At 37.3% G+C, this 72,089-nt stretch overlaps 1 long non-coding RNA gene across 4 annotated transcripts; it reads left to right on the top strand.

Annotated features, from left to right (window-relative positions):
- Positions 1-16,134: 16,134 nt before the first annotated feature.
- LOC102551810 (uncharacterized) lies at positions 16,135-42,102 on the top strand. 4 transcript variants are annotated; one of them, XR_351503.5, is made up of 4 exons: positions 16,135-16,749; positions 21,990-22,082; positions 35,960-36,017; positions 37,766-38,215. It is a non-coding gene; the product is annotated as an uncharacterized LOC102551810 (long non-coding RNA). The 4 variants fall into 4 exon arrangements; XR_005500767.2 differs by lacking the exons at positions 16,135-16,749; positions 21,990-22,082 and adding exons at positions 27,616-27,936; positions 38,323-42,102 and having other exon boundaries at positions 37,766-37,964; XR_351501.5 differs by lacking the exons at positions 16,135-16,749; positions 21,990-22,082 and adding an exon at positions 27,591-27,936.
- Positions 42,103-72,089: the final 29,987 nt, after the last annotated feature.

The raw sequence follows: 72,089 nt of genomic DNA, 5'->3' as shown, positions 1-72,089 counted from the left end.
AGTGGGCAGGCCCTATTACCAGGGGAAGCTGGTCAGTACAAAATGGCCTTCTTGCTTTTTTGTTTTGCTTTTCGTTTTGTTTTGTTACTAGTGGTACTTTAGTTTTGTTTTTTCTTTTATTAGAGACAGAGAGAACAACAATTGGTTAACGGGGAGGTGAGAATTCAGGAGCAGTTTCAAGAGGAAAAAAATATCAAAATATATTTTATAAAAATATAATAAGAATTAAAACAAAAATGTTCCTAGTTTGATTAAACATGAAAATAGTCTAAACATGCTAAGGTAGTGTTGGTTTTGATTCTCTCTGCTTGTTAACTGCTTTCAAAGGAATCTAGAAAGATAGCTTAACAGCCAAGAGCTCTTGCTGCAGAACCAAGTTTATGTCCAGCATCCAGTTTCAAAGCTTGTAACCAGAGACACACAGGATATGATTTCCTTTTCTGTTCTCCATGGGTATGTGAGTACTTTTGGCATATACTCAATCTAAAACACATACACTCACACCCACCTAGATAAAAATTAAAATAAAAATGAACTACTGTTATATTAGTGAGTTAGTATGAGTCTATACCAGTCTATGCAAGTCACAAGTTAATGTTTGGAATCCCAGAGAGATTTCTAGTTTTCACAGACATCTATCTTTTATTCCATAATGTCACTGTACACAAAATTGTGTTGAGGTCCAAATGTGGCTTACCCTGAAATACTATAGTATTTCATGCCCATATCAGTCAAAGCAGTGGTGCCTAACTTTATAAGACTCACAAAAGGAATGCCAACATCCCTTCAGGATAGGAGAGAGGTTCATGCAAGCTGTCCCTTCTACACAGAGCTTTATGCAACTAATTATTGCTAGGGGAAGAGGAAGGCTCTGGTACATCATCCTAAATCACGTAAGTAACCCAGAAGCATCCTCATTCAGGCAACTCTGATTAACTACAGTGGGTCACATACACATACCAAATGAGAGCAGAGTAGGAGAATGGGATGAGAGACCTGGGAAGAATAAATCATAAGAGTGTGATAAAATAAGATATGATAATGGGCAGGCAGGACTTTGATTAAAATATACTTATGCAAAAAATATACATATGCATCAAAACATAAAAGAACAAATAGTTAAAAAAAACAACCTAGATATATAGTCATGCCTTTCACTATTCCTTTGGCAATAATGTAGAAAACAAGAGATTTAAAATAGCATTTCTCAGCCCTCATAGGGCACACTACTTGGATGCTACTTGGCGGTTGGGGACAGAAGCAGGCAGACTTTGAGTTCAAGGCCAGCCTGTCCTACATAGTGAGCTTCAGGCCATCCAAAGCAACATAGAGTGGGCTTAACTCAAAATATCAATAAATAAACAAATGAGCATAACATTTCTCCTTCCCAAAGGGAAATGTTTTTCTATTGAAATCAATGTAATCAAAAACCAAATCAGCTTCAGTGGAAGGATAAGAGTTTAAATCTCTTTCTGCCTCCTTTGCTTGGCATGGTATATGGTATCAATACAGTAGCTACAAGCTAAAATCAAAAGCAATCACAAATCCTAATGAAATAATCCCTTCTAAAAACAGGATGCTACTTTGTTTTTGATGTTATTAGATTAGGTTTGCATGAAAAAACATTTTCATATTAATGAAAAAATTCTCTTTAAATAATAATCTCTGCCAACCATCTGGAACTTTCTTTGAAAGGCTCCTCCAGCAGAAATTTTATCTCATGGAACTGAATTTTAATACTATAATCTATGTACCGACTTAATTATTTTATTTGAAATAACATCACTAGATATAACCACCTAGATTCACATGATGCTATGGATACTCATTTATTTGGGTTTTAAGATCCTTTTAAAGTCTCCATGTGGGTCTCCCAACAACTGGAGCAGGGGTTCTCCCTAAAGATGTGGCCTGGCTGTGGTATCTGTTCCCCAACAGGGCTGCCCATTCTTGCCTCAGTGGGAGAGGATGCTGGGCCAGGATGGTAGGGTGAGGTGGCAGGGAGCCGAGGAGAGGCCCACTCTCTAGGAGAAGGAAAGAGGGAATGGAAAAGGAACTGCATGACGGGGGGCGGGTAAACCTTGAGGGGAAAGTATTTGAGATGTAAATGAATGAATGAGTGAAGGTTGAGTTACAGGAATTTTCTTCCTAGCATTTCACCTAGGACCTTTGCCAGGTTTCTTATTGTGTTCAATACCATTATAGTTCCTCTGTGAAGAAGTTACTAAATGTTAAAAAGTTGATATTTAGTATCAGTATATTGTATCAGTGATTTGTAAGATAGTCTATTGCATTCAATTACTACTTTTTCCTCTTATGGAAAATAGTTTTTCCTCACATGAGGTATCCTGATAACGATTTTCCATCCTTCTAGTCTTCCCAGTGACTCACTACCTCCCTGACCACCCTGATTCTCTTTCTGTGTCTGATTAGAAACCAAGAAACTCCTAAGATATAATGATGAAAACAAGACATAAAGACATAAAACCAAATATACATACTGGAATTAAACGATTCAAACAAAAGGAGAAGAGTCCAAGAGAAGACAGAAGAACCAGAGACCTAATTCTTTGCCCACTCAGGCATCCCATAAAAACCCTAAACTGGAACCCATAATATATTCAGACGACCTGGTGCAGGTTGTGCAGGCCCTGCACAAGATGCTCCAGTCTCTGTGAACTCATGTGCTCTTTGTCCGTGCTGATTCAGAGAGCCTTGTTCTGATGTCCTCCAGCCCTTTCTGGGTCTTCACATTCCATTGGCCTCGTCTTCCACATGGTTCCCCAAACTCTAAGTGGAAGGATATGATGGAGACATCTTATTGAGAGGTATGTGTTGGGAGTGCTCTCTCTCTCTCTCTCTCTCTCTCTCTCTCTCTCTCTCTCTCTCTCAGCATACTGTCTGTCTGTGCTTCCTGACAACCTAGTACCAGCTCCCTGGCAGTGTGGGATAAGAGCAATCAAACTCCCCTCGATCGATCTGACTCCCCAAGAGGCCATGCCCATTGGTGGAGCAGATGTGGACCCACAGTAAATTATCATTTTATTCCATTAGAAAAATCTATTCTTAAGAGTAGAGTTGTATCCTGCTGCTCTATAAGTATTTACATATTTAGGAGTTGTCTGGTCAACGTTAGGAGTATAGGATCACATTAACTACAGGTAGGGATAATTTGATTCCATTCGTGTCCCTTTTGTTTCTTTCTCCTATGGTTCACCATAATCGAGGCTCATGAGCATCCTTAACTGAAGGTCCAGTGCTTGCTCTGACGCCCTCTTTGACCTACATGGGCATTGAATACACATGAGGCACACATACATACACTCAGGCAAACACATGTATTATGTATTAGTGTTTTACCTAATTTTTCAAGTACTCTGTTGATTAAAAATTGATAGAGGAGGTAGATTTGCCTCAGTCACCCTTTAGTGGAAGTGCTTTCAGTTTTCCCCTATTTTGTATAATGTTGGTTGATCACACCCCATATACGTTTGTCATATAAGGCCTTTGTTATGTTCAGTTTCTTTGATTCTTAGTTTCCTTAGTCACAAGCCTTTAATGCTTCCACTGTTATGGCTGTGCCATTTCTATTTTTATGTCTATGTATGAAGCTCCTGAGGTGGGAAAGCACCCACCTGAGCTGGAAGAGCCGGAGCGTGTTGAGGGTCTCAGGGCCTGCAACAGGGCTGGGGCACTGCTGCCTGTCTCTTACTCTTGGAAAACCAAGCACTGCTGGGAGTTTGAAAAGAGCTGAGAAAGAGTCAGGGGCCTGCCAACAGGGGACAGTGTTTAGCCTAGAACCAGGGGAAGAGGGAAGCTCTAGTTTGTCCCAAAGATGATGATTGTCCTTGGCTTGGTGGAAGCAGGCTTGGAGTCATTTTGGGTGGGAGCACAGAAGCCTTCTATGGAAGAATAAAGTTGTGACTCTGTAGTCCAATGTCTTCTCCATGGCTCCCCACTAAGGATCTTGATGAAAGAGACAGTTCCTGGTTCTAAACAGTTTATTGGTTGTTCATGGCAGAAAATAGATGCATAACTTAACCATACCTACTTCTCAGGGTAGACCTGAGATTAAATACATTTTGCAGGGAGGAATGGCTGGGAAGTGACGCTTTTTGGCTAGGCCCTCAAGGCCTCTAGTTACTTCATTAACATGAATAGCTCTGTTTTGGGACTACATGACTATAGGACACATTATTTCATATGAGAAGCATGGCACATGTTACAGGTCAGAAATCTGGCAAGGGAGCTTGGGGAGTCACCTAAGTCTCAGGTGTGTGCCCACGGAGTCTCTGTTGCTCAACCTGCTCTACCTTACCAAAGTTCCTGGCATGTTTTTATGTCCCAGAATTTACTAAGTTTATTGAATTTTTTTTTCGGAGCTGAGGACCGAACCCAGGGCCTTGAGCTTGCTAAGCAAGTGCTCTACCACTGAGCTAAATCCCCAACCCCTATTGAATATTTTTTATCTTTTCATTTTTTTTATTTTAGTGGTTATACAATTTGGAAAATATGTTTTGGAGGTCAGGGTTGAAGAAGGGCAAGGAGAGAGAGAGAATTGCAGTGAACCTATAGCATAGATGTCTATGGGACCCACTTAAGGATGACCTAAAGCACATATGACTTTGTAGAATACATATTTGCGTGTAAATATTAAAGCCATAAATATACATTACCCTTTCACCTGAGAGCATGCTGCAATTGTTAAAGACAATTTCCCTATCAGATCGGGACTGCTTTTCTACTCAGTCTTTTAGATTGACTGAATCCTGAGCAAGACCGGAGACTGATAAATGTGCATAGATTAACCTATAGTATCCGTGATCTCTGAAACCATTCGCGTTTCCTATTTTGTACAGTAACAGTCGTCAAAACGAGCCTTAGACTTACAATGCTAGAGATCGTATGCAGAATTGGATTTCTTATCTACTGAATTTTAAATAGCATCTTAACCTGTTATTCTTTTTTGTTGTTGTTATGTTAGAGGAAGGAAATAATTCTATTCAGTGCAATGAAGTCTGGGCTTTAAATAGAAGCCAAAATTACCAGGTGACATTTAATTGAATCCAAGATTAAATCGGAAGCAGAGGAGGCATGGGAAAGCAGCGGTGCCCTGCATCCGTGGTTGTTAATTTATGCTTCACCTTTGGCTAATAAGACCTCTTATGTATATGGAGCAGACTAATACGTTTGCATTGACTGTGACAAAAATAGTATTCTAAATAATATGAAAGAAATCCAAATGGTCTAATTAAAAATTAATGATAGTTTGGCAATATTATGACTTGATTTCTATCAAAATAGGTATTTATCTCATTTTGTTTATGAAATATATGGCAAATGTTATTTAAACTATAATTTGTGCAATATATTGGACCTGCAGAAACAACACAATGATATTTATATTTAAGTTAAAATGATATACATTTTAGAGATGACTTCTGGACCTACATGGCAATGAAAGTGGGAGTCACACAGAATGCATGCATTCATTGTTTTAAGGAAACTTCTCTCATTGTTACAAGGTGATACTTTGACAATGTGCAGTATGGTAGGGAAAAAAATCATATGCTAATTCAATTTATGTCTATCAATTAATAAAACTGTATTAAAATAATGAGTTTGCATTGTGGTTCACTTCATATGACAAGGCTAAGTTTTGAGCATATTTTTAAAGTTGGCAGATGTGTTTAGCATACTGTGACTTAGTACTTACACAGGCTGATCTTTTAAAGGCGATAGCTTACAGATTAAAGCATCTCCACTTAACCCCTGAATATACTATTTGTGTTTGAAACATTAATCAAAGCTTTTTAAATGCTGACTTTGGGGTGAGCAGAAGAACAAAAACGATCTCTCAGAATTGACTGAAATAAAAGAGACAAGCAGGAGAGACCTACACTCTCAGGAGCACGTGCTGCAGGATGTTGGTCATCGCCATAGTAACAGACTGCGCTTTGCTGCATCATGGGAATCTGGATCTGTATGTGATAAGTACAACATTTCAGTGAGGAGGCTAGTCCCTTTCAGGGAGGGGCAATGAAATGTGTCAACACGGGTAAAGGCGAGTATTGATAAGGAAAGCATGTGATCATGAAAGAGCCCGCAGTGAACGTCCCAGACTATGGCCTTTGGAGACCAGACTTAAAGGCACCGCTACTGCCGAGCTTCACCCTTCATTTTATTAATAAGATTCACTAACGAGTACTTTTGAAAAGTAGCTTAAAATTTTAAGTGTTTTGTCCCTGGACGCGTTGTATTGAACAACACGGTCAATTGAAGGAAACAGGTAGAAATTTGACCTCTATATGTTGTGATTATCATATTTTTTTCATCAAATGGATGACATCTATGTTCAGGATACATGCAACGCATATTGAATATATGTGAACAATGTACGTGTATCAGATTGTTTTGTGTCCAGGAGTTATTCATATAAACAACTTCTTCTGTTTCCTAACACTTTTGTATATTTTGAATTACACTTCCAGGGTCTGGAGAGATGGTTCAGAACTTAAGAGCATTTGCTGGAAATTGGGTTCTGGTTCATATCACCCATGATTGAGGCTCACGAGCATCCTTAACTGAAGGTCCAGTGCTTGCTCTGACACCCTCTTTGACGTACATGCGCACTGAGTTCGCATGAGGCACATGTACATACACTCAGACAAACACGTATTATAATTTTTATTTTCTTTGAAAGGCCAAAGAAGGGATCACACATTTAAATCTGGTCATACAATTATCTAATTCTGGAGCTTACATGATTGACAAAAACAGAACAACACATTAGCATCACATCTGATGCGCCACATTGGAGCAACCATATAAAACCTAATTTCCATGGTGTGATCTGCCAGGTAGATTGCCTTCTAAATCAAAATAAACATGTTTATATAGAAAATAAGAACAGATCTTAGACACTGTTTTTTCCCTTAGTCATAGTATTGAAGCTATTTTAAAAAGTAAAATCATTAAACTGGGCTTTGAAACAGATTTATAACTTTACCTGTTTATATTTATAAAAGAGAAAATGTCATAAATATTCTATATATCTATATATACAAATATGAATATAAATAATATGAGGAATTATTAATATAAACAACTTGTTCTGCTTCCCAACACTCTTGTATGTTTTGAATTACACTCTAGAGGATGGAGAGATGGTTCAGCACTTAAGAATACTTGCTGAGAGCCTAGGTCTGGTTAAGTATCACTCTGAGAAACTAGAAAAGTGAAATATTTAATTCCCTAAAAAGCAGAATTAAATGAGACATGGAAATACAAAACTTTTAAAGGAGTGAATAATTAGGGAAAGCATTCATGTGATACAAAATGTGAAAGATTAAATTACCCAGCAAAAGAGCAAGGGGGCTAAGTATTGAGGAAGGAGAATGCATGGGTTGAATTACCAGATTACTGACAGCAGATAGGATTCTGATTTAACAGAGATTAAAATAACATGGTAAAAGTCAAAGCTTCTATCAGCAAAATGAGGGAATCGTCACATTCTTACAATCACAGATGATGAAAATTCTAATTCAAATGAATGACAAATGCCAAATGACTCCTGTTGGTTTTTGAAAGAGATATCTATCACTGAGACACCTGGGAAGAAAACTTAGGTTCTGTCTGGTTCATTGTTAATGTTCATGTGATGCAAATTCCTGGAAAAGCAAGAAGAAGAACCACTTTATTACTGGTTCATCAAGAAAATAAAGTATGATAAATGGGAAAGAGGACAGACAATTCTCACTGATGTCATGAAATAAACACATATGTAAAATTTTAGTGGCTCAGCAAAAAAAAAATCATTAATAAGGCAGCAAACCAAAAGAAATTCAATTTGTAAATCGAAGTTATTCCTAACTGCTAGCAGTAAGCAACTGAGATAGGAGATTGACCCACCATTATAATGGCATAAACCACATCAGTAAAATATCAAACTACTATGCATTGAAAAATTACAAATTGTTTCAGGAGAAAATTAAAAGAAAGCAAATTAAATGCAGCAGACTGCACATATAGATTGAATAACTAAGCTGCATTAGAATGAGAGTTTTTCTTCAAACGATTGCAATCCTACCTCTTATTTTATGAGCAAATTTCGGGTTTGTAAAACTTTCATAGAGAAGGAAATATACAGGAATGATGGGGAGAATACTTCTGGGAAATGAAACTAGTATTTCATACAATGTATGGATTCCTCTTCTACGTATTTAAAAAGGAATTAAGCATTTCATTAATAAATAAGGACGTATGTATATAAATGTCCACAGTAGTTTTGTTTACAGTAATTCAAAGCAGTAGGGAATTAAGTGTTTCTTAGCTGGTGAGACAGTAAAAAAAACCTTGCCATGTGCATGTGATGGGAGATTAACTCTGCAATGAGATTGAACTAATGAGATACACAGTGACATAGATGAAATAAAACATATTTGGTTTTTTATAAATAACCAAAAAGACTGTGCATAATGTGATATAATCTAAGTAACATACTGTAAAAATCAAATTTTGTCCTCAGTAATTAAATGGTCATCAAACATTTGGGTTATGATCATACTTATTTTAAAATAGCATGCGAGAACCTTTTAGGGATATAGTTTTTTATTTTTAATATGATATTATATATAAGCAACAATTATTTTTAAGATTTATCAAAAAATACCTCAAAATTGTACTAATTACTAAATATAAACTATGCTTTAACACTGTGTATTTTAGATTGTTTATATTAAAACAATTAAACATTAATAGTACTTCCATATAGAAATTGTTGTACCATACTGATTCATCTTGAGTCACTGAGTTTACACTTCATAGTTGTAGGATGCCATAAAAGTTATTTTTAAAAGCCTATTTGATTTTCACAGACATTCAATCATTCTACTGACAATTTTTTGAGGCAAAATATTTAGAATTTATTGGTAAGAAACTGAGAAGTGAGCTCTACACATTACATGGTGACCTCTCATTGTACCACACTCATTGGGAAATAATTACATCAGAACTGTTTCCTGGAGCCTTGTAAAGCCTTGTTATTATAACATACCAAAACTCAGTGGCTATTCTCCATCTCTTGTGAGATCAGAAAATATTTCATAACTTTACTGGTGAGGTTTTTGTCAAATAGACAAATGCTAGGGTCATCTGGGATAAGGGATACTCAATTTGGAAAATGCCTCAGATTTGTAAGCAAATGTGTGACACATTTTCTTGATTACTAATTGATATAAAGTTCCAGACCCCAATGGACAGGCAATCTGGGGTTGTATAAAACTGAAAGCTAAATGATCCATGGAGAGAGGCCCAGGAAATAGCATTCTTGTACAATCTCTATTTCACTGTGAAAGAAAACTCCTGAAAAGAAGCATTATCTGGCTGTGGATGGAGTATGTTTGCAGAGACTGTTGGACTGGTTAGAATTTCAGTACTGTTGAGAAATTGGAATTTTATAGGTTCAGAGGGTAATTACCTTAATTTGGTTAGTTTTATCCCTCTGAAACAAACTCATACCCCATTCTCTATTGAAAGCACCATTTAGAGGGTATTTTAGCAGAATACTAGCTTCTTCCAATCCAAAAGCTAAGAATATCAACAGATATCATCTTAGACCTTAGCTCCCCCTATTTCATTGTACCTGCAGTTGAGGTGTACTAGTCAATGTACTTTAAACTTGCCTTAATTTATGTTGTTCTTTGATCTTTACAACCATAAAAACTTTATGCAACGGTTTCCACATTGGATTATGGAACTTAAAGCCATGTTCCTGGGTTGTGGTCACTCAAAATGGCTCCAGAATAAACCATCTCTTATTTACACACAGAGGAAAGCTGTGATTGTTAGACAGATAAATTACTCTCTTCTGGTTCTGCCAAAATTGGCCGCTGTCAATGGGAACAGGATGTAAGGGTTTAGAGCTTCGTCTTACTTCTTGTTCTCCCCTCTTGTCTGCTGTGTGGATGAGATGTGATCTTCTCTCCTGCTTGGACCAACACCTTCATGGTTCTTTCACGTCTTTTCTGACCTGGTAAAGTCTACCCCTCTAGAACTAAAAGCCAAACAAAACCATTCAAGTTCTATCACAGGAACAAGAAAGTAACTAATGTAAATTTGGTAGCTGGACTGAGGCCTTCATGTAATAAACACACTATGCGGCTTTTATGTCTGGATTTTTGGACTAGTTCATGCAAGGGTTTGGAACACTGGGATGGGAAATGGTGTTTGAGAAGAGCTTAACAAGTCATTTCAGAGAGATCTTGGAAGATAATGCTTTGTGAAATGTGGATAGCAGAGACCTTATCTGTAAGGTTTTGGAAATAAACAAGGATTGTATCAGAAACAGGGTTAAAATCTATTCAAGATCGCATCCTGGAGAGAATGTTAAAGCAAGGTTAATAAAAGAAAAAAAAACCAATAACATATAGAAAATGATGAGCACAAAACTCTACTAAAAACAAAAGAAAACAACTAATTACACGTTTTCTTGCAGAGTCCACATTAAATCATAGTTTAAAAAAAGAAGTTGAAATAAATTAGGAAAATGTTTCTGTAACAATGAATTGAATAAATACGACCCAGCGTAAAGAGCATGCTATTCCTGAAGAAGTTTTTGTATCCTTTTTCTAGTTAAATAGGGAGCACTTTCTATAATACAAATAATTGTGCCTAGCAGCTATTTAGCACTATCTAAAATAGTGTATACTTATTCTTTGTCTCATGTCGAAACCAACTGTGCTTTATGAGCAGGCTTCTCAGTATGAATTGGAGCAGCACCCAAAATCCAGGCTTCCCAGGGCCCTGCTCATTTAAGAGGAAAAGTAGCCTGTGATGTTCTGATAGAACAAGGAAGAATATGTTAAAGCCCAATGGAATATCAATTAGCTGACAAGTGCCTGTAATCAGGGTTGCCATGGTGATGGTACAGGCAGGACAAGAAAACAAAGTCCTACAGGATTGCCACTGCCACCTCTGCACATATTTCAGTTAAGAGAAAGCCCAAAGAACACAGCTTTTTGTGTTTAATAATATGATTTTCCCAGTAATACAGTTTTCGTATAATTCTGTGTTTTCAGCCACCTTCATAAAATATAATGATAATTTTGTGTCTTAAAATATGTTGTGATTTCTTAAGTGAATTCAGGAACAAACTTAATGTATTTTATGGGCATTTAAATGAGATTTGAAATTATTTACTTTGGCTTTTTTCTTATCTTATTTTTAAATAAATGTTGAGGCTGTTACAGATTATGGAGATAATTTACATGGTTTTCTTTGTTTTGTGTGTGTGCATGTGTATATGAAAATATGTCTGCGTGTGAAGACCAAAGCTGTCTCACCTACCTTTCCTCAATGTCATCCACTGTAAAGCTTTCATTGGATACACGGACTCTCTGATTGGTGTAGGCTGGTTTTGCTAGCAAGCTCAATGGATCCTTCTGTCTCTATTTCCCCACTGCTGCTCATACTACCACTCTACCCAGCTTTGCATGATCATGCTGGGGATCAAAATGAATTCCCACTGATGTAAAGAAGTAGTTTGCTGAGGACCGCCTTCTGCTTGCTCCTCCTTTGGGAGGACCTTCTGAGGAAGGAGTGTTCTTGGGAGTGGCAAAAAGAGCAACTTGAAGTCCAATCATGGGTACAACCTGACAGTCTGTGTTCTGCTGGAGACAGCTTTCTGAAGATCCCCAGACAGCTCAGCTCTTACAGATCAAAGCCCACTCTTTTATTTACATATTTAATCAATCATCCACCTCAGTTATGTCTTTGATTATAGCAAAAAATTGCATTTTTTTTATCTTGGCCCCCTGACTCCTAGGAAAAGACAGCAAGCACATTTTTCTTAACATTGCAAATGAACTCAGAGATCTGCTAGCCTTTGAAAGCACAGAAAATAAGCTCGTTGGGTGGGATCTGGCTCTGAGATTACCCCTCCTACCAAACATGGACCTAAATTCATTCTATCCTAGGCTGACCTTGAACTCAGGAATTTGCCTCTCTTTCTATCTGCCTGCCTTTGTATCTTTCTGACAAGCTCGCTTATAGTGCGGCTGCGTCTGTCCTTTTAGGTACATGAAGTCCCTCATACATTATTTCCTACTGTATCTTTATATTTCACATAGCTGAGATATTATATTTTTGAACTCATGTTTTCAGAGTTCTTTCCCACAGCCTTCAGGGTTGTCCTGAAGGTCACAGTATTTACTATTTTTGATGAGACATTAGCTACACCCTCCCCTCCTGTATTTGTGCTGTTTATAATTACCAAGGAATCATTAATCTTGGCAGAGAGGATATTTCCCAATAACCTTAGCAAGGAGAATATTTCCCAAAGGAGGAACATGAAGCACATGAGTGCTACACACACACACCCACCCCCCCACACACACACACACTCATGCTCAGCAACTATCAACAATGATGGAGTTCCATACCCTGCTGGCTCTGTTCCAGGGGTGGGAACCATGTCACAGCCTCCCTGCCATGACCATGCAGGACTGGGCAGTATTTTTTCAACTCATATATCCTTCTATCCTCTGTAGTAAGACATATTTTCCTTTTGAAAAAAATCTAGAATTCTATAAATGTTATTCTAGAAATTTTGAAAATGTATATATTTTATTCTAATTTCCATTTGGTTTTAATAAGATTAAGTACTTGATAACCTAGCTGTGCTAAAATAAGAATGCAATATTTTTGCCTAATATGTAATTATAATTTTTCAGTTCTCAATCCTTCCTAATTAGATATTTCCTTTGTAATTCTTTTCATTTTAGCTGCTATTGTTAGCTGTGTTGCAGTTAAAGAGATTATCCTACTTTATTTCTTTTTGGTTTAAGCATATTGTATTTAGTGATTCTTTCACTTTGTCTATGCTTTTGGAGTCTCTTTCTCTTACATATAAAGACCCATTGCTGCTGTTGATTTTGTTTATCAATGGTTTCACCATCGACATTTGGATAGCAAAAACAGTGTGATAGAAATAAGGTCATACTTAAGCTTTTTTCCCCACTGTGTTAATATTGAAAATGTACTTCACAAACACATAGCTCTTGGTTTTTTCTTTCTTTTACAACTTTTAAAGAGTTTTCCAAGTTTCACTCATATTTCATGTACTAAAATATTAATTTCCTTATTTCCTTTCAGTATTATTGTTAATCTCTCATTCTATCTTCACTATTTTGGCTAGCAGCATATCTTCCCTTCTTGGTTCTTACAATTTATTTAGTAACTAAAATTTGATTACTGAGTTTCTAATATCATTTCTAATTATAGTCCTCTCTTTCATATGTTTTCAGTTTTTAGCAACCTAGCATGGGAATGTCAACACATATAAATGATTACATAAGCATTTCAGGGTTATAATTTTCTTATGTTTCATGCATGCTTTATAGGAAAGGTTATTCACCAGTTGAGATGGGGTATTATCATTTTCTAAACTTTCATGCTATATTTATAAGGAAATAACCCATTTATTATTAAAAACAATAGGAGTGTATACCAGATAAATAGAATTTAGTAGTATTGATTTATGTCACAGGGTAGGCATTTCAAAACCGTCTACGAGAGTGTAGCTGAACTTTCAAGGTGTTGGTTAGAACACTCCTTAGAACATCATGTGTTAGGAAGAATGGATGGAAGAAGAAGGGGGAAAAAGAGAAGCACATAGCAGTGATTTGGGCTCCAGACCATCTTTGCTTACATAAGGAAATTTGGAGCAACAGTAATCCTTTTCAATTGTTAGAAGCTGACACAACTAGATCTTGACATACTTGATTTAGGGAATCTTAGTGTTGTGGGATTTTGAAAAGAAATAGTCTTTGAGCAAGAAGTTATTTGCACTGGGGCAATCCTGGGATGACTGACAATTACATATTCTATGGACAACATTAATAGAGTCAAGAGTTGTTTTGAGAAACGGGTAGGGTCTATGGAAACCTGGGATGGGGATCTTTACTTACTCTTCTCTTTCTAGAAGACTTTTGCCTTCATCCACGTGCCTCTCCTGCGTCATGGCTCCAAAGACCTACTTCACTCATACTCTTCTGCTTTCCAAACACAAAACATAGTTTCTTTTAGTTCCCAAACATGCTTGTTTGGGCTCAGATCCCACAGAGAAAAACTTGAAGAAGTCCCCCCCCCAAAAAAAAACCCAGCAAGAAGTCCACAGCCTGGTAATCATGGACAGATTGTCCAATACAGCCCACACTCACAACCCTTAAGGGACACTCAAAATTCACCTTGCTTGCAAGCAAAATGATTCTGGGAAGTCTAAGCAAAGCCCATTTCAAAACCAGAGCTGATGCTGGCTTGTAAATGGTATGATGTGGAGGTGCAAGTGTTATAAATATCAACAAAAGGGACCCAGAGGACTTGGATTGCAGCTTTGATCCACCCGCATCTTCATTTTGTTAAGTCTCAGGAGTGTTTTCACATGTCCACAAGTACCATGGGATTTCTTGCTTCCAGAAGTGATTGTATCTGTGCCTTATCATTCCTAGGCCTAGATTCTATCTTTATCGTTGTACTTTCCACTGTGTACTTAATTTTTTATAGGTGTGTGTGTGTGTGTGTGTGTGTGTATTACTATTACCAAGAGAAAAAAACATAATTCTCACATTCTGAAATCCAGGAAGTTCCATAAGGTGCTAATATCTTATAGGATCTTCTGCTTCGTTGCTCTATATGGGGGAGGGGGGATGAAGGGTCCAAGTAAGATGAGCTGGAGATACGGAGACATTCACACACACACACACACACACACACACATACACACACACACACACACACACACACACAAGACACACACAGAAACACACACAGAAAGAAAGAGACAAAGATAGACAGAGATACAAAGAATGACACATAGAGACATACACAGAGTCAGGAACATACACAAAGACACAGACGACACTCTCACACACATATGCAAAGACAGAAAGACAGGCGGGATGAGAGAGAGAGACAGAGAGAAAGAAACATAGGAGATTGATTTACAAGTGAGAGCCCAGAACAGGTTCACTTTTATGACTACCCCATGGAGAGAGAACAGACCTATTGCAGTAAACACATTGATCTCTAAGAAAGACTAGCTACTTCCCAAGGCTATTGCTTTGAGAACTAAATATCTAAGACAGGAATTCAAAAAAAATGTTCAAGCTATAGCAAAACGATTAGCTTTCCAGAGTGTTAGTGATCCTGCACAAAACCTCCTGGGTTTGAACATTTATTCCCTATTTATACATTGTTTCAAGTTCACAATATTTTCCATTTCCTCAGTGTGTTACTGTAAGTCACTAAAACTGTTATTTGTGTAGTTGTTTTCGGTGGGCAGGAGTCTATTTTAGGCATAGCTGACTGTTTCACAGGATTTAAGACAAATTATTAATTGAGTTTGTTAATATATTCTAAGAAGAGGCAGAAATCATGTTCATTACCTATATCTACAATAATTGCAGTCATATCTTATACATGTTTAATTCTTTGTACAACCTACAAATATATGTCACTATTGCCTGTAGTATCCATAGAAGCCTTTAATAATTTTATTAACTTTACCTTTTAAATCAAATAGCACTTATAGATAATAAGCTAATAGAGCTTTCCCATCTTAGAAAGCATGAGTACCATTCAGTAATTTAGGGTGGGTTACCAGGACAAATGGTAATAGTTTTATATGTCATTCATATAGAATCTGAGATTCTAATTATGCATCCAGGTAAGAAATGGGTTTGAAAACATTCTATTGGTTTTGAAAACCAAACTATTGACTACATTGATAGAACTTACTTGATTTTATTGGGGAGTAAATTCCATTTTCATGATTTCTAATTGTTTATAATATTACCATATTATTTTTAACCTTTTGAAATTAACATCTTTTTCCCATTTCCTTTCCTTGTCTCCCAACCTTCCATGGATCCTTGCAAATATATATTGCTAAATATATAAATACAATCTGCTTAAACCTTATAATGTTATTTGTATGGGTAGGGTTTTAGGACTGACAAACTTGGTATTGGATAACCAATTATTTGATCAACACTTTCCTAGGGAATATGATTTTTATAGATGCTTAACCTTCTTTAGTTGTCAGAGTCTTTGTAATGGGTTGGAATCCTGTGAGAATTCTTCCATCATGACAATATATCTGTTAGTGTCATTAATGTTCAGGTCTCGATGAGGCAGCCAGGTTATTAAGACTACATGCATATAGCCTCTCGGACATTTTTAAGAGACGAAAGCCTCACAGCAAAATCCCACCTATTACCATGGTTCATAAAGGGTTTTTTTTCAATGAATCCTTAGCCTTAAGTACAGGATTTGTATTGTAGATGTTCAATTTTGTTGTAAATATTCACTTCTTTGGGGTTTATTTTAGTAGTATTAGAATCCCTATAACATATTTCTTTGACTTAATGTCACTGCTGTGAATTTCAAAACTGTCAGCTTTCTTGAACTGTGGGACAAAATAAGTCATATTATATCATATTCATTTTCCTCTGCCCTTAGCCCTTTTCTATGGTATACAATGTTCTTTAATCTCTGCTAAACCATTGAATGTTTAACGTTCCCATTTAAAGAAAAAAAAACATGGAAACATTAATGACTGAAGATACCAACTCTCTAAGATTATATATATCACTGACGAAGATTCCAAAAGAATGGAACCTTTCTAATGGCAAGAATATGTAAAGAAGAATTCTACTGCACTCTGTAATATCAAGAATATCCACATCCAAGGTGCATAGGGACAAATCCAGTATTACATGAGCCTAGACTTGGCAGGTTGGGTGGTGTAATCAATTTATTGAATAAATGAACTTACTAATCTAGCCTGCTTTTTCGGTGAGCAAGTCCTGTCTTCCAGTACTTTTTTTCTTTTCTTTTTATAGCAATCTCAATCATGTTAATGAAATCTGAAATCTGTCAATTTTTCATGTGAAGTTAACCATAAATTAATAATAATGAACCCACTTCCATTTTATTCATTTATTAATGATCTTTTCAATCACAGTTCTGAAAGGATTTCTTTTTTTCAGTTATACCAGATGGCTTAACATCAGTATTTAGCTCTTTTACTCAGCCTAATGTATAGTCTGAAGTGAATATATTCCTTAGATCTTTTAAATGTTATAGTAGCATTTAAACGATACATAGAAATGTAAAATCTTACATATTAGTTGGGTAATGTGTGATATTTTGATGCATGTGTGCATCGTAGGTTGCTTCAATCAGGTTAAAATATATCTTTAAGCATGTACTTTCTCTTTACATTGAAGACAGATTCTCTCTCTGAGGCTTCTGGAAACACATTTTACATTACTGTTGTCAGCAATCAAGTACTTGGTGGTAGCTGTTTCCATATGATTAGCTTGTTGTCCATTGGTCAACGCATGCCTATCCCTGCCCCTCCCATATTCCTGACAGCTTATGAATGCCACAATTCTACTTTGAACTTCTGTGAGCTCAGTTCTTCTAATTATAGAGCTGAATGAGGTCATGTGACTCTGCTCTCTTTCCTTTTCCTCGCTGAATATGATTTCCAAGTTTAATCCTTGTTGTCAGAAGTGACATTTTTTTTTGTGGCCGAATACATGGCCATTGTGGTGTGTGAATATCATCAGTTCTAAATCCTCAGTCAAATGATGGACATTTAGGCTGTTTCTAATGCTTGCTGGTTGTATGGAATGCCACGGTAGAGAGCAGCTATGTTTTCAAATCAGAGTCCACGGTCCTTATGCATACATTTATTAGTGGACTTGCTTCAGCAAAAGTGAAATACGAGCCTTAAATAAAACTTTCATAAATAAATTCTTAAATTAACAGATGGTTTTAATCAACATTATGCCATCTCTGTTATTACAGTATAAGAAATATTACTGATGCATCTGTAAATATGACTATTTTAACTGCAATCACTGTATAAGTGAAAAAAATATTTTGAGTACCAATACAATTGTTACAATCTTTTATAATTCAGTTAATCAACTTAAATATGGAACAATCTTTGTTTAACATCATGATTTCTGATTGTATTAGTCAATTATTACTGTTTTTCACTGTTTTCTATGTATTGCATGTTTTAAACAACATACAATGCACAAGACAACACTAATAAAATTCTTCAAAATTCTGTAGAGGAAGTGAAGCTGATATGAGATACATAGTATACACTTAATAGTGCAGTTCATAGATTCTTCTACCATAAACATAGGATTCTAGTTCACAATTGGAGTATAACAAATACAAGAGAGTATAGAACACATAGTACAAGAGTCCTTTTTTAAGGAGTGGGTTCCTAACAGAAGTCCCTGGGGAGCCTTTTCTAGGAGACAGATGAACTTCCAACCTAAAGCCTGTATAAAGCCCTGTGTCAGCTGTGGCACAGTGTCAGTGTGTAGAGTCACTTTGTTGTTTTCTTTTGTATGTCCAAGTCACTCTCTTTTGTAAACCTGTATTCTACCACTAGATTTCAATGTCATTGGTATATATTACTCAATTCCAATACTCCTAGATTTATGTAATTCCTACATCGATATCCTTTACTCCGTGGAAAATTTATTGCCAAGATCACTTAAAAACACTCATGAATAAATTCTGTTTTTAAGTTCAAGTCTGTCAAAATCTTTATTTTCTAGTATAAGAAATGACATTGTTTTCTATATCTTCTCTATCTTCTCCACTATTCATTGCTAGGATTCCTAAATTCTTCTATCCACGAAAACAGCAAACAGTTTATCTTTTAATATTTGAATGTTTTATACTTATAAACTGATCATATCTATCCACCACTTCCACTCTCTGAGTCCCTAGTTCACTCATCCCCTCACCTGTCTCCTCTCTCACCTTTCTCTTTCTGTGTTTCTATCCACCAACGGCCAATAGCTTCTCTGTAAAGTGTAGGGCCTCAGAAGTCCATTCTGTGTCCACCGTGAATGTTTTACTAGCTTTACCTTAAATACCTCTTGTGGTACTAACCATAGACAACATGAATTGATGTACGTGATGACCGTGTCATATCCAGAAATCAGCATTTCACACATCTCCATGTCAACTAACTTTTTTTCATTAATCTATTTATTTGCTTCTTCCTCCTCTCTTCCAAGTCCCACCCTTCCCCCCACCCATTCTCCCATTTCTCCTTCTCTTCTCCCTCTGGGTACCAATCATCTCAGGCATATCAAGTTGTAGCAAAACTAAGGGCATCTTCTCCTACTGAGGCCAGGCTAGGCAGTACAGACAATGGAAAGAAGATCCAAAGCCCTACAACGGAGTCAGACAGCCCCTGTTCCAGTTGTTAGGGGAACCACATGAAGAACAAGCTGCACATCTGCTACATATGTGTCTCAGGCATAGTTTCCTTCCATGTGTGCTCTTTGGTTGGTGGTTCAGTTTCTTTTTTTTTTTTTTTTTTTTTTTTGTTCTTTTTTTTCGGAGCTGGGGACCGAACCCAGGGCCTTGCGCTTCCTAGGTAAGCGCTCTACCACTGAGCTAAATCCCCAGCCCCTGGTTCAGTTTCTCTAAGCCACATTGGGCTCATATGGTTAGTCTACTCTGTAGTTCTTAAGGTGCCCATGACTCCTCCAGGTCCCTCAATCCTTCCTCCCACACTCCCAAAAGACCCCCCAGAGCTCTGCCTATTGTTTGGCTGTGGGTATCTGCATCTGTTTCCATCAGCTTCCAAAAGAAGCACCGCAGAAGACTGTTATGAGAAACTCCTGCCTGAAACCACATAGGAGTATTGTTAATAGTGTCAGGGGTTAGCTTTCCCAAAGGGAAAGGTCTTAAGTTGGGCCAACCATTGGTTAGCCATTCCCTCAGTCTCTGCTCCATCTTTATCCCGGCACATCTAGGCAGAACAAAGTTTGGGTTGAAGGTTTTGTGTGTAGGTAGGTGTCTCCTTCTCCACTGTTACCTCTTGCCTGGTTATAGGAGGAGTCTGAGCTAGGGTAACCCCCATATCCTCCCAGGAGACTACCCAATCTCAGGTCTCTGGATATGTCTCCCCATCATTTTCCTTTCTTCCCCCCAGCCCTTTCATTCATGTCCCCTTTTTTTCTCCCCATTCCCTCTTCTACTCAGTTCCCTCTCTTCAGATCCACTGACTTTTAATGGTCTCTATATTCTGTGAAGTTCATCTACTATGGGCCGTTGAGAGACTGATATAGATAACCCAGGTATAACTGAGCTCTCAGTACTACTTAAATGATAGGAAACTGCCTGACACTGAAAATTCTTATTTCAAAATCCATGTCCTCTAGGGTAGCCTTAGCCTCCTGTGCAGAAAACTTCTGTTTGAATTTACTTCCCTTAGTTTTTTCTCTGTTTACTTGTATGTTAGTTAATTCCCATAGGTTTCTTCTTGCATCGCAAGTTTGGGTTAGCCTACTCATTACTCCTCCTCTTCATAATGCCCTTTCTGCCTACTTAAACCTTTAATCCTCTGAATTGTCCCATTCTTTTCCATGCCATGTCTATTCTAATGCCTTGTATAGTTAAATTTTGGGGCATTGGAAGTTCATAGGTCTTCACATAGCTTTTTCTTGTTGGCTTCTTACTTAATACTTTGCTACTTTCTCAGTCCACTAAAAGCCTTTTACCAATTTAATCCTATAATTTATTGCTACTATCAAACTTCAGCTGCTTCTCTATTTTGCTCAAACCCCACTACCTCTGTATTAAAACTAAAATCTTCAGGAAACAATGAGTATTTGGGAAAATGTTATTTGAAATAACCTGAATACATGTTACCAGGCCATGGTCACTCATAACTTGCATAAGAATAAACTATTTTGTATGCTTTTAAGAGGAGATTTACGTTTTGTGTCAACAACATTACCATCAATTTCTAACATTTATCAGGGAAAATAGAGAACTCTGTACTCAATCCCAAAAAGTGCAGTGAAAGTGATATCTAGTGGAAAAATATTATTCTTAAAGTTTTATTAACATAAAAACACTATTATTGTATAGGTGGGAAGTTTAGTGGTTTAGATGAGAATGGCTTTTTGTAGGCTCAAATATTTGTACACTTGGTCCCCAGTTGATGGGACTGTATGGCTTGTTGGAGAATGCATGCCACTGGGGACAGGCTTTGAAGTTTCAAAATTCCATGCAATTTCCAGTTACCACTCCACACCCTGCTTCCTCCCATGCTTTTGGATCAGGATGTAAGTTATTAGTGACTGCTCCAACCCCATGTGTATCAGGTTTCCTGCTGCCATGTTCCCCACTCTTTACCCTCTGAAACTGTGAACACCAATAAACCATTTCCTCCATAAGTTAGTCAAGTCTCATCAGAGTAGTAGGAAATTAAGACATGAAATATGACCTCTAAAGGCTCATCACTTAATGTGTTGACTTCAGCTGGTAAAGTTTGATGGGCCTTGTGTTCTAATCTCACACCCAGATTAATCTACTAATGCATCAATGGTCTGATAACTTTATGGTGAGGGAGTTGAATCTAGTAGCTGGGACTGGCTGTCTGGAATAAGGTCTTAGAGAGGTGCCCTGGAGGGCTGAAGTTAAATCCTAAGAATGGAGACCATTAGAAGACTTGAAGAAAGTACACATTTTCAAATATATTTGCTAAGCCAAACTGAGCTAATAACATACAAAGAGAAAAGTGATACAAAAAGAGAAATTAACAGCCATAAATTATGAAAGACGTAAGACCAGATGTCAGTGTTTTCCACTAGAAGTTGGTCAACAAGGCAGCTACAGCATCAGTCTTTAACTTGGAGTCACAGTTGAAAAGATGGTCTCTAGTGACCTCTTTATAACGTGCATGCAGATGCCTTCCCAGAGTCCATGAAAGTTGAGAAATGCAGACGTTAAGCCCAGCCAAAAGTCATGACTGTTGTACAGAGAGGGGAGGGAGAAATCAAAAGTTGAAAGAACCAACAAGAAACACTTAAAATATAGATGTAAAGTAATAGATATATTTATTATGCTAATTGCAGATATATAATATTTTACAGGTGCTGAAATACCCATGGGAAAGAACACTGTTTTGCCAGACATAAAGGGATTGCACAAAGCCAGAAGTCTGACGGAAATGTCATACTGACATGGTAATTGAAAATAAATAGGAATTGACTTATCAGGGCCTACAGAAATAGTCATAGATTATATTACTTGATAGAAATATGTAAAGTTTAGAGTAGGAGATTATCTTTGTAGTTATTATCTTAATGAGGTACTGGGAAATATACTCCTGCCTTATATAATATAGGAAAAAGCATGTAAAATATATGAACGATACAAATATTAGAAGACAAAATACAAGCCCAAATCTACAGAAGGTGAGCTCTATCACATCATCTGAAGAAACCTGTAATCTTTGAATAACTTGAATATAATCTGAAGCTGCAGATTTATGCTTAATAAACAATGTCAAAGGCAGAGAACATGGGTGGGAGAGAAAGGAAGTTATTATTGAAAAGGTCTGAAAACACACAAACAAACAAAAGGAATAAGTACTCACATACCACACACCAAATAGTGCACAGGACTTCATGACTGTGTGTTTAGAAAAACAATATGCAAGTCCTCTTAGAATGAGATCTTTCTTTTTTTTTCACTTTTTTTTTATTAACTTGAGTATTTCTTATATACATTTCGAGTGTTATTCCCTTTCCCGGTTTCCGGGCAAACATCCCCCTCCCCCTCCCCTTTTTTATGGGTGTTCCCCTCCCCACCCTCCCCCCTTGTTGCCCTCCCCTCTAAGTACATGTCCTCTTTCCCCGTGCTCACAGTGGTTTGATATACTATTGTTATCAGAGCTGTCATCTCCACCTATCTAGCTGCCATTCTTTCCCTCTAATTCTTCCTCTTGTTATTAGATATCCTTGGGTAACTGTGTCATTCTGCGATCATGATTTGGCTTACAATTTTTCCCCCAATGAGATGCTTTCAAGTCCTCCACTCAATGCTTCCTATTCTTGCCCCAGTTTTCCATTGATTGATTGACAGCTTTTACTACAATGGGTAGCTGTGTAACTTAAGTGTGCTGGGACCCTGGAGAAAACATTTTTGTTCCTATGTGAATTCTTCCTAATTTTGCTGAAATAACATCCCAGGTCAGAAGAAGGGTTTAAAACCAGTTGGCATCTCCGTGGAAAGCACAATTTCCAGAAAGATTTACATCACTCCACATTTTAGGAAGAAATGGTGCCAGCCATCAGGGATGCTTGTGCTTGGAAATGCCTGGCACTAGGAAGGGCTGGGCTGTATGCGAGAGCACAAAATCCCAGGCCTGTCTTTCAAAAGAGAATATAACTATCTATCATGCATTTTCCATTCAAAAGTAGAGTGCAATCTTTTGTTTTTAATCTTCCATGTCTGTGTATAAAAACACCATAGGTATTAGCCTAACCTTCAGTGTGGCAACTTGGGTAAGAATCACACCTGGTCCACCAAATTGGTATTTCCTGAAGCAGGCAATTGTCTATCCCCTCGAACCAGAAATTTACATGCATAAGAGGGCAAGATGTATTATTATAATGCATATTAAAGACACAGCAAGCATGTGACTAATTCTGTACTATGTCAGACATTGTGTGTGTGCACATGGTATTAACCATGATTTCTTCAGTGCCTTAGAACTTTGTCCTTATTTAAATGTTCATTTATTTTTAAGATGCATTTTCTGTGGAGGGAGGTACTGATACTAAAGTCTGTTTCCCTAATTTGTTCTTGATTTGGTCAATAAAGAAGCTAAGAGCTAATTGCTGGGAGAAGGGTTCAGGTGGAACTTCATGGTCCAAGGAAGAAAAAGAGACACAGGAAATGCAGGGCTTTTTCAACAAGGTTTTGGAAGGAGAAGCAGGGAAACAACCATGTAAGATCTTGGGGAAGATAGAACCAGCGGCCTTTGCCACCAATGGTTAGCCGAGGAGGTCTGAAGAGGCTGGCTGATACAGGATAGCTGATATATGGCAGAAGATTCTACGCCCCGCAATTGTGCTATCTGGCAAGTTATAAAATAATAAAGTTGTCTGAGTATTTTTTCATCTGCTGAGCAAATGTGGGCAGAGAGAGAAGCCTGGCCTGTAGCTGGCAGCTTGGTAAAGCTAGCTGCAGGGAGGAACCAAAGAGAAGGAAGAGGGAACTGATGGAGTTCAGGCAGCAGCTCCTGGCTTTCTTCAATTGGGGCATGGTTGAAATCGATCCTGGTCTAAACCTGATGGAGCAAAGGGAACCTGGAGAGGTCAGAGCTCCTGGAAAAGGTGGTAGCCTGTTTTTAAAATTACAAGCAACAGTTGTCTCCCTGTGCAGACAGGCTAACCTTGCATGTTTTAGTTTCCTGCGTTATGTCATTAAATGTATTTAGACATGTTTCCACAAGGGTTTTCATGCCAAAGTGGTTAGTCTACAAAGTATTGATTGTTGACTTGTTGTCAAATTGCAATATCTACACATCTATTATCCCTCTCTTACTCTCAGATGGCCTTTTTAAAGGACTTGCTTCTATGCACTTCTATGTGTATCCTTCAGAAAACAAAATTTCTCATCACAATTTTTTTCTTTAATATTAAAAGATAGAAGTCACAAACTTTAAATCTAGGATTGTTTATTGCTTTGGGCTATTAATTTAATATGTGCAGCTAATAATAGTTTCAGACAGAAGGCATTCTGGAAAGGAGAAAGTATTTTGAATCTATGTGAGATTTTCAATATCTTTTTACTTTTTAAAGAACTGTAAAGTTCTTTAAACTCTATAGTCTCACACACACACACACACACACACACACACACACACACACAATGTGTATCTTTCTAGCAAAATGTTTTACCTTAGTTGAGACTGATTTCACAGTGTATTACTTTATCAATATTTGCTCAATTTTATAGTATTTTCTTACCAGGAATACATAATTATTTTACTACATTTTCATTTAATAAGCAATGGAGCCCTTTCCATAATATTATATACCTCATATAAAGAACTGTGTTATATTTCTTGTGTATTTTATCGGCAAACACTTTAAAATAGCTCCATCAAATATAAATTACAATGATTAATTTACTGCAGCATGCAGAGTGAAATAGAAATAAGAACTTACATTAAAAAGCCACTTTAGTAATTCAGTAAAGGACATGGAACATGGCTTCCTCGATATAGAGAGTAAAATTTTATTTGTGAGTTTAAAATTTTATCACCTTATAATTTGATACACTTTCATTCTTTTAATGTGTCTAGGAGAATATGCTCTTAGAAATAAGTATTAAACTAACACATCCTGGGGAAACAAGTGAAACAAGTCTAACAAAAGACAAAAGGCCCGGGCCACTTTAAGTTTAAGTAGCCACAAAGAAGTCATTTGGGGAGCCATGAGTTGACATAGATGAAGGAACAAACACATAGATCGAAATAATGATTAGTTTGATCCATTGAATATTTAGATGCACACCAAAAGTAGGTTTCTTAACAAATGCATCAAAGTTTGTTTTTTGGGTGATCATTTCAATTATCATCAATTATTATTGTCAATTATTTAGAAATAACACTATCAAACATGTCAGCCAGGTTTGTCCATAGAAACAATATTAATAGTACACATTGGTCTCCTTAGAAAACAATTCTAATTGCATGTCATTGTATGATCTGACAGGTTCTAGATCAGTTGCTCAACCCAAAGCCTGGAAACACTCCGGATTCCAGAGAACCTGTTGGAAGAATTTAATGTTTTTTTTAAAGCTTCATCTTGTTGTGTGAAACACATTTACATATACAAAGACACAGATAGACAAAGGGCTCGTTAATATTAAAGTGTACATTATATATTAATTGTATTGCACACATGCACACGTACGTTCTTTACAGTTTCCCATCTTATCATCATTCAGTTTCTGTATAAATTATGTGTTCCTTCCTAAGCCTAGTTGTCCCAGCTTTAAATCGTTTCTCCACTATAATTTTCAGCTCAAATGAAAATTTTCTACACTGGGATTTTCCAAAGCTTTTATTTGTCAAAACTGGTTGCTCAATACAACTGTATACCTCTATTTTTTTTGCATTCTAGTACTTCTCACAGTCCTCTATCTTGCATTGAAAATAACCTGTTCTTTTAATATTTGCTGTGCATATTCACATCAATTGGACTGCAAACAACTTGAGATGAGCAGCTCATTTTTAATTTTTAATCTTGGAGATAGTACAATAGCACATAGATGATACATAGTTATGACCAATGAATATTTGTGGTAATATTTAAGAAAATTCATATTTATACTTATTCATAGACACAAGGCAAAGAATTTAGTTTGGGTTCTATCTTTGCTATAATTATTAACTTTAATGCATTATACACACATTCACACATATATATTATATTATATTAAGGACCATATAATGATATACATATTTACAGATAAAAGGAAGTATTGTATTTTCTAGTGATCACAATTTCATTAACAGCCATGCCATATTATTTTTCTTGGAAGATTCCACAAAGAGCTTCAATTATAGCAAAGATAAACCCAGACTAAATTCTGTGCCTCCTCTTCGTAAATACATAGAGTAATGGTGTGGATAGCACTTCCATGTTTTTTTCTGTCCCACTGAAATTTCCCGTAGAATGTTCCATGTCTCATTGACAAAATAGCTGATGGGTTAATATGGTTTTCTGCTTTCATAACACTGTAAATAAGTCAAACCCCGAGTGATTATATTTGAAGGTTTTACAACACTTTTCTGCTTGAGTACATGAATGCTTTCATAAGACATCCATGTCTGTGTTCTGTGCCCAATACTATATTTTTTTCCTGATTATTCTGTTTTCCTTAAGTGATTTCAAAATTGTACTTACTTTTTAATTCAAACTAGCCAATGTTTGCCTTGTTACTATTTCAATTATTTGAAATTGGTGATTTCTATATGGATGGATATATATATATATATATATATATATATGTCTGAATAATATATATATACTATGTATGTTATCATTCACACTGAGAGATATGTCTCTCACGCCAGATACAATAAGTAGTACTTCAACTGTTCTAAATTAAGGGATGGTTATATGATGTAAATTACCATATTTCAATGTAATTTTGAAAGTTACTTGTATGAATGTATATTGTGGCAGCTGTAATTTCTTCATTCTTAAAAAAAGGACACTGTCACCACCTAGTACAAATATTACCATGAAAACTACTTTTGCATTTCTTTTCTCAGACATTAATGAGAGGTTTTAGTGAATTAGAAAAAATATATATCTGATCCAGATGAGAGAGATCTTCATACTTTTGGAAATTCTCACAGAGCACTGCTGAAGTGGCTCAAAATGATAAAATGGCCCAGGAACCAAAATGTTACATTCTCTTTATTGCACCATCCTGTAGTAAGTAGAAAAAATAAGATGTCTCTTGCAAGATTATTGTCTGAGCAATCGGACACGCTTAGCGATAAGTTTTCAAGTGCTTCTTTTATGATACACATGATCAAGGCTGAAGCAAATTTGCAAGGTTACTGCCATAGAAATTATAAATAAGATAAAATTATTTTAAAAACATTTTAAAAGCAGCTTCAGATTATGTGTTTCAAAAAATGAAAAAAAATCTGTGAATATCTGTGCCTCAAAGTTCATTGAAAGATTAAGTGATTTTCAAGGTGTCTGTTTCCATGGATGAAAGCTAGGTGAAAATCGAGGCTTCCTCTTTGAAATAAGTCAGTGAGGCTGTGGAAGTGTCTTTTCTCGGGTTCAAAAAAGTGGTGATTCTTGACTGCGTGCGTGCGTGCGTGCGTGCGTGCGTGCTTGTGTGTTTGTGTGCGCATGCGCATATATGTAAAACTGTGGTTATAAGCCGGAAGTAAACTTGGGTGTCTTCTTCAGTCAGACTCCACCATATATCTTGAGACAGATTGTTTCACTGAAACTGGATCATACCAGTTTTGTCTACTACAACACTGGTTGGCCAGTAAGTCCCAGGGATCTGTGAGTCCTTTGTTTCTCTAGGCAATGGTTAGTGGGACGCACCACCATACATAACTTTTTTGTGTGGACATTGAATTCAGTTCCTCCAGTCTCTGTGTCAAGTATCTTACCTCCCGAGGCTGTGCTTGTTGCCCATGAATCTGTGTGCCTCCTTTAACAGGAAAGGAATTCAATGTCACAGAGAGATGTTCAGCTGATTTCACATTCTCTGTCAGCAAACAAGGGAAAGGGGAGCCAGAAATGCTGCAAAGGTCAAGTTACTCAAGTTACTCTGTCCCCACATGGTGAAATTTCTGAGAGAGATTCAAGACTCAGAAGTGTCCTTTATGTTAGGGGGAGAAGTGCTGCCTGTTGGTGTCTTAGGTATGTTCTAGGAAAGTTTTCTCTTATAACTCCATAGAATCTCTTCATTCTTTTCTACAGAAAAGTGGTAAGTTCCAGGGGAGGAACTAAGTTTCAGTGGCTTTCCTCTGTTCAATCCCAACCCTTTGGACCCAAGGATATCCTATAAATTTTGCAATCAACACATTTGGAGGGGTGGGAAAAATATGTCCAACTCAGGAGGTCTTAAGAAGTGTCATATTAACCAATAAGGAGACACAGTCAGGGTATAGCTTTTTGAACAAGATGCATGTAGAAAGGATGACTTCAGCATGGTGGAAACAGCCAGACTTCAATGCGAGGATGTAGAAATTAGTTCTTGCTCTTGGCTTCAGGTGATTGCTCGCAGTGGACTGTAGTATTGTTGCTTTAGTTTATGCAGTTTACTTTTATACGGAATACCTGTGTCAGTGGGTCTGTGGTGTTCTGTGGTGTTGTGGATGCTTTGGATAGTATGACATCAGAGTAGTTGTTTTTATACAGCCAAATGGTGGTTTTCATGGTCGCTGTATTTATGCAGGCTCTTAGACAAAGGACATATATAAACCATATACCAAAATAATAAAGAGTGTATTGAAGACATTTAGAAGGTACAGAATTTGCATGTATACTGATATATATATATATATATATACACATATGTGTGTGTGTGTGTGTGTGTGTGCGCGTGCATATGCACACGCGTGCGTGTGTTTAAGGCCATCCCTTTTTCATTGAAGTGTTGAGTAAGAGGTCTCTGGTAAGCAGGGATAATCTCACTTCCCTGAAAGTATGAGCCTTTGCTTCAACATTAATTTACTAATGTTTCCTTCCTACATAAACTGAAGGTTTTATATTTATTTCTGCCATGTTTTCTCTGTTTTCACTGTATACCTGTTTGCTATATTTATTAAGTGATTATTTATAATCATGTGAAGTCAATGGACTACTGTCTTCCAGTTTCCTACTAGAAAGGCCTATTAATCTCTGATTACAGTGTTCAGGGGTTTTCCTAGTTCCAACTTCCAAAATCCTCCAACTTTCTTAAAAAATGAATGTGATCTTGTCTATTACAGAATGGCTTCCTCTCTGGAGCCAACTTTTGCATTAGTAATGTTACTATTGCTATGATAAAACACCATGACCAAGGCAACTGTTTGCCAAAGAATGGATCTCATAAGCTCATATATATGAATGTCTTGTCACTTGTTAGAGGAACTGTGTCAATGGAGTGGGCTTTGAGATTTCAAAAACCCATGCCAAGCATAGTCTGTCTCTGTTTCTGTCTGTCTCTGCCTGCCTGTCTGTCTGTCTGTCAGTCGGTCTGTCTCTGCTCTTTCTTCCTAACTTGTGGATCAGGTACAGGCTTCCAGCTACCACTCTAGAGTCATGCTTGCCTGCCTGCCACCTTACTGCCACCAATATAATCACAGACTTACCTTTTGAAACTATAAAAAAAAAAATCTCAAGGAAGATGTGGGGAAAAGGGTTATTTATCAATGTCATTTGTGCTTTTCATGATGTTACTGTGTGGTACTGAGAAATTTCATTGAGATGGCAAAACTTAATTAAGGCTCCACAAGTCATAGCATTCTTGTTTCAAGAATGAGTAGGTTGTTGATCTCAGCCATTCTGACTGGGATGAGATGAATTCTCAATGTTGTTTTAGTTTGCATCTTCCTAATTGCTAAGAATGATGGATATTTTTTCAGGTGTTTCTTAGCAATTTTTACTTCTTCTATTGACTTTCTGTTTGGATCCTTAGCCCATTTTTAATTAGATAGTTTTTTTTTTAAATCTGTGACTCTATTATTTTTAGTTCCTTTGTGTATTCTGAAAGTAAATCCTCTGCCAGATGTGCAGCTGACAGTGATGTTGCCTTTTTATGCATTTCTTCTTCACTTGTTTATTGGTCACAGAGCTGTAACCTTTTGGCTTTATGATACTCCATTACTTTATTGCTGCCCTTAGTTCTTGGGTAAATGGAGTGTTATTCAGAAATCCCTCCCATGTAACTATATCTTATCAGGTACTATTTTTCCTAGCAGTTCCGGTGTTTCAGATTTCAAGATGAGTTCGTTGACAAACTTTGGGCTAATTTTTTTGTGCTAAGTGATTTATATGGTTCTAATTTTACACCACTGCATGTGAACATCCAGTATTCCACAAATAACTCATTGAAGATGCTGTCTTTTTCTAGTGTATGATTATTTTTTATCTCTTAGTCAAAGATCAGATGGCTGTAATTAAAAGCACTCATCTTATTTTTTTTTACTTTATTTTATTAGTTTACATGTCTGATAGTGTGCATATACCATATTGGCTTTTATTATAGTTCTATAATAAATCCTGGAGTCTGGAATGGCAATATATCCAGTATTTTTCCTTTTCTTCCTTAAGGATTGCTTTGTGTATTTGGATCTCTTTTGGATCCATGTGAATTTTAATATCTAGTTCCTATTTCTGTGAAAAAGGTGGTGAGTATTTTGATTGAGATTTTATTGAATGTGTAAATTGATTTTGGTAAGATGATCATTTCTACAGTATTAGTTCTACCAAACATGAGACGTCTTTCCACTTACAAGTCTTTTTCAATCTTTCTCCAGAGAGTTGAGAATTCTTTTCTAGAGGTCTTTTACCTCCTTCCTTATGTTTACTCCAGTGTATTTTGTAGTTGATGGAAGTGTGTATGTAATCTCCTTTTCACTGTATTATTTTTTGTTGATATATAACAAATGATTTTTATAAGTTGAGTTTGTGTCTTACAACTTTGCTGACATTAAAAAATGTTTCTAGAAGTTTTTGGTGGAAATTTTGTATTTCTGTGTATAATTCTGTATTCTGTACAGAATTTTGTTTCCTGCCTGTATCTCTTAAAATTCCTTCTTGCTATAGATAGTTTTTTTTTTCAGAATTATGTCAAAAAGGGATGGGATGGTGGGAGTTCTGTCTCATTCCTGCCTTTAATGAGACTGATTTGCGTTTTTCCCCCTTTAGAATAATGTTGGCTATAGTTTTGTCATACATAGCCTTTGTATATTGAGGTATATTTCCTCTAGCCCTATAATATTAGGACTTTTATCATAAATGCATGTTGAATTCTATTAAAAGATCATGGTGCCACATGGGAAAACCCCGGCAAGTGCTGGTGAAATTATGGAGAAATTGGACCCCCTCCTATTTACTGTTGGTAAAAAGTTAAGTTGTAGCACTGACTCTGAAAATCAGTCTGAAATTTTTTGCAAAAGCTAAAAAAAAATGTATCTTCATATGATTCAACTATACAACTCCTTGGCACATGCCCAAAAGTCTCAATGTACTACTTTATAGACACTTGCTTTGAAATCTTCATAGCCACTCTATTCAAAATAGTCAAGACTGTTTATAAAAACACACACACATACACTACATTTACATATATCATATAATATAATTATATCTTTAAAAAAAAGTTAAGCTGTTTGCACTGACAATGCTCCCATGAAGTCTGTAGACAAACAAAGCTTCTAGTGCTCTACTATTAGATAAAACAAATCTTTTCAATTATTCAGTAAAATAGTTCAACTGATTTCCAAATCAATAGAGATTATTGATATAACCCTTAGTTGCTTCTTAGGGCTTGAGGATGGGTCTCTCTTGCTGAAGGCGCCACACATTTAGGCCACATGAACCAAGCTGGAGGTTTGAAGGCCTCTGCTCTGTGATCTTGTTCTAGGCTTGCAGAAAATACTATGAACCTTTAAGAGAGGGAAGCATTTAAATGGCCCTACCAAGCTACAGAGCCAATGGAGCGACAAATTATTAAAATGATAACATAGGCATAAAGTTTTGAAAATTTACACTTAATGTCAGTGGCAACCGATAGCTGTCTAGTGAGACTTAAGCCCTACTCATTATGATGGTGATCATACCCATTACTGGAATCCTAGCTAGATTTCTGGGGCCAAGGAGGTTACAGACCTTAGAAATGAATCTATTTCCACTTCTTTGCTGGGCCAGTATGTTTCTTTAGTGCATTCTAAATTTTATCTGTATACCACAGATTAATGTAGCTACTACCCTTCTTCAATAATGCATCTTTTACAGCTAAAGGAGTCTATCACAGAAAAACAAACGCAACACAATGTAGAGGTTCTCAAATTGTGGGTGCCAAGCTGAAATAGATCTATCTATACCACAGCTGCTGCATCTATGGTTCAGGGAGCACTGTAAGGTTCAGAATACCAGGAAGCCACCTGTGAAAGAATGGCCTCATAAATGAGACTGAGAACATGGCAATATCCATGGAAATATTAGCAGCGAAAGACAAAGAGTACAGGCAACTAGTGACTGGTGGGAGTCCCAGACTGATTATCCAACTTCAAATGGCCATTGCTGAAACCATATACACATAAAAAAGGAACAAAATTGAACTTAGCACGTTGTACTTATATTTTTGCATTATAATTATGCCCATATGTGACACTAATAATCAAAGTAAAAGGGACTATTAGTTTAAAATTGGGGGACATGTCGGAAGTTGGAAACTGGGACATGGGAGGGATGTAAGGGAGAAAAAGGAAGGGATGTAATGATATTTTAATTAAAATGTTTATTAATTTACATATTCTTTTAAGTAATAAAATTTCAAAAATGAAAAATATGATGTTCAACATTAAGTTGCTACTATATGACTAGATTTCTTCCTTCCTCTCTCTCCTTGTCTCTCTTTCTCTCTCTTCTCTCTCTCTTTCTTTCTTTCTTTCTTTCTTTCTTTCTTTCTTTCTTTTTTTCTTTCTTTCTTTCTTTCAATAAAGTCTTGCTCTGTAGTCTGAGGCTGCCCTTGAACTCATGAGCAATCCTTCTGCCTTAGCTATTGGAGTTCTGGAAATAGAACCATGCACACCATGCCTGTAATGATAAGAACAGTTAGTACTCATTAACATTTTATTTTTGTCATATTCTATTATTAGGGCAAACTTTATTTCAATACCTAATTACTGTGCAGTGGTCAAATTATAGTTTCTTAACCTTATTTAAGTAATTGAACTTGTAATATGCACTGACCTTTCAAAATTATTTTTACAATCTGTAATTATAATTACAAAGCTTTGAAGAGATTTAAGATGTTAGTGATGTTTAGGTAATCGTGAGTAATTAACTTAATTCCAAAGGTATGTAACACTAGAATGCTAGCACCTTAATTAATTTTTAAATATTTGTCATTTAGTTGCTTTGTAGCTTTAACAGAAGAATTATGATGTAGTCTATAATTGTGTGTCTCCATAGCTTTGTAATGAATATCATACTGTGTCAATGTGTGAGAAATTTTTGCAAATATCTAGATTGTTCATGATTTCTTTTACTAGATTGCCAGGTTCAGTGTGATTATTTTGCATGTTTCATTTGTTAGATAATTAACTGAATTGGTTAGCTGATGAATGCGCTTGTGTTTGAGTGAGTTCTACAAATGTATTATAGTCTCGTGGTGTTTATACTGAGTTAAAGCCAGGAGTGCTAGAAACATTTCCTCTGTTACTGTAGAGATGAAAGCTTTCTTTTCAGTCATTTCTGTGTAAAAGTCCAGTAAGAGAGATAAAGGAGAAATGTTCTTGGAATTGTGGACAATTTGTGTTCAGCAATTATTTACTAATTTTTATTTCTTTGATATATTAAAAGGAGAGAGGAATCTACATAATTCTAGTTTTTTATTTACTTTAATTTCTGGTTTTAACTTTAAAGAATGATAACAATGTTTCATAGACATACACAAATAAGTGTGTATGTGTGTGTGTACATTTGTGTGTGTTTTTTGTGTGCATGTGTGTATGTGTATGTGTGCATTTGTGTGTATGTATGCATAGTATAGTACATATGTGGCAGGATATCTAGCCTAAGAATCTCAGAGAATTCTCCTATTTCCTTTTTTACTCCACCATAGGCATGCTAGGATTATAAATTCATGCTACTGCATAATGTTTTGCATGGGTCACAGAGACCCTGGTTTTCCCATTTCAGTGACAAATGCTTTTTCACTGAAACATCACTTTATCCTCTGAAAAGTATTTTTGCAACATGACAATCAAATGTTAACAAAATATCCTCTGAAAACATTTTTTGCAACATGACAATCAAATGTTAACAAAATACATATTCTGATCATTATTAGTCATGTTGTAATGAGATATGGCTCACTTTCTTCTAGTGAGTGTTTATGAATCAAGGCATATGTTAGCATTATATTCTTGTCAGTGTTTAGCACTAATTCAGAGTTTTAACTCCTGTCCTCTACTCCAAACTATATTAGTTACTTTTATCTTACTGTGTTAAAATGTAATTACCAATACAAGTCATGAAAGAAAGGATGTATTTGAGCTAGTGGTTCCAGAGGGTTAAAATCCATAATGTTGGAGCTGAGGCAGAATGAAGGCATGAGAGCTAGAGCAAAAACTGACTGCTCATGTCCTGAACTGTAAGCACAATGCAGAGAGTGAACTAGAAATAGAATTAGTCTTTAAGCTTCCAAAGTCAACTCCCAGTGCTTATTTTTCTGCAAGGCCACATCACCCAAACATCTCCTAATAGCACCACTAACTGAGGATGAAATACTTAAATGCCTGAGTCTAGAAGAGTACAGAAAATCATGGAGACTAATAATATTGCAGAATTGTAAAAGACCATCTCCAACAGCACGTAGTAAACTGAGGAAAGCAGCTAGTATAGAGTCAGAGATTGGGTCAGTGCTGATAGCAACTGACAGGGGTCCCCACTGACAGTGGCAGGAGATCCATGGGCTCAGCACTGGTAGGGCTGACAAGATTTAATTATATTGGGCTGGTGCTTTATATAACTGGTGAGAAACTCTTAACTCCTTTCACTCTTTGGGGGTTTGCAAGAAATAAAAGAGAACATTCATACACTCATAGACACAAACTTAGTAGATGAAACAAAGCAGGATCCAACCATCTTGTATACATGCACGCATGTGCGCCTGCCAAACACACACACACACACACACACACACACACACACACACACATACGCCACATTAAATTCTATGGGACAATGAAGACAATTCTAAGGATAAAGTGCCTAAATAAACAAAGAAAAACCATACCAAAGTGTATGGGACACATGAAGACAATTCTAAGAAGAAAGAGCCTACATAAAAAAATAATTGGAGAAATCTCAAATTGATAACTGAATCATTAAATTAAAGGCCTTTCTTGGAAAAACAAGAATGACCAAAACTCCCAGAACAGATAGTAAATTTTAGTGTTGAAGTCTAAAAGAAAAACAAAACAAAACAAACAAACCCAAGAACAGCAAATACTACAAAGAAACAAAAATATTAAAATGAAACAAAGATTTGGTTCCTTTCATTGTAAAGATTAACAGTTGACAAACTTTAGTCAAACTAACAGAAGACCTGATTTAAAAACACAGATTAATAGAAAGGGTATTAAAACAGGGAAGAAAGGTCAAGTTACTTATAAAAACATGTATGTCAGTAACACATGCAAAGTAACAGTGCTGCCGGAGGCATCAGCAGCCCAGATTTTAAGTTACACTGTAGTAACAGAAATGACTTCATACTAAGAAAGACACTGTGCTGTGGAATAGAACTCGGGATATGTAGATAACAGCACATGCTCCTGTATCCACAGGATTGTTGACAGTGACTGAAGACATACAATGAAGAAAAGACATTATCATCAACAAATGGTACGGGGATAATGAGAGTGCTATACATACATAGATATAGCTGGATTCAAACCTGGTACTTGTTCTTCTCTGTGTCTGTGTGTCTCTCTGTGTCTTTCTCTCTGTCTCAAAATAAGACGATATTGTGAATCTGTCAAAGTAGAAATTAGGGAACACAGTTGAAGTCTGAAGCACAGGATAGGGTTTTTTGAACATGATCTAGGAACTGAGGCACTCAAACTAACAGTTGACAAATGGGACCTCACAAAACTAAGAAGATTCTGTTTCACAAAGCCACCATAGTTCAAGTGAAGAGGCTGCCTACCTAATGGGTAAAAGTATTCACAGCTATACATTTGACACAGGGTTAGTATCTAAAATATGCAAAAATGATAATCTCAAAAACTAAAGACCAAGAAATCAAATAACCCAATTAAAAATTGGATCATTGAATTAAATAGACAATTCTCAGAAGAAGAAATTTAAAAGGCTAAATTATGTTTTCAAATATTTACCATACTCTTCTATCATAGAAATTCAAATTAAACTTCTCTGAGATATTATCTGATTGTAGTCAGCACCACTAAGTTAAAAACATAAATGACAATCCACACTGATGTGGATGTGTGTGAAATGGTTATACTTATTCAATGTTAGTGCAAGCACAAATTGGAAGAGCAATTGTGGGAATCAATAGGTCTTAAAAAAGAGAAATGGATCTATCATATGAAAAGCTGTACAATTCCTTCACAATGTCTCAAAGGACTACTAGAGAAACGTTCATCCTGTGTTCATGGATGCTTTATTCACAATAGTCAGTAAATGGGTGCAGCATAGAAGCCCACATACTTCTGAATGCATGCGGAACATATGGTATATCACCCAGTCATATATCAATCAATTATACAAAAAAGTTAAATTATGAAATTATCAGCTAAACTGTGGATGGAGTGATGCAGATTCAGATCTACAATTGTCACGTGTTTCCACTCTTCTTTGGATGCTAGATTTGAGGCATAAGCATATATGCTTATGTTGACAAACATTTCAAAATTAATAAACTAGTATAGGACCATAAAGAAAGGAGGGAGAGGGCAAGAAGGCACAAAAGGTGTAAAGAGAATGAGTTAGAGCACCTAACGTTCCGAATGAAACACTATCAAACGACAAACACAGTAGAACCCATGTAAGAGTTTAGCCTATTTTGAAAACCTTAGAACCAGATAGGGGATGGTATAAATGTCAATCCAAAGGCAGAATGCATGTGCTATCCTTGGCCAACATGAAGAAAAATTACCATAGGTAAACCTCTCCTTCCTTTTCTTGCTTTATTCTAAGATTAGATGATGTTCAGTTGGAGTGGGGAGGGTACATTGTTTTTTTTCAATTGACAGGGACCTTCAGAGACACATGCTATGTGCCTTCCATTTAGTGGCATGTGAGACCATGTTCTCACAGGTTCTGAGGAGCTTAACTGGTTCTTTCACTGCCTACTACTCAGGAAACTTCACTCTTCCCCTCTACTCCATGACAGTCACAGGTACAGAAGGCATGGAGAATGTAACTATTTTGCCATTAGCCTGCTTCTCAATCTATTTCACCCACAAAGAAATGTCAGCACGGTGGACCAGTTGTCTCTGCTCCCTCTTTTTTTATTCTCTGTTTCAGAAATTAGATATTTCTTATTTTTTATGCCTATGATTTTTTTACATTCTATGTTCACGTTTCACACTTTGATAACTTTTATCCCATTTGTCTGTGTTTCACAGGGCTAATGTGTTCAACAGAACATAGGTGGCTAAGAGAATCAAAATACATCTTTAGAATTCAAACTACCATCACCATGGCTTGTGCGATGAATGCACTCAGGACTGACTTTTCATTATTATCCCTTCAAATCTCGACAAGACCTTAAATGATAGGTCAGAAGGCATGGTTTACAAACACTCTACTCTTCCTAAACTTCAGGTACAAAATGAAGAAGTAGGCAAGCTTTTCAGATGATTGAATATTGGAAGGAGCCTGTTGAAGTCAGAAAGCACATGCACTTAAGCACCAGTGTTGGTAATTCAGTCTCAAGGCAAAACAAGCACTTAACTCATCCCATGTCTCCTCCCCCTGTCTCCAAGAGGATGCTCATGGGATGAACTGTGGGGTGGAGGGAATGGGACAGTGACAACATCTGGACTTTAAAAAATAAAAGTAATAAGGAAATAGAACTCATAATTTTTTATTTTCTATTCTAAATAGGCTATTTTTAGATCAATTTTGTGGCTTAAATGGAATAAGAAATGACTAATTAGATAACTGTAATATTCTATTCTAGTGTTAGAAAATGCCTATGGAAAGAAGGAGAGAGGGGCTTTGGTTGATGTGACGAATTGCTCATATTTCAGCACTCTTTGGACCCCACTAATTGGAAAAGGTATTCACACTTATATAGCACAGTCTATGACATCATGTGGACTTGGCCTTGGAGGAACCTGTGAAGGGAACAACTTTATCAATGACAAGTCCCAGAAGCTTTCAGAAGCAACAAGAGCAACTCAACCAGTTGTAGGAGAACTAGTGCTAATTAAAATCCTGACCTCTGTTTCTATTCTGTTTTCTATTTATACGAAAATATTCTGTGAAGTTGGGAAAATAATGGGATACAGTGAACCTGAGGAACTTTTTTCTTACTGTAAATGAGCAAAGGAGGTTTAAATCAAAACAGACATAAATAAAACCCAAAACAAAAGGATAGACAAGCTGAAACAAGTGTATATCTGCTAAGAATTTAACATGCTTCCTCCATGGTTAATCTTAACGAACATGATGGGATTTAGAATCATTTGAGAAACAGAGTTATGTCAACTCTGCCATTACTTCTGCAATGATTGATTTTTATAAAGATACAGAAACTCATAAAATTACAAGAGACTTTGATTCTTGCTTTAGTGTTTACTTGGGATATTGCCAAAGCATGGCCATTTTGTTAAGAAGAAAGCGAGAATTCTTGGCAAGTTGTGTTTTATATAAGGAGGCCAAACAACTTCTAAAACTCGTTGATTCATTTGAGACGTGATCTTACTGCGAAGCCCAGGATGGACTGGAACTCAGTAGAAGGATCAATTTTGGCTCAAATGCATAAAAGTCCTCCTGCCTATGTCTCTCTGGTGTTTGAATTAAACACTCCTAGCTTTACATTCCTAGCTTTAAAGTTTTAATACTGTAATTTCTGTTTTGATAACAGAATAATGAACCACATCATCAATGAGTTTTACAATTTTTGCTTTAAAATCTTAAAGATGCCTTATTACTTACTCTGAAGTTTTCCTTCATAGGATTTAGAGTCCTCAGACTTTGAGAGTTGCATGTGTAAGCGTAAATCTCTCTCTCTCTCTCTCTCTCTCTCTCTCTCTCTCTCTCTCTTTCTCTCTCTCTCTCTCTCTCTCTCTCAATCACCTATCTATGTGTGTACATATTGGTTTTATTTAATTCTACCTGTATATATTATCACTTTATTATTTTGTCTTCTCAATAATAATACACAAAATTTATTTTCAAATATGTTTCATCATTCAAACATTTCTCTAAATTGTAAATTCACTGTCAATGTGAAAATGTCTATCTTTTGATTGAATAGAAATTCTGCAATTCCCTATCAGACACCAGCTCTTGAGTGTTTACTTTATTGTCAGTTTTTCATTGTTGTCAATTGTATTGTAGCACATATCTGTGAAAATGGATTTCCTTAGGAAGACATTTTAAAACAAGCATTATAAGAATGTTATCTATGTCTTCAGATTTCTGAATTTTTCTCATTCCACAGTCTACACTCTATATAGGTCAGCCTGAGAGAGAAAAAGACCTGTTTCTACCCAGAAATTAGAGTGAAGAGAAGCAAACATCATATTTTACATCAAAGTGAAACCCAAAGATATGTAGACGGTTTTTTCTGAATCACTTCATGTGGAGTTAGAAATCACTGAAGTGTAGTAGAATCACTCCTAACTTAACGAGTATGCTCCAGCTTCCTCTAAGTTTGGGGGGAAGGGTGAAACCATAACTAATTTTCCCATAAGATCAAGTTAAGTATACTGACAATATTATACATGCTGCTCCTGTTTCCATAACAACCTATAAATATACTCTGCTAGTAAATATATGTAAACCACCGTGTTCATATTCCTAGACTGAGTTTGGCATCTTCCTTTTTCAGTTGGAGTTTTAGTGACTTTTAAATAGACACATTCTGAGATTTATTTTTCTATTCCTTTCTGGTTTTCTGGTTTTCCTTGAGCAATATTTAAAAGACCCATTGGATTAGTTCTCAAATGTTTTTCCTCATATCAACCTCAAAATAATAGCAACTTTGTTTACCTCAGCTAGCAGCTTGATAAAAGTCATCCAATGTGACTACTGAGAGTGACAATTAATGATAAACCTACTTAAGCCAACATGTAAACTAATAGTAGCTTTCAAGAGAGCCTTGAATATATATAGAATATAAACCATATTTGTAACAATTTTAATAAAGTATGTAAATATTTTAATTGAATCATAGAATTAAGTAAATATGTATATCTCTTGTATGTTTTCCTTATTCTTAATTAGGGTTTCTATTGTTGTGATTAAAAAAAAGAAGAAAACAAAAAACAAAAACAAAACAAAACAAAACAAAACAAAACAAAAAAACCCTGGTCAAAAGCAACTTGAGGAAGTAAAGATTTATTTTGCTTATATTTTCAAGTAACTGGGAGAAGTCAGGAAATTGCTCAGGGCAGCAACATGGAAGCGGGAACTGAAGAAGAGACCGTGGACGTACACTGGCTACTGGCTTACCTTCCGTGCCTTTCAGAGCCATTTTTTAAATATCCTAGATCCATCTAAAATAGGCCAGGTTCTGCTACATTTTTCAGTTGAGACCTCTCTGCAAATGACTCCAGCTTGTGTCAAGGTGACAAAAATCTAGCCGGCACATATTCAAACACAAGCAAATAAGTTTAAATGCTACCAAAGTCATCATTTTTTAATGTGTCTTGCATTATCTGTTATTTGACACATATAGGTTATACATACTCACATCTGAATTCATTTGGGAAATAAATTTAACATTGGCACTGCTTATGTTTCTCTTAGCGTCAATAATCCATTCTTGCTCATTATTGTCCTGTCCTATTCCAGTCACAATGACTAGAGTTAGGGTGTAATAGTAGTTAGGGTGTAATAGCACTGCCACTTTTAGTTCATGCAAAATAAGTTGCTGTGTAGATGTGTGCACCCATTTCTTTATGGGGAGAGTATGGGGAGAGTTGTGAAGCCATATAGTGGCACATTTTACAAATAGATTTTTTTTTTTATTAACTTGAGTATTTCTTATATACATTTCGAGTGTTATTCTCTTTCCCGGTTTCCGGGCAAACATCCCCCTAATCCCTCCCCCTCCCATTCTTTATGGGTGTTCCCCTCTCCATCCTCCCCCCATTGTTGCCCTCCCCCCATAGATTATTTTAAAAAAAATCTGTGAGCCATTAATCCTCTGCCTTAGGTTCATAAGGCAGTTTTCACTGATTTACACACTTGGCACTCCTTGGTACAGTTAGTCATTTTAGTACCTTTTGTGCACTGCTGTCCTGCTTGGCAGTGGTAATTGACGATCAGTGCTTTAGTATAAGCATGATGACATGGGTCTCTTAGGCATTCTGAACTACCTAAGGCTCCCTGAACATCTATTTTAAGGTTATGTGTATTCTACTTCCCTAACTACTTTAGGAATCCTTTCAATATTGAAATGTTGAAATCTAGTCCCTACACATGTGTGCACACTCATAATGACATGGACAACCCCCCCAACACACACAGACACAGCCATACACACATTTTAAAAAGATTCCACAAAGATTTGGTGCCAAATAACTGTCTCTATGTTTAGAAATTAGTATAAATAGGAAAAGTGAGGAAATGTTCTTTAAAGTAATAAAAATATTCATTCTAGAAAAAAACATCCAGTTGCCTCATATATTTGCCACATAATGTATATTTTGTGTTTTATTTTTCCTATTAGTAGGAGACATGCATTTTTAACATCTTTTATTCAAATAATTCTACGAAGCTCTAAGGTAAGAAAAATAACCTGTATAAAAATATTATCGTATATCATACATCATTTATTTTATATTCATGACAATAAAATATTGGGTTTTATAACATATGTAGAATCTTTTATTTTCTGAATTAGAATATTGGATTTTGTTTTATAAAGGGGTAATATTATTTATTATTATTATTATGTTTTTGCAGTTAAAAGGTTTTCTTAGAAGTAAACACATGCACACGTGTGTGCGCACACACACAGAGAGAGAGAGAGAGAGAGAGAGAGAGAGAGAGAGAGAGAGAGAAACACAGAGAGAAAGACAAAACTGAAGGGTACTTAAGATTCAGAAGCCTGATCTCTTACTGATGGCTGGGAATTTTTACGGTGTTCCAGAGGTTCTTCTCCATTTTAAGGTTTGTCAGTTTAAACAAAGACAGAGAAGCTGATATTTCCACCAATTTGGGGTATGCCTGTCCTGATCTGGTTTTGAAGTTGTCTGACTGGTTTATAAGCTGCAGGTCCCCAATTGCCTGAGAAGAAAACCTGCCTCTTTGCTCTAAGTTGCCAGGCTTTTGCTCCATGTCAAAAGATGAGAAGGAAGCCAGCCATATTGAAATTTAATATCTTTATTACTTAGTCATTGCTTTTTTCCTGTCTGCCTAAGTCTCAGTCCACCATTGTTCAATCTCAGAGATTGCCCTACCTTCTCAGGCGTTTGAGGCACAACAAACATCTAACAGCTTCAAGATGAAGTAAGTTGGGTGGCAGCAGTTGGAAGGCCTCAAATGAGGGATTTTCTAAGGGCTCATGATAAAACTTAACATATGGCAAATACCCTGATCATACAAAGACATGTGCCCTGTGATGACAGCATGTGTCCTCGGATCTTGCTATGAGAATGAGGTAGCATCTGTAACATACAAAGAGCAAGACTATTTGCAGTACTCTAATTCCTACTGAAGGCACAGTTAGGAAAACAGTTGGGGCAGGAAGAGAACAGGCATGAAAATTACCCAAAGAACCCTTGATAGGCTTTGTCACTGGCACTAACAGGGTGGATGATTCTTCTGCTATTGTCTACTATATACACAGTGGGGGAATGCATAGCTTATCACAAGTGCTGGAGATCCTTAACTGAACAGGATAGTTCAGAAGTTGGCTGTAGAGTCTCCTCTATAACAACCTCATGACAAACCAACACTAAGAGACAAAGTTAATGAGGAAATGTCCTTGACATGGTCGACATAAGTCTTGTTCAGTAAGGTGAATGCAATTGTGCAGTGGGCTGAACCAAGTTCCAGAGCCCTGTAGAGTGGTTAGACCAGAGAAATAGTCTGCACTGATTCTAGACTGACATGAGTTTTGTTTAACTGGTTAGAAACTAACTACTTTTAATTTGTGTGTTTGTGGTGAGAGGGGCAGGGAGCATTATAAATGCAGGTGCCCACCCAGATCAGGTCTTTTGGTCACTCTCAGTCTTGAATTGATGGTTGTGAGATACCCACTGTGGGTGGGTACTGGGAACCCAGAGCAGTACATACTCAAGCACTGAGCCATCCATCTTTCCAGCCCCAGATACCTGTTTTCCTCACTTATTTGTGAGTTCCCTCCTCACGTGCTTTCTTCCTTCTTCCTGCTCTGTGAGAAGAACCATTTGGAATTGAGTCTTGACATTGAAGTCTAGCTTTACCTTGTGTGAAAAAACCTGTCTGTTTCTAGACAAGAACCAGCCAACAAATTTAAGACTCCACAGTCAGCACATGTGGAATGGGACGCACCAGGGAGAAACAGAGAACCTAAAAACATTTGTCTTGGATACCTCTGGATTTGTGCCTGCTGATTGGTTTGGTTAATTTGGCAGCCTAGTCTTTTGGCATCTTCAACTGTATGCCTGTACTTAGACATTTCTTTCAAATGAAAGGGATGACAATTCCACATTTCAAATGCTACATTTTCCGGATTTATTTTGAATTCACATTTCTTAGATGTTGACTGAAGTCTGCAATTCCAGTGTGGTCAGCAGATTCACCCAGACTCTTTTCTTTCTCTGCTTTACCTGCATCCAGACTTAGTGTGATTGCCGTATATAGTCTTTGCAACATTTCTAACTCTTTTTGTTTAGTCGTTGCCAAAGTTATAAAAATAGTCCTGACTTGCTGAACTCTGCACAAAACTACTGAAGAGGCATTTTCTGTTTTATCACCTGATTCTTTTTCTTTGAAGAAATTGACACATCAGTCGAGAAATGACATTTCACAAAATGTCCTAGGAAATCAAAGGATATTTTTCACTGTAAGTAAAGTAAATTAGTTTGGAATGTACTTCATTCTTTTTGTCATTTGGAGAATATTTTGCAATAGATGCATTGTGGCCTTTAACAATATATTCTGAGGAATGCATTTTCTCACTCAACCTGATACATCTACAAAGACTGCAGGCATGGAGGAGAAAAAACTAGAATAAATGAAGAAAAATTGTTTATTTTATAAACCCTATCATCCTATTAATTTCTATATAGGATATATTTTTGCTTAGATGTCCAATTTTAGGCTATCAATATGATTTAATATGGCACAATAGTTTGGATTATACATTTTATTTTGCTAAGAGGGACTACAAATGACAATTTCACTTCATTATAAAACAAGGAGTATTGGATTTCATAAAAGTATAACACAAAATAGATAAATTGGTGCTTAGATTATTATGCTAGAGGATTGGAAAGTATTTGCTGCCTTCTGTTGGTGTCGTAGGATGATTTTGTTTCCTTTCACAGCATGTGTTAATATCTTTCCATAAAGAAATGTTTATATATGGCCAAGTAATTATATTGGATTTGAGCATGACACATATACCATTGGAGAATACACTTAACTTTCTGAAATATTTGCAGTAACATGATGAAAATCAGTCTATGCTATAAAGTAGCATCTTGATTATCAGTTTGACAGAATTACCTAAAAGATAAGCCTCTGTCAGCTTTTCTCTGAACTATTATCTAGATTATGTTAATTGTAGTGGAAATACTCATCAACACTGTGGGGCCCTTGGCCAGGATCCTGGGCTAAATCAAAAGAGGAAAAATAACCTGAACTTTAACATTGATTTCTGTTTGCTCAGCATGGACGCAAAGTGACCTGCTGCTGCCTGTTCCAGCCTCCATTCCCTATGGGAGATTAGAACTCAGTGGTAGAAAACTTCTTGAATACTTTAGACAGAACTTAAGGGGCCTTTCTGCTGGGAGCTGAGGGATAAGCTAGTTGAGAGAAACAAAATATGTGGTGGTTTTAATGAGGGATGTCCTCCAGAATTTGAAATGTCTGAAGGCTTAATCTCAGTGGAAGGTGCTGTGTGGGGTGGTGCTACAGTCTTGTGGGAAGACAGAAGTCACTAGGGATTAGGAGAGTTCATAGCCTTGCACTACATGTAGTTTTCTATGATTTGTACTTGTTGTTGAAGAAATGATCACTTAGATTCCTGTTCCAGCTACCTGCTGCCATGCCTCAACCACCACTAAGGATTCTCCATTTGAAAGCAGAAGCCATAAGACATTATTTCTTTCTAATTTGGCTTTATGGTGGAGCTTTATCAGAGCTATAGAAAAGTTACAAATACGGATGATGACCAGACCATGAGATTCTGTAGGAAAACAAGGACTTCTTTTCAAAGAGTGACCTCCAGGCCATTCATGGTATATTCTAGTAAAGAATTTGAGTGTATTATTCGTATTAAAGATGTGCATTGCAGTGAGAAATATAATGGATTGACTACCTTAACTGTAGATAAGTTGCGTTAAGACAGCTTAGCACTCAGCTTGTGGCATGGCTAATTCTCAGAGCTCTTATGCAGATCCACAGGGAGACAGAGCAAATGCAATTGTAGGAAAGTCCTGAGTGAATGAAACCCTAATGAGTGTGTGTTGTTGACATCAGTCTGGCCATGTCAAGGGCTGGAGCCTCCAACTGGGAGAAAAATGGCAAAGCCTTTCCCCAAGGTTCATGTATGGATGTGAATAGTGTGTGTGTGCATAGTGGCGGTGTTCACTATAGTTTTCTTTCCATGGGTGTTTACAGCCTAAAGATTGCTTCCTTACACAGTCAACTGCTTTCAAGACTAGCTAAATCAGTCTTTTTGATCCAACCCTATAGTCTAAACTCTACTTCCACTTTTTAATCTGTATGTAATAACCCCATCTCCTTGTTGAATGATATGTAATAACTTAATCTCTCTGTATGATAAATACTGAGCTTTTAGGGTGTTATGTCTTCTCTATCAGAGAGCATCTACCCTTAGCTAGCTCTTTCTGACTGTTTGTGTGTGTTTGTCTTGTCTTTATTTCTTTACTGCCTCAATCTGATCTATCACTGAAGCCATGCAGAGTTCATGGAATAAAACATTTAAAGAATGTAGTTCAGTAAAGATAGTTGTGTGAACAAATTTAAATTTGTGGACAAGGGGAATGAAGGGACCTGAGCATATGTAATTGATAAAGAGAAACTTTACTTTCTTCATTGGGAAAAGGTATCCTCCTCAAAAGGACAATAGAAAAGATATTTTGAAGGGAGCACCCTTCCTATCAACAGGCAAAGTCTTGAACTTAGGTTGATGGATAAGGGCTTATTTGCACAAAACCAGCTGCTAAATGAAGTGAATTTGTAGATTCAGCCATGGGTGCATAAAGAAGTCACATTAGCTATGGACCAAGTAGGCCAAATGGTAGTTTGTAGCATAACTGGTCAGCATAGTCCACATGGTACTGGCTTTGTAAATAGGAAATATACATGATTGTTGTGTCACAGAAGTTTTTCTGCACTGATTCGGAGACTGCTGAGACCAGAGGTCTATAAAGATAAAGCTTCAGCTGTGATAGAGACCTGATGGTATTGAAGATGCCAAGTCTGTAGGGAAGGAGGCATGTCCTGAATGTGTATTATTTGACATGGGCACAGCTACATCAAGGATTCCAGTGTCTCAATCTGTGAATGAAGCTGGCAGATGGCAAAGCCTTCCTCTAGGCCATATGTAGATGTTGATAGTGTGTGCAGAAAGAGTTCACTCTAGCTTTCTTCTCCTTATGCTTCCAGCCAGAAGACTACTCCCTTACAGAGGCTGCTCTACCGATAACAGCCAAACCTGCTTCCTCATTCAGCAGTACACAATATACCTGCCTCCCAGCTGAATTGCATATAACAAATATGACGAGTTCCCAAGTGTCTCAGTTCTCTATCTGAGAGCCTAGAATCAGATGTCAGTTTTACTGTCTACTTGTTGACGTGTCTGGCAGTCCTTCAGTCCTTCTTTGCATAAGTGATGTCAGTCCCTTGGAAAATGCCTTAAAGGGCCATGAGATATCTGTCAAGGAGTGGAATCGGAGAAAAAAAGAGACCACTGTACTGCAAACAGAGTGGAGTTTTGGTGGGACCAAAACTTGTAGCCTAGATGATTTCCCCATGTGCCCACTTGATAAGTTTAATGCCACAGATTTAGGAACTTGTCCTTTTGGGGCTTTGTGCATGCTAAACCAGTACATTTGCAGCTGAATTACATCCCCTTTATTACAAAGGGTCTTTGTAAAGTGAGTTTCTATGTCTTGAAAATTTTGTGATGACAAAGATATTTGAAGAAAGGCAAGTAGCACAGCACCAAAATTTAAGACAGACGTATACTGTAAAGTTTACTCCTTCATTTAAAGAGCTTGGTAACCTGCCCACTGAACTGATACTTTGAATGTAGTTGAAAATTAAAAACATCTTAGATAGGGGCAGTCAAGCTGCAGGAGCCCTGTGGTTCAAACTGTGCCCGGATCTGAACAGACCTGGTCAAACAGCTCCCTACACCCAAATCCTGGGGGAGGGAAAGCTAGATCTTCAGAGGTGCAAACATGCCTAGGAAACCAGAGGAGACTACTCTTTGCCCACATTTCTGACTCTAGGGGTAAACAACTAGCACCATCTGGGCCCTCTGCACACAGGGACCCAGGAGAAGGAGGGGGAGGCCCTTCTGGTTGCTGCCCTCACTAAGAGCTGAAACCTACCCGTGAGGAGCAACTACAGGCCCAAGACCAAAGGTAAGACCAAATTTTCTGCTTCAAGTGACCTGCCTGGTGGACTCAGGACACATGACCACAGGAACAGCTGAAAGCCAGTGGACAGAACGACTACATGCCTGAAAGCAGAACACTCTGTTCCCATAATTGGCTAAGAAAAAACAGGAATACAGGTCTACAGCACTCCTGACACATAGGCCAATAGGATGGTCAAGCTACTGTCAGAAATAGCAAACCAAGGTAATACCAGAGACAACCTGATGGCCAGAGCCAGGAATTGAAGCAACAGAAACCAAGTCTACATGACATCATCAGAGCCCAATATTCCCACTAAATCAACAATAAATAACCAAAAACACCAGAGAAGCAAGATCTAGATTTAAAATCACATTTGATCATGATGATGGAGGACTTTAAGAAAGACATAAAGAACTCCCTAAGAGAAATGCAGGAAAACACAAGTAAACAAGTAGAAGTCCTTAGAAAGGAAACACAAAAATCCCTGAAAGAATTCCAGGAAAACACAAACAGTTGAAGGAATTAAAAATTGAAATAGAAGCAATAAAGAAAGCACAAAGGGAGACAACCCTGGATATAGAAAACCAAAGGAAGAGACAAGGAGCTGTATATACAAGCATCACCAACAGAATGAAAGAGACAGAAGAGAGAATCTCAGGAGCGGAAGATTCCATAGAAATCGACTCAACTGTCAAAGATAATGTAAAACGGAAAAAGATACTGGCCCAAGGCATACAGGAAATCCAGGACACAATGAGAAGATCAAACCTAAGGATAATAGGTATAGAAGAGAGTGAAGACTCCCAACTCAAAGGACCAGTAAATATCTTCAATAAAATCATAGAAGAAAACTTTCCTAATGTAAAGAAAGAGATGCCCATAAACACAAAAGAAGCCTACAGAACTCCAAATAGATTGGACCAAAAAAGAAACTCCTCCAGTCACATAATAGTCAAAAGACCAAATGGACAAAACAAAGAATATTAAAAGCAGTAAAGGAAAATGTCAAGTAACATATAAAGGCATACCTAACAGAATCACAGCGGCCTTCTCACCAGAGAATATGCAAGCCAGAAGATCCTAGACAGATGTCATACAGACCCTAAGAGAACACAAATGCCATCCCACATTACTGTATCCAGCAAAACTCTCAATTAACATAGATAGAGAAACAAAGATATTCCATGAAAAAAACAAATTTACACAATATCTTTCTACAAATTGAGCCCTACAAAGGATAAAAAATGGTAAAGCCCAATGCAAGGAGGCAAGCTACACCATAGAAAAAGCAAGAAACTAATCATATTGCAACAAAACAAAGAGAAGACAAGCACCCAAACATAATCTCACTTCCAAATACAAAGATAACAGGAAGCAACAATCACTATTCCTTAATATCTCTCAACATCAGTGGTCTCAAATCCCCAATAAAAAGACACAGATTAACCAACTGGATACGTAATGAGGACCCAGCATTTTGCTGCCTACAGGAAACACACCTCAGAGACAAAGACAGACACTACCTCAGAGTAAAAGGCTGGAAAACAACTTTCCAAGCAAATGGTCAGAAGAAGCAAGCTGGAGTAGCCATTCTAATATCAAATAAAATCAATTTTCAACTAAAAGTCATCAAAAAAGATAAGGAAGGTCACTTCATATTCATCAAAGGAAAAATCCACCAGGATGAACTCTCAATCCTAAATATCTATGCTGCAAATACAAGGGCAGCTACATACATAAAGAAACCTTAATAAAGCTCAAAGCAGTCATTGTACCTCCCACAATAATAGTAGGAGATTTCAACACCACGCTCTCATAAATGGACAGATCATGGAAACAGAAATTAAACAGAGACATAGACAGACTAAGAGAAGTCATGAACCAAATGGACTTAACAGATATTTATAGGATATTCTATCCTAAAACAAAAGGATATATCTTCTTCTCACCACCTCATGGTACTTTCTCCAAAATTGACGATATAATCGGGCACAAAACAGGCCTCAACAGATACAGAAAGATAGAAATAATCCCCTTTGTCCTATCAGACCACCATGGACTAAAGCTGGTCTTCAATAACAATAAGGAAAGAACAGAACACCCACATATACATGAAAGTTGAACAATACTCTACTCACCAAAAACCTGATCAAGGAAGAAATAAAGAAAGAAATTAAAGACTACTTAGAATTTAATGAAAATGAAGGTACAACATACCCAAACTTATGGAACACAATGAAAGTTGTGCTAAGAGGAAAACTCATACCTCTGAGTGCCTGCAGAAAAAAATAGGAGAGAGCATATATCAGCAGCTTGACAGCATACCTAAAAGCTCAAGAACAAAAAGAAGCGAATACACCCAGGAGGAGTAGAAGGCAGGAAATAATCAAACTCAGAGCTGAAGTCAAACAAGTAGAAACAAAAAGGACTATGCAAAGAATCAACAGAACCAAAAGCTGATTCTTTGAGAAAAATCAAAAATATAGATACACCTTTAGCTAGAATAATCAGAGGTCACAGAGAACGTTTACAAATTAACAAAATCGTAAATGAAAAGGGAGACATAACATAATAAGAGGAAATTCAAAAAATCATCAGATCTTACTACAAAAGCCTATATTCAACAAAACTTGAAAATCTGGAGGAAATAGACAATTTCCTAGACAGATACGAGGTACCAAAGTTAAATCAGGAACAGATAAACCATTTAAACAACCTCGTAACTCCTAAAGAAATAGAAGCAGACATTAAAAGTCTCTCAACAAAAAAGAGCCCAGGTCCAGATGGGTTCAGTGCAGAATTCTATCAGACCTTCATAGAAGACCTAATACCAATACTATCCAAACTATTCCACAAAATTGAAACAGACAGAGCACTACCAAATTCCTTCTAGGAAATCACAATTACTCTTATACTTAAACCACACAAAGACAAAATAAATAAAGAGAACTTCAGCCCAATTTCCCTTATGAATATCGACACAAAAATACTCAATAAAATTCTTGTAAACCAAATCCAAGAACACATCAAAACAATCATCCATCATGATCAAGTAGGCTTCATCCCAGGGATTCAGGGATGGTTTAATATACGGAAAACCATCAATTTTTCCACTATATAAAAGAACCGATAGATAAAAATCACATGATCATTTCATAGGATGCTGAGAAAGCATTTGACCAGATTCAACACCCTTTATGATAAAAGTCCCTGAAAGAACAGGCATTCAAGGCCCATACCTAAACATAGTAAAAGCCATGTACAGCAAACCAGTAGCTAACATTAAATTAAATGGAGAGAAACTTGAAGGAATCCCACTAAAATCAGGGACTAGACAAGGCTGCCCACTCTCTCCCTACTTATTCAATATAGTTCTCGACATCCTAGCCAGAGGAATAAGACAACAAAAAGAGATCAAAGTGATACAGATTTGAAAGGAATAAGTCAAAATATCACTATTTGCAGATGATATGATAGTATATTTAAGTGATTCCATAAGTTCCACCAGAGAACTGCTAAACCTGATAAAGACCTTCAGCAAAGTGGGTGGGTATAAAATTAAATCATATAAATCAGTAGCCCTCTTCTACACAAAAGAGAAACAAGCCAAGAAGAAATTAGGGAAACGGCACCCTTCATAATAGACCCAAATAATATAAAGTACCTCGGTATGACTTTAACCAAGCAAGTGAAAGATCTGTATGATAAGGTATGTATGAGAGGTTCTTTAAACCTCTCAAGAAAGAAATTGAAGATGTCAGAAGATGGAAAGATCTCCCATGCTCATGGATTGGCAGGATTAATATAGTAATAATGACCATTTTACCAAAAGTGATCTACAGATTCAATGCACTCCCCATCAAAATTCCAATCCACTTCTTCATAGAGTTAGACAGAACTATTTGCAAATTCATCTGGAGGAACAAAAAACCCAGGATAGCTAAAACTATCCTCAACAATAAAAGGACTTCAGGGGGAATCACTATCCCTGAACTCAAGTTGTATTACAGAACAATAGTGATAAAAACTATGGTATTGGTACAGAGACAGACAGATAGACTAGTGGAATAGAATTAAGAGCCAGAAATGAACCCACATACCTGTGATCACTTGATTTTTGTCAAAGGAGCCAAAACCATCCAATGGAAAATAGCATTTTCAGCAAATGGTGCTGGTTCAACTGGAGGTCAACATATGGAAGAATGCAGATCTTATCACACTGTACAAAGCTTAAGTCCAAGTGGATCAAGGACCTCTACATCAAACCAGATACACTCATACTAATAGAAGAAAAAGTGGGGAAGCATCTCGAACACATGGGCACTGGAGAAAATTTCCTGAACAAAACACCAATGACTTATGCTCTAAGATCAAGAATCGACAAATGGGATCTCATAAAAATGCAAAGCTTCTGTAAGGCAAAGGACACTGTTGTTAGGACAAAATGGCAACCAACAGATTGGGAAAAGATCTTTACCAATCCTACAACAGATAGAGGCCTTATATCCAAAATATACAAAGAACTCAAGAAGTTAGACCACAGGGAAACAAATAACCCTATTAAAAAATGGGGTTCAGAGCTAAACAAAGAATTCACAGCTGAGGAATGCCGAATGGCTGAGAAACACCTAAAGAAATGTTCAACATCTTTAGTCATAAGGGAAATGCAAATCAAAACAACCCTGAGATTTCACCTCACACCAGTGCGATTGGCTAAGATCAAAAACTCAGGTGACAGCAGATGCTGGCGAGGATGTGGAGAAAGAGGAACAGTCCTCCATTGTTGGTGGGATTGCAGACTGGTAAAACCATTCTGGAAATCAGTCTGGAGGTTCCTCAGAAAATTGGACATTGAACTGCCTGAGGATCCAGCTATACCTCTCTTGGGCATATACCCAAAAGATGCCTCAACATATAAAAGAGACACGTGCTCCACTATGTTCATCGCAGCCTTATTTATAATAGCCAGAAGCTGGAAAGAACCCAGATGCCCTTCAACAGAGGAATGGATACAGAAAATGTGGTACATCTACACAATGGAATATTACTCAGCTATCAAAAACAACGAGTTTATGAAATTCGTAGGCAAATGGTTGGAACTGGAAAATATCATCCTGAGTGAGCTAACCCAATCACAGAAAGACATACATGGTATGCACTCATTGATAAGTGGTTATTAGCCCAAATGCTTGAATTACCCTAGATCCCTAGAACAAACGAAACTCAAGACGGATGATCAAAATGTGAATGCTTCACTCCTTCTTTAAATGAGGAAAAAGAATACCCTTGGCAGGGAAGGGAGAGGCAAAGATTAAAACAGAGACTTAAGGAACACCCATTCAGAGCCTGCCCCACATGTGGCCCATACATATACAGCCACCCAATTAGACAAGATGGATGAAGCAAAGAAGTGCAGACCGACAGGAGCCGGATGTAGATCGCTCCTGAGAGACACAGCCAGAATACAGCAAATATAGAGGCGAATGCCAGCAGCAAACCACTGAACTGAGAATAGGTCCCCTATTGAAGGAATCAGAGAAAGAACTGGAAGAGTTTGAAGGGGCTCGAGACCCCAAAAGTACAACAATGCCAAGCAACCAGAGCTTCCAGGGACTAAGCCACTACCTAAAGTCTATACATGGACTGACCCTGGACTCTGACCCCATAGGTGCAATGAATATCCTAGTAAGAGCACCAGTGGAAGGGGAAGCCCTGGGTCCTGCTAAGACTGAACCCCCAGTGAACTAGTCTATGGGGGGAGGGCAGCAATGGGGGGAGGGTTGGGAGGGGAACACCCATAAGGAAGGGGAAGGGGGAGGGGGATGTTTGCCCGGAAACCGGGAAAGGGAATAACACTCGAAATGTATATAAGAAATACTCAAGTTAATAAAAAAAAATGGCAACCAACAGATTGGGAAAAGATCTTTACCAATCCTACAACGGATAAAGGGCTTATATTCAAAATATACAAAGAACTCAAGAAGTTAGACTACAGGGAGACAAATAACCCTATTAAAAATGGGGTTCAGAGCTAAACAAAGATTTCACAGCTGAGGAATGCAGAATGGCTGATAAACATCTAAAGAAATATTCAACATCTTTAGTCATAAGGGAAATGCAAATCAAAACAACCCTGAGATTTCACCATACACTAGTGAGAATGGCTAAGATCAAAAATTCAGGTGACAGCAAATGCTGGAGAGGATGTGGAGAAAGAGGAACACTCGTCCATTCTTGGTGGGATTTCAGACTGGTACAACCATTCTGGAAATCAGTCTGGAGGTTCCTCAGAAAATTGGACATTGAACTACCTGAGGACCCAGCTATACATCTCTTGGGCATATACCCAAAAGATGCCCCAACATATAACAAAGACACATGCTCCACTATGTTCATAGCAGCCTTATTTATAATAGCCAGAAGCTGGAAAGAACCCAGATGCCCTTCAACAGAGGAATGGATACAGAAAATGTGGTACATCTACACAATGGAATATTACTCAGCTATCAAAAACAATGACTTTATGAAATTCACAGGCAAATGGAGGGAACTGGAAAATATTATACTGAGTGAGCTAACCCAATCACAGAAAAACACACATGGTATGCACTCATTGATAAGTGGCTATTAGCCCAAATGCTTGAATTGCCCTAGATGCACAGAACACATGAAACTCAAGACGGATGATCAAAATGTGGATGCTTCACTCCTTTAAAAGGGGAACAAGAATACCCTTGGCAGGGAATAGGGAGGTGAAGATTAAAACAGAGGCAAAAGGAACACCCATTTAGAACCTGCCCCACATGTGGTCCTTACATATATAGCCACCCAATTAGACAAGATGGATGAAGCAAAGAAGTGCAGGCCGACAGGAACTGCATGTAGATCTCTCCTGAGAGACATACCTAGAATACAGCAAATACATAGGCAAATGCCAGCAGCAAACCACTGAACTGAGAAGGGAATCCTGTTGAAGGAATCAGAGAATGGACTGGAAGAGTTTGAAGGGGCTGGAGACCCCATATGAACAGAAGTTCCAAGCAACCAGAGCTTCCAGGGACTAAGCCACGACCGAAAGACTATACATGGACTGACCCTGGACTCTGACCTCATAGATAACAATGAATATCCTAGTAAGAGCACCAGTGGAAGGGGAAGCCCTTGGTTCTGCTAAGACTGAAACCCCAGTGAACGTGATTGTTGGCGGGGAGAGCGGTAATGGGTGGAGGATGGGGACGGGAACAACCATATTGAAGGGGAGGGGGAGGATTTAAGGGGATGTTGGCCTGGAAAACGGGAAAGGGAATAACAATCGAAATATAAACAAGAAATACTCAAGTTAATAAAGAAAAAATGAAATGTTCAACATCCTTAGTCATAAGGGAAATGCAAATCAAAACAACCTGAGATTCCACCTCACACAAGTCAGAATGGCTAAGATCAAAATCTCAGGCGATACCTTGCAAGGATGTGGACAAAGAAGAAAACTTCTCTATTGATGGTGGTATTGCAGACTCGTACAACCATTCTGGAAATGAGTCTGGAAGTTCCTGAGAAAGTTGAACACTGCACTACCTGAGGACCCAACTATACCTCTCTTGGGCATATATCCAAAATATGCTCCAAGATATAACAAAGACTCATGCTCCACTATGTTCATAGCAGCCTTATTTATAATAGCCAGAAGCTGGAAAGAGCCCAGATGCCCTTCAACAGAGGAATGGATACAGAAAATGTGGTATATCTACACAATGGAATATTACTCAGCTATCAAAAACAACGACTTTATGAAATTCGTAGGCAAATGGTTGGAACTGGAAAATATCATCCTGAGTGAGCTAACCCAATCACAGAAAGACATACATGGTATGCACTCATTGATAAGTGGATATTAGCCCAAATGCTCGAATTACCCTAGATGCACAGAACACATGAAATTCAAGAAGGATGACCAAAACGTGGATGCTTCATTCCTTCTTTAAAAGGGGAACAAGAATACCCTTGGGATGGTATAGGGAGGCATAGTTTAGAACAGAGGCAGAAGGAACACCCATTCAGTGCCTGCCCCACATATGGCACATACATATACAGCCACCAAACTAGATAAGATGCATGAAGCAAAGAAGTGCAGGCTGACAGAAACCGGATATAGATCTCTCCTGAGAGACACAGCCAGAATATGGCAAATACATATGTGCATGCCAGCAGCAAACTATTGAATTGAGAACTGGACCCCCATTGAAGAATCAGAGAAAGGACTGAAAGAGCTGAACAACAATGAACAACAATGTCAACCAACCAGAACTTCAGGGACTAAGCCACTACCAAAGGACTGTATATGGACTGAGCCTGGACTCTGACCTCATAGGTAGCAATGAATAGCCTAGTAAGGGCACCAGTGGAAGGGGAAGCCCTGGGTGCTGCTAAGACTGAACCCCCAGTGAATGGGATTCTTCAGGGGAGGGCAGTAATGGGGGAGGGTGAGGAGGGGAACATCTATATAGGAGGGGAGGGGGGGTTAGGGGGATGTTGGCCTGGAAACCTGGAAAGGGAATAATATTTGAAATGTAAATAAGAAATACCCAATTTAATAAAGTTGGAAAATCTTAACATTTGATAATATCAGGGAATAAATGCTATGACACAATATGCAGGTTATTATTAAATTTCCCAACATTCAGCTTAGGAAGATCTTTTACATCTCCCTTCTGCATGTCACACACGTTCATTCCGACAAAAGCCATTCTCTTAAACGTGATAATTCACAAAAGGGCATTCTACATGGAGATCCTGCGTGTGAGAGCATTCTGACTTACTGTGAAGGAAGAATGCATTTCTTGGCTGAAAACATCTTTCTCAGGAACTATCGGTTTTCTTGGCGTTTGAGAGAACTAACTGATTTGTGCCACCACATGTAAGCCATTCACGCTTATAATAAAGATTGCAGTACATGGTGTACTTGACTGGAGCTATTATTTTCCCTCTCTTAGGACAATCTCATAAAGGGAGCTTTGTTCCTGTGACATTTCCAGCTGTATCCCAATGGCAGCCCCAGATGCTCTGAGTAGGACCGTAGAATTGCATTTTGCTTTCTGTGTACTTTTTAGCTGGAAGATAGCTGAGGTCTCATCTGGAACATCCTCATAAATGATACCTTAGATTACATTTTAGAGTCATTCTTAAGGCGGATATTTTACAACCTATGCTGTCTTTTCTATTGCGCATCTCTCATGTGATTTTTATAGCCTGCTATTTCACCAATGCATTTGTTTTCTGTTTATTTAAGTTTCAGATACGGAGCTGCCTTTCATAGATGATGAGGGATGACTTCCATGGTTGTTACCAAATCGAGTTGATTTCTTTTTCAGGTTCTGTCTCATGACATGCGCAGCTATGATGTCAAACTCCCTTTGAATTAGGGCTCTGAACACCATAATGCCAAAGCAGTTCTGGAGTCAATGCAAATATTATCTACAGCTGTACAGCATGTCAAAGCAGCCCAATGAAATGTAAAACAAAAGAAATCACTAATCTACAGCTTGCGGTTACTTCAAAACATTCACCAACCTTCTAAACAGAGATAGTGTGCAGTGTCTCTGCCTCTTTGACATTTCCGTGAGATTACAATTTACTGCTAGAGATGTGAAGTGAAAAACCCCCTCTTGAAAGAATTGACTTTTTTAGATATATAGATATTGAGGTACATGCTCTAAATAGCCTTTCTTTGACTATAGGTTAAAAAATTATTTGGTTAACATTTTGTAGAGCAATTTTAAAACTATTCTAACAAGTATCTAATATTATAGAAAGTAGAAAACAATGGTATGGCTTATATATGTAACAGATATGCCAGTAATGTCATTCTGTATACCAATAAATTATTAGTCATATGTGTTTCCATTTTTAAAAATTTCATTAAAATGGGGCCAATAGGTATTGCTCAATAATAGGACGAAGTAATGTTCAGTGCTGCCTTGCTCACAGTTCTGAACTGTCCGACAAAATTCCTGCTGTGACCAAATCCACACTGGAAGTATTATTCTGTTCAGTTTCTGAACTCTTATTCTTCATGATGTTAGAAGGTTTCATGGCTAGTGGAGGTATCGCCCCCCTCCCCAGTCTTTCTCTCCCTTTAATTAATCCTCCCTACAAACACTCCCACAGACATTCTCACAGGTATGTCTTAATCATCAAAGTGCTTCTCAATCCCCACAAGTAGACGGTCGTGTTTGATGGCCATATTAGTTTTATATTCCAATCACTAATGTATGCCCCCAACCCTTGCACTATAGAACTCTGGACACTGAGACGTAGGCTGCCCTACAGAATAATGCCTTTCATTCTCATACTACACCCATTCTACAGTATCTATGTGGTTCTCAGCTTTCTTCCCAGCCATCCTTTTTCTTGAGTGTATTCAGCTAACATGGCTGAGCTTAAGGACAGGCTCACATTCTATCTAACTATAAAACTCTCAAAGAATTAGACCACCAGCATGGAAGAATATCTTGAAAATATCTTTTACAAGCACGGACGCTCCCAGTAGTGCTAGTGGATGAGGCTCAAGACTTAGAATTGGGGATTTGCAAGGCTCTGTGGGGAGCTGCATTTGGATATGTGTTCTCTTGTTTACTCCTTAGTGTTCATTGATAAATAAGTGGAGACCTGGACAGACCTGGACTCTATAATACTGATTTATGTTACAGAAAGCTTTTCATAATTCAAAGCAAGAACCTGTGTCTTCTGTGGCTTGTCTGGGATGGTAATGTTCACTACTTCAGTGTAGCAAATCTGGCCCAGACAATGTTCTTTCAAGGCAAACAGAAAGCAATGGGTGTGCACTGTAAGAAGAAAACAGGATCTTGGAATTAAAGTATAGCCAATGATAAAAATGCTCAATATACTGAAACCATGAGAAGAAATTTAACATACACCTGAAGCAAACAGATAATTTTGCCTGAATATTTGGAGCTGTGATTAAATTAATTCCTTATTGCAATAACAAAACCAAGTTCTTAGGGAAAAAAGACCAAATACATCTTCTAAAATCTCCCAAATGAAAATACTCTCAATACTCACATGACCCAACCAAAGGCAAACAAAACAGAATAGAAAAAAAATGGAAATAGAAATAAAATTTTATCTTATAAAATAAAACTAAATACAGATAAATTATCAAATTCTACTGACATTTATATATGAAAAATCAGAAAAGGATAAAGGGACAAAAATGACTTTATGTCCATATTCTTTCCAGAAACACAGAGAACATTAAGATCAACACTTGATATCCAGCTGCATCAGGGCTGGATTTGGAAGGTCTTAGATTATGCTGAGTCAGTGGCTTGCCTGAGGGTTTGAGAAAACTTCCAGGTCTTTCTTGGTGGGGAAAATTTTACGACACACAGCAAACTGCTGTTAGTCTGCCCTTGAACAGAGTCTTGAGAAGAGGCTCTCCATGCCTTGATAGTTGCATTTAAAATGCAGGGCTCCAGGTTCTGAAAAAGACAGTGTACAGTTATAACTGGCAGGAGGTTTAAAAATGATTTACATTTCAAAGGTACATGGAAATAATTGACAAGGAGAAATTTGCCAAATCAAATGCTTAGGAAAAGGGAACTATCGGCCAGAGGCAAAGAAACCTTGACAGTTCACCTGGAGGGGAATGTGCCGGTGGTCACTACCTTAGCTCTACGTAAAATTCACTCAGAATTCTCCAGGGAAAAGGAAATTGTGAAGTACACAGAAACCGATTGGATGGTTTAATTCTATCTTTTGTCTTTTCTAAAAGGTTGCTCTTTGATCATCTTATACATACATGTATGTATAATGTATTTTGAACATACACACCTCCCAATGGACCTTCTCATCTTTTGGCTTCGATTTAACCCAGTCCTGTCCCCAACCAACTCATTTTCTAGTTTCATGTCTTTTATTTTGGGGTAAAACATATAAAAATAACTGTGCTGAAGTCTAAATTATACTTTATTGGAATTTATGCCCTCATCTAGCAAAAATATAAAGTAGCTTCTACTACAGACCTGTTCCACACAAATAATCTAACATTGTTTTGCCTTCATCTTTTAATTCCTTTTCAAGTTTTTAATGTAAATATAAATATGAATATCTATCATTATTAAATATTAATGAAGCAACAATCCTTAAAATCACTTCAGCTAAAAATTATTTTCTTTGAGAATTCTCTGTGTATGATGGGTTTTGATTAAAAAAAAAACCTACCTTCAATTCATCACTATTCCCCAGACAACTTTTCTCTAACAATTTACATTGCTCTTTTCAAACCACTGAATCCACTTAGTGCTACCTGTGAGTGTAAGGGTACAGGACCGCCGAACATGGTTAACCTGTCAGTAGCTGAATCCTGGAAGAAAAGCGATTCTCTCCAGCAACCGTACACCACCAAAAGAGCCTCTGCTAGGGCATGAATGTAAGTCCCTCTCGCATCAATACTAGGAGTTTGCCTGGCTTGATCTTCTGAAGGTCTTGTGCATGTAGTCATAGCTGCTATTAATTCATGTGTGTAATGGTCCTGCCATGTCTGGTACACAGTCTTTCCCTGCAAATGTCCAACCTCTCTGGCCTCTTAAACCCTTTGACTCCCTGAAGCTTAGAGTTTCATTTTATTTCCTTCAAGTTTATTTAGTTTCCTTTTGTGACCTACCGAGCTTAATCACTCTATGAGTAATTGGATCATGACATTCTGAGAAATGAGATACCCACGACAGTCTTATAAACCAGCTGTTTGATGTCAACTAAATGTTTCTTGTATTATTCCGTAAACTCCTCGGTATGATGAACTTTTCTAAAATTGGTAAGTATAGTAAAATGTTCTTCCCAATTTCCACACTATAGAGAACACTGCTGAAATAATTATATTCCAATGTATCTAAAGTAATTTAATTGATAAAACAGTTTATAGAAATACTAAAATGCCATTTGACAAAATGTAAAAATAAAAAAAATAATTACAGCCTTAGAGTTGCAAAATAGGCTATATACAAGGTAAACAATTTTCTTAAATAAGGAATATTTCTTTGTTTCAGATAGGATTGAAGTTTGCAAAAGTAAATTGTGTTTCTCTATAAGTCTAAAAATATGTAAATATATAACACATATATTTTAATATGTCCATACATTAAACACTTTGCACAGTACAATTAAGAGAAAGGGAGAAGAAATAATAATGCAGATCATTTCAGTGCATCCAAGTGCCTTGTGCTTTGAAAACTTGAAGCAAATTTATTCTTTGTAAAACTATACAAAAGTGAAGGACTTGAAATGAAAGTTTCAAATAAGGGCATTTAAAAGTCTTTGTAAAAAAATAAGAGAAATGATACAGAAGTGGACTTAATCACACATTTCTGAAAAGTGACCAGTCCCACAGAACAAGCTTTAATGGGGTGCGGCACAGGAAGAGGTCATTTGTGATTATGGAAGAAGTTGGAGCAGCAGGTTCTAAGCCTCTGTTCCCTAGCTGTGATTTAGGAGAAAATGTGGACATCTTACATAAGTAGAATTTTCACCTTGCACCAAACTATGATGCAGTGTCTCAGAAGTCTCAAGAGAGGCATGATAGGAAGGGTTCAGCCAGTGGTCAGGACACAGACACTTAAGTGTTGGCAGGAACTCAAGAGAGACACAGATACATGCAGCACTGGTGCTATTCAGTTTTCATTCTCAGCACCATGAGTTTCAACGGTCTTCACATGAATTGGAGGAAAATTCAATTTACCAAATTTTTCTGGAACTGAAAAAATCATTTTTTAGTTATCATGTAGAATGGAACTCAAGTTGAAAATTAAATTATAAAAAGTTATGTTTTGCGAGATTAAAATGGTGCTGTAAAAATCCCCATCTGCCAGCCAAACCATCCATGTCCCTTCATCACACCACCAGACATAATCACCACTGATTTTAGGAGGACTTCCTTTTAGGCTTTGAAATAGCAAAAGCAAATACATTAACATATGTCCATTCAATAACTGCTGTAAGAAATATTACTCTTTGTCCAAGTGTTAGGGATAATTAAAGAAACTCTTAGATCTGTTCCAGCAGACTTATCAAGAAATCTTCATGATTAATTGTGTAACTCAGGTCAAGCATTTTGTGTTGCAACCACAAGGTACTGTGTATATAACACAGACATTTTCCTAGCTGGTAGTTTCTAACACTGAGACTGTGCTCCTTCACTAAAGTGAAGTACAGTAATAGTGTAATCCCCTCTTTCCCTGTGAAGAGCTGGCATGAACCTAGCCAACCCTGGCTTACAGCAATGGAATTTTCTAAGACGCCATCCCCCTAGCTCTTCGTGCCCCTGGAGAGCCTTGCTTTGCTATAGCTTCAAGTTGGTTTTAAATATTATGTCTTCTTCTGTTATATTTTATTTAGTTTAAACTTACTGCTTTAGGGACTGTGGAGACGATGCAGAAGCTAAGATCCCTTGTTGCTCTACCAGAGAACACTTCCAGTTCTTAGCATCCATGAGTTCAGCTCAGAAGCACCTGGAACACCAGCTTCTGGGGATTGCATGCTCTCTTCCAGCTTGCACAGGTATCTGCAAACATGCAGTATATATACGCACACAGACATAACAGAGATATGCACAAATTAAAAATAAAAATAAAACAAAAATGTTAAAATAAATGACTGCCTTTCTATTCTTTCTAGTGATTGCCTTTATAAGTAATAGAATGATAACATTGATTTAAATATGTCCAAGACTGTCCAGATTAGCAAAAGAATATTTAGTAGAATACATTTTGTACATTGTTCCAAAAGGTTTCTGGTTTCTTCAAGATGAATTTAAAATGTCTGATTAAAAATAATATTGAATTTCCAAAATGACTTTCACTTATGTGTGCATAAGAAGCCACCTTGGATATTCCAAACGAGACTTCTCTATGCCAATAGGGTCTAGTTGAAGGAGAGAAGCACTGGCTTCAGGTTGCTTATCTATTTTTTTATCACAGAGGAATTTAATTTTCTAGTAAGACTTCATTTTCTAATGTCTGTCAGTTCCATGTAGAAAGACCTCCTGGCTGCCAACGACACATTGGAGGCCTGTCAAATGAATTCAAAGTAATTTTTATATTATGTCAACTCAAGTACCTTTCAATTGGTATCTTCTCTTCTTAGATGCTATTACATATTTTAATGTAAATTAGCTTTTCTTCTCTTAGCAAACAGCTTTCTTTCACTCACAGTCCTTCTTTGCTTCAGTACATATTTATGCTCTTAGTTTATTGATTTCCATAGGCAAGAATTCTTCTTTAGAGAACAATTTATTCTGTTTTCTTAACTCTGGTTTTCTTAACAGATACTTATATTCTGTGTTCCGCAACCAAAAGCATGTGTTTTTTGTTTCACTAAATTGGTTACATACTATCTTGTGTGCCCAGAACTGGGTTCAGGGCAGTGAGTGCAGAGAACCAGTGTAGAGTGCAGCAAATAAGGTCCTGTCTGCCAGCGAACCTCACTGTTACCAGGGAAGCAGAGACTAGAAAGCAAATAGCCACAGAATGCATTAAAGAGTGAAAATACCAAGGGACAAAGGGGAATACAAGTACGATATTAAAAACTATATGGATGTATTATAATATTGTGAAACAGTACCAAGGATTATGTTACTCAACATGTAACTGGATTTAGACTCATTAAATCACTGCTTGGGTGAAGGAATGGAAATAGAAAACAGTATTCTATTTGGGCTGAAAAGGTTCAACTTAATTGAAGTTGTCCTATGAATGAAAATGAATCTCCAGTATTGATAGATCTGGGGGAAATTGTTCCCTTGGCCATGTTAGTAACTACTGGTCACTTGAGTTCAGTCTGTGCTGCTCTTACTAGGAGACTCTTCCTTGTCCAATGTAAGTTATGATTTTCACCTTCTGGTGTGTTCTCATTCCTTTCTTTACTTCAAATTTAAATTTTTATTTGGAATTTAGTTTTACAAAACAGACTTAGAAATCAAACTATGTAATGTTCTCAGCTATACAAAGGTGAAGGCAAATTATATAAAATATGAATGGAAAAGAAAAATTTGAAAATCTCACTTTGAGATATTTTTATCAAATTAATACAAGTGAGAGGAAAGTAAGAGCGACATACACAAAGTTGTATATGTGACATGCAAATCAGAGTGATGTACGCAGAACAAAGCAGGCCTCCATGAACAGATGATCCACAAAGAGAGCCATATTTAAATATTATTAAAATTTTATTTGTGTGTTTGTCTGCACTGCATGTGTGCATGCAGAGGCCAGAAATAGGAGTCTGATGCCCTGGAGCTGCAGTTATAGGCTGCTATGAGCCACCTGTGTTGGAAGTTCAACTATTTCCCTAAAGGAGCATCTAGCATTCCTAACAGCTGAGTAATAGCTCCATCCTGGATTTATTTAAATTTCCCAACTCTACGGTTACTTTCTTAAGAGGAATGGATGCATGAGACTGTGTCTACCCTTGGGTTTTAGATAGGAAGCACTGACCTCTGATACTGTCTTGATGAGGGTTGTAGTGCCAAGCTTTGCCCATACTTGGCAGGATAGCAGGCTATGTCATCTGTGACTGATACTCTGTAGTGAGCCTAATGGTCTGTATTTCCATGCAGTCGAGTTCCAGAATAAATCTATAGTGCACCCTGTGCATTTATTATAAGAAGGTATGTAGAATTTATATTACTTTCTATCCTTTGGGTGTGTTTATATTAAAATTGAGTTATCATTCTTATTAATGTTGATCTTTGTCAATTTCACACATGTATATAATGTATTCTGTTTGCTCTTTCCACTCTCTTTCTCTCATCTTCTTCCCATCCCTGTCATACCCTTTCCCAGTAACTTTGAGTCCATTTCCCATATTCTTGCCTTTTGGTTTTAATCTGCAACCTATTTCATCTAACAAGGGCCATAGTATGAACGCTAAATTGAACTTATCCGTTGAGGTCTGGTGGAGTCATCACTGGGTAGGGAAAGAAATGATTTCACATTTTCCTAAAACTATTGTTAGTAATTAGTCCAGCAGGCTGTTCTCCAAGCTCTAGTTCCATGAATGTTGACTACTCTCGTCTTCCCCATTCTTGTGCATACTCAGTGTAGTTATTTGTAGTTGCCCTGATTTCATGATTGCAATGTCTTCGTCTTGCTCTGAAATAGCATTTTGTAGCTTCTCTCTATCTCCTGGCTCTTGAACTATCTACTTCCATTGCTCTGAATGTTCATTGAGCCTTAGAGAAAAGATGCTACACATGTTTTGTTTATGGTTCAGCATTTGTCCAGAGCTTGTTCTCAGTATCATGCATAACCACAAGTGTCTGCTTTTACTACCAATCACTGGGAAATAAACTTCTCCAATAAAGGCTAAGAGGAACATTTGTATATGAACATAAAAATAAACATTTAGAAGGCAGGTTAGTGTTTGTTAATTTAATTTAATAACATTATTTTGTAATCCCCTGGCATGAATTTTAGCCAGGATTACAGTACAGTACTTCAAAGAGATTTCTTTCTGTGTAACAGGCAATCAACAGGTAGGTTAACCTCATAACAATACCATTCTATAAGTGGTAACATCTTGACAGGTTGTTCTTATCATTCACAGATAAGATGACCATTGAAACATTTTCCCCAGCATCCTACAATCCCACAAGAAAAAAAAGTTCAGGTTCCCTATCTATCTATCTATCTATCTATCTATCTATCTATCTATCTATCTATCTATCTATCTATCTATACTGTTTACACAGTAGGATCGTATCATCTAGTACTGGCAAGAAACCAAGAAGAATGGCAAAAGCCTCTATTGCTTTAAGTACTTCTCTAGCCAACAACTTATAAATGTGTCACTGATTGTGTTATTTAACTGTTTAATAACATATGGCTTCTAGGATCAAATTAAAATGATTCTGGTCTTTATTTCTTTTAATTTTTTATTGGTTATTTTGTTTATTTACATTTTAAATATTATCCTCCTTCTCAGTTTCCCCTCCACAGACCCCATCCTCTGCCCCTCCCCCTACTTCTAGTAGGGTGCTCCCCTACCCATCCACCCAGTCCTGCCTCAGCATTTTAGCATTCCCTTACCATGGGGAATCAAGCCTCCAGAGGACCAAGGGCCTTTCCTCCCATTGACGCTTGACAAGGACATCCTCTGCTACATATCCATCTGGAGCCATGGGTCTCCCCATGTGAATTCTTTGCTTAGTGGTTTATTCCCTGGGAGTACTGGGGGATCTGGCTGATATTGGTGTTCTTCCAATGGGATGCAAACCCCTTCAGTTCCTTCAGACCTCGCATTAACGCCTCCACTGGGGTCCCTATGCTCAGTCCGATGTTTGAGTGCATTCATATCTGTACTGGTCAGGTTCTGGAAGAGCCTCTCAGGGGACAGCTATACCAGGTTCCTGTCAGCAATTGTTTCTTGGCATCAGCAATAGTGTCTGGGTTTGGTGTCTGTAGATAGAATGGAACCGTCGTTGGGGTGGTTTCTGGATGGCCTTTCCTTCAAGTCTCTGCTCTCTCTTTGTGCCTGAATTTCCTTTTGACAGGAGAAATTCTGGACTAATATATGTGAGGTGAGTGAGTGGCCCCATCCCTCAACAGGGGGCCATGCCTATCCACTGGATATGGTCTCTACAGGTTCAATCTCATCTTTGTTGGGTATTTTAGCTAATGTCCTCCCTGTTAGGTCCTGAGAACCTCTTGGTTCCATGGCATGTGAGACTTTCTAGTGACTACCCCTAGTTTCCCTGCCCTCACTGCTACACACCTCCTTTCAAATTCTTGCCCCTCTGTATTTCTCCCCCATCTCCTCCCATATCCAATCTGGCTCCTCTTTTCTCCTCCTCCTCCTCTGTCCCTCCCATATCCCTCTCTCCCTTTACTTCCAAAGTTTATTTTCTTCCCCCTTCTGAGTAGGATTGTAGCAACCACAGTTTGGTGTGGTCTTTTCTTCTTGGGTTTCATATGGTATATGAGTTGTATGTGGATATTCTGAGCTCCTTTTTGGCTAATATCCACTTATCAGTGAGTTTATACCATGTGTGTTCTTTTGTGACTATGTTACCTCACTCAGAATGATATTTTCCAGTTCCATCATTTGCCTGGGAATTTCTTAAACTAATTGTTTTTAATAGCTGAATAGTACTCCATTGTATAAATGTACCACATTTTCTGTACCCATTCCTCTGTTGAAGGGCATCTGTGTTGTTTCCAGCTTCTGGTTGTTATAAATAAGTCTGTTCTGAACATAGTGGAGCACGTGTCCTTGTTATATGTTGGAGCATCTTTTAGGTATATGCCCAGTGGTGGTATTGCTGGGTCTCAGGTAATACTATGTCCAATTTTCTGAAGACCCTCCAGACTGATTTCCAGAGTAGTTGTACCAGCTTGTAATCACACCAGAATGGAGGAGTATTCCTCTTTCTCCACATCCTTACCAGCATCTGCTGTCATCTGAGTTTTCAATTTTAGCCATTCTCACTGGTGTAAGGTAGAATCTCAGGGTCGTTTTGATTTGCATTTCCCTGATGACTAAGGATGTTGAACATTTCTTTAAGTGCTTCTCAGCCATTCGAGATTCCTCAGTTGAGAATTCTCTGTTTAGCTCTGTTTTCTATATTTTTAATAGTGTTATTTGATTCTCTGGAGTCTAGCTTCTTGAGTTCTTTGTATATATTGAATGTTAGCTATCAGATGTAGGGTTGGTAAAGATCTTTTCCCAATATGTGGGTTGCCATTTTTTTCCTATTGACAATGAATGCTCTTTGCCTTATATATGCTTTTCAATTTTATGAGCATAAGCCATTAGTGTTCTGTTCAGGAAATTTTTCTCTCAAGGCCAGGATGGAAAAGTTCATTCTCAACAATAAAAGAAATTTTGTGGGAGTCGCCATCTAACTTCAAGTTATACTATAGAGAAATCATGATAAAAAGCATGATATTGGTACAGACAGGCAAGTTGATCAGTGGAATACAATTGAAGACCTAGAAATAGAGCCACACACCTTTGGTCACTTGATCATTGACAAAGGAACCAAAACCATCCAGTAGAAAAAAGTCAGCATTTTCAACAAATGGTGCATGTAGAAGAATGCAAATTGACCCATTATTATTTCCTTGTACAAAGTTCAAGTCCAAGTTTGGCAAAGACCACCACATAAAACCAGATACACTGAAACTAATAGAAGAGAAATTGGGGAACTGCCTTGGTCTTTATTTTTATTTTACATGTATAGGCATTTGCCTACATGGTTCCCTGTGCACCACAGGCAAACAGACAAAAGGGGTCAGAGGCAAACATTGGATCCCCTGGGACTGCCACTTCGGGGAATTCGAAACCTCCATGTTAGTGCAGGAATTGAATTTGTGTCCTCTTGTAAAACAGAGAGTGCTCTTATTCAGTGAGCTGTCATCCCCCCTTTCCTAAAGAGCAGCTTTCCTCTACCAACCATATATTTTTAAAATGTTGTTGAATATTAGGCTTCCATATGGGTTTTCATTTTTTTCTAACCTGCTTTCCCTACTCTTCTCTTGCCCCACCCTCCATCCCTTTGTATTTAAACCTTTCCCCATGCAGGATTCCTGTTCTCTACTTTCATCTTCCCCATGCAGGATTCCTGTTCTCTACTTTCATCTTACCCGCCTTCTCCTATGTCCCCCTCCCCGAGAACATTCCCTTCTCAATGACAGTTTGCTGGATTCTTGGCTTCTACAGATACTCTACAGTAAACAAACAAAACTTGAAATTTGATAGTGGGGTCTATGTAAGCAATATAAATATGCCATTTGTTTTTCTTTGCCTGTGTTGTTACACTCAATAAAACTTTTTTGCTTTGTTCTTTACCTGCACGTTTCATAATTTCTATTTTCCTTACACTCAAATAAAATACCATTCTCTGTATGTCCTACATTTTCTTTGTCCATTCATCAGTTGATGGACATTTAGGCTCATTCCATTTCTCAGTTACTATGAATAGAGCAGGAATAAGCATAGATGAGCAAGTGTCTCTGTAGTAGGATATAAAGTCCTTTGGATGTATGCCTAGAAATGAAATGCAAAATAGCTTGTAAGAGTTCCATTTCTAGTGTTTGAGGAATCACTGCAATTATTTCTAGATTGACTGCACCTGTTTGTATTTTCTCCAAAAATGAATAAGCGTTCCATTGTTTATAGTACTTTTTCTTTTCTTTTCTTTTCTTTCTTTTTTTTTCTTTCTTTTTTTAAAATTTCTTTTCTTAGTGATTATCCCAATCTCATCTGAAGGCCTAGATTTTTGGTAAGCTTCTGTTCTTCAGTGTACATTGGAAGCCAAATGCATCTATAGGAACACAGCAACAGCAGATTAGATGAACTTATCAGTAAGAGTGAAGGCAAGCAGGCAAAAAGCCAAAATTTCCATCTTCTAAATTCTTTGATTTGAGCTAGATGCTGCCCACATTTAGGATGGGTATTCCTGTCTCGAATAATCTGATCAATAAATTCCTCCACAGGCATTACAATCTACTCCAGATGTAGCCACCTTAGTAAACAAGATCACACACATGTTCTCCGATTTTCATATTGCATATGTTCTTTCTATGGGACCTGTGCCCTGAGATTAAATTGTTTCTTATGCCTTTTCACATAAGATTTTAGCCATGATGGTATTCTGAGGCAGGGTGCCAGGCCAAATGGTTTAGGAAACTTCTAAGAGGACAGAGTTCAGGAAAACTAGTCTCTTGCCATGGATATTTGAATAGCTAAAGAGAGTCCCAAGTCAGGGAAGCCTTAGAAGGTTGTATGGAATAGACTGAAGGGAACAGGTTTCTTATTTGGATACATGGACATCTGGAAAGAGTCCCAGAGGAAGTAGAGTAGAGTGTAGCTGAGGGAAACAATTCTCTTTCTTTTTAAGCCATATGTACTGGATACCTAGAGAGGGTTCCAGGTTCAAGGGCATGGAACAAAAGTTAAAATTTTGGTTATTTGACCAAGAACTGTTACCATGTGTTGTGTTGCCTGGAGAAACTGCACTCTTGTCAGTTCATGACACTGGTCAAAGCAAGTAGATTTTAGGAAGTCTAGAGAAGAGACTGCAGGACCCCCATGACATACCCAATAGCATGGTAGATACAGGTTCCTAAGGAAGGAAGGTTGGATGCTGAACAGTTCAAAAGAAAAGAGAAGGGGAAAATCCTAACTGATGGAGAGATTGGCCCAGTGTCTCTGGCCTAATGAATTATTTTAATAACATGGACTAGAAATAGATTTCATAAGTGTTTTCAAAATCCTATAGCTGACAAATATGTTCAAGAATGTATGAGTTCACAAGCATCCAGTTCTTTGATGGTTAATGCATTTGTGAAGCTCTTGATGCCAGCTTCTTCACTTTTCATGTACTGCTACATTATTCATTGGCTCAACAAATAAATATTTGAGTGTTTGCAAGATGTTCTGCTATTTACCAGAGTTTTAGGTTCTATAAGGAATTCACATATAAATTCAAACATTTCATAATCTAGCACAAGAGATTATAAAACCAACAATTAACTATTTGAATTAGCAGATAATCAACAATGTAAATGAAGAGAATGATTCTGGCTATGACAAGAAGTTCTGTCTGTTTGCCAGAGATGTGTTCATGATCCAAGGGGAAAATACTTAATCTAATGATAACAATGTGTAAAATATTAAAAATAAAATCTATTCATAAAGGAATTTCACATGGATGAGATGGATGAGTCATACCATGGACTTGTGGAAAACGCAGGTGTTCCCAGGTAAGGTTACCTGTGTTTTTGTCTTTGTCTAGAAGACAGGATGTTGGAAACCTTTTTAATATTTTACACATTTTTTGTCTGTTTATGCTCATGAAATCACTCCCAAGCTTCATAGTATGTTGTCCATTGGGAGCTTAATTTGTAAATGATTATTTGGTTACCAGTTTTATAAATATATCTATAAATGCATTTTTAAAAAATAAGGATTATTTTGAAGAAAAGCATGTAAAAATTCAAAATGTCAGATATCACAGAAATGGTTTAATTGATCTGTACTTTGGAAAAATAACTATCTTATTAGTCACAATATAAGAAAATGAAATAAAGGAGTATTGAATGTTACCTAAATTTATAGCTACATGGACAATGTAAACAGAAAGGGAAGGGCTAAAAATTGTTCAGCATTTTAGGTTAGCATTCAAGATTATAGTTGAATACTTAATGAATGTGGTCCACTCACTTTCATGTCAAGTTCTCCCAGCCAGAGACAGTCTCTCTCTTCACTGAAGACAACCTGACCTTCAGCCTCTATTATTATTATCAATGTGTCCTATTAAAATCAGGGTTTTTTTTTTTCAAAAAAAATGTCTTCTTGTTGCTGTAAAATTATAAAAAAATGTTGCCTTTTATTCTGTACTAGATCCAGCATCATAGTGCCCAAAGATATCTGGTAGATATCTTTATCTCAGTCAGCAAAGTGTCTCACACACTTTGCTTTATCCCATATCACACTGCTGATGGCTACTCTCTGAGCCTGGTAACAATCTCTCTATCCATCTAGTTCCCAAGGCAGGTTGCCACCATGCCAGACATGTACATTCTAATTCAGTGGCAGCCCAGTGTCTCCAGTCACCATATACTCTCTTGAATTCAATTACATTGCCACATGATAGAACACACAACATAATAACATCTGGTCCAATTGATATTATATTATTGCCCACCTAGACATACAAAGCCCTGTACACATCCATCCCTTAAGAATATTCATAAAAACTTGTAAATGTGCAGAGAGGAATCTTAACATCTGCCTTCATGTTCTCTTGAGTGCTTCTATCTTTGCTCCAATCATCTCCTCCTCTCTAAAACTTTTCTCCCACCCATCCTTCCTTCTCATCCAATGACAGGTCTCATTCTATCTTGTACCTGCCTTCACCTGTATAATGACATCATCC

The sequence above is a fragment of the Rattus norvegicus genome, chromosome 2 (genome assembly GCF_036323735.1).
Source record: "Rattus norvegicus strain BN/NHsdMcwi chromosome 2, GRCr8, whole genome shotgun sequence".
Lineage (NCBI taxonomy): Eukaryota > Metazoa > Chordata > Mammalia > Rodentia > Muridae > Rattus > Rattus norvegicus.
The sequence above is the reverse complement of the archived record's forward strand: the minus strand, read 5'-3'. Positions and strand labels throughout refer to the sequence as shown.